The sequence below is a fragment of the Cricetulus griseus genome, chromosome 2, assembly GCF_003668045.3.
Source record: "Cricetulus griseus strain 17A/GY chromosome 2, alternate assembly CriGri-PICRH-1.0, whole genome shotgun sequence".
In the NCBI taxonomy this organism is placed as follows: domain Eukaryota; kingdom Metazoa; phylum Chordata; class Mammalia; order Rodentia; family Cricetidae; genus Cricetulus; species Cricetulus griseus.
This window is the reverse complement of record NC_048595.1, coordinates 45,905,431-45,977,519: the sequence shown is the minus strand read 5'-3', so window position 1 is coordinate 45,977,519 and position 72,089 is coordinate 45,905,431.

The following is a 72,089-nucleotide window of genomic DNA, read 5'->3' as shown; positions in this document are numbered from 1 at the left end:
TCAGATACAGTAGGAAAAAAAATGATGGACTGAGTACCAGCTAGGTCTGCAATTAAATTGACCTTATTAGTTGGGTTTCAGATTTCTTATTTACAAAATGTAGACAGTATTACCTACCCCATGCTCTCCTTTTGTGCATATATATACATATAGTACACACATATACATTTATGCATATATGTACACATATAAAGAAACAGCATAAGAAATATATCTGGCTTAGTATAATCACTTACTGAATGGTAATTTATAGTAGGTAGCCAATAAATATTAATTTATGTTCTTCTTCCTGGGCTAAATATTTTCTTGCCTTCTGGGGTTGACAAATGTACCATATTATTGATGGGGTAAAAGCTATTAATAAAGCTATAAACACAAAAACACCATTTTATTCCTTTTCTAGTTTCTAAATTTAATGCCTAACATTATAGCTGTGAAATTATGGGCATTTGTTCCAGTGGCAAATAGGACTTCTATAGCTGGCCAAAAGAACTTTTCCATAATTTAAAAATAAATAAAATATGAATTGCCATGGCAATCTGAATTACCATTCATTTTTTGGCTATTGGAATGACCTGAGACATTTTAGCATCTTGCACTATTAGAGCCGGGAGTCATCTTAGAAATGGTCATACCTGGGCCATTCATTTCATGGCTGAAGAAACTGAGGCCCAGAGCTCTAGGTCACACTGCTAGTTTGTGGTGTGGCTGAGACCTACATTGGTCTCCTAACTCTAAATCTTTTCATGGTGTCACCTTGTCTCTCCAGAGAATCACATTGTCATATGACACAATAATGTCCCTGCTGCATGTCCAATAATTGCTGATGCAACTGGCATTTTTCTCGTTTATGCACCATCTCCTGTCATGCATCTTACCCACATGGGCACCACAGCACAGTGGGATTTGGGGTTTCTCAGGGAAGAGTAGAAGGTGTTTAAAAGAGGAAGGATCATCCATGTGATTAGAAAACGAGAAGTGTGACTACAGAAGCCTTTAACACCATTCGACTCCCTCCCAAAGAAGTGATTGTTGAGAATTTAAATAGAGACTGAGGTCTAGCAAAGACAATGCAAGCATATTTGCAAAGATACACTGGCTCAGATATTCTGGAACACATTTGCACCTCCTAATGCAACAAGCAGCTGTAGTGGAAGGACAGAGGACCCCATGTTCATTCAACTGCAGGCCATCTTAGCACTTAGAGTTCTGAGTACAATGCAGATGTAGTCAGGAAGGAAGGTTAGGAAGCTGCCTCCAGATACGTGATTCTAGACCTGAATTCTACGTGATACGGGAAGAGGGTGAGCAGTCGTAATGGCAGTTTGAGGTAATGAAACCTTGCTGGAATCAGTCATTCTTCACACATTCACCCGCCACATGCCACTTACAGGGTTGGTATCAGGAACCACATCCTACTTGTTCATTTAGCTGCTCAACAATCATGCCATATGCTTTCAAGCTTAGATCTCATGACCCTTAGTCATTGGTTATGCTTTTATCTCTTCACTCGGTAAAATGTTTCAGAGTCATCCTATGCCAGGTGTGCTGCTCCACAGTGACATCAACACTTCCAACTTTTCTGGCTAAGACAATTGGAAACAGGACTCTGTCCTCTCAAGCCAGGCTGGACCTCCTTCCAAGCCTACTGCTGTCCATAAATTCAGAAGAGAGCACTGTCATGGCTGCTGGCAACTGGATTGAAAACCAGCTTTCTCCTAAGCAGAGACAGTGTTCTAAACTGGAATTTGTGGCTCCTTTTAATTCACAGCACTGCCTTTTATTCTGCAAACTGTCTCTTTCATTTACTTTCTCCCTGAGTAGCTGGCAAATTCCATTAGCATAGATACTCTGTGTACTCATCTCTATGCCCCCTCTTAAGACCAGCCCTCGTATATTTTTCATGATTCTTACTTTGTGTCCCATGTCTTCCTTCTTTCTTTCCTTCATCCTCCTCCATCTTTCCTTCTTCCTCTGTCAGTACTTTCTTGTTCTTTCGATTCCTTCTATCTTTTGCCCTTCTCCTCTCTCATTTTTCTTTCCTAAATATAGCCACTGTCTTTGTCGAATTGCACTGGGATCTGTGAGTTCTACAATCCTTGACTTTATGGAACTTAAAGCTGAGAGATAGACTAGAGCTGTGGGCCATAAGATAACACAGTACTAGCTAGTGAGTGGCGGAAGGGGGCATTGGCAGCTCAAAACTAGACTCAAAGCTGAGATGGGATGGGGTAAAATGGCATGCATTGAAGTGTTCAACAGTGAGAGTTTGCCACACCTCCCCCAAAATGAGGCATGCTGAAAGAGACAGGTCTATGCAGAGAGTATGGTTGCAGCAAGTTCATTGTCTTAGTTGCTTGCCATTTTGCTATGACAAAATGCTCTGACAAAAACATGTTAAGGAACAGATCTTATTTTGGCTTACAGCCCAAGGATTCAGTGCATCAAAAAGTCCTGGTATCAGAGTTTTAGGCAGTTGACCGTTTTGCATCCATAGTCAGGAAGCAGAGTATGATCGATGAATATTGCTATTCCACTAGCTTTTCCCTTTATGTACAGCTGACGATCCAAACATTCTACTTTCAGCGTGGTTCTTCCCACTTCAGTGAACCCAATCAAGATAATTGCTCTTAGCCATGGCCATAGGTTAGTCTAATCTAGGTAATCCCTCACAGAGATTTCCAGAGACTAGCTTCCTCATTGACTCTAGGACCTGTCAAGATGACAGTCAATACTGACCATCACAAATCACATCCAGAGAGATGTGAACTGGAAAGTTATTAGTGTACATTATAGCTAGAGTCTCAACACCCAGTTGATATCTGTTTATTTCTAAACCCCTAGTCTTAGAAATTCCATTGCAACTGCACAAGTTTTTCTTGACCACATGTGTCTTTGAGATCTAGGCAAATGCACATTTTCCGACCTGGGGTTTACAAGCCAAGGTTTCAGTTCTATATGCTAGCCTTACCCTGTGAAATCAGGAGCTACTAGAGCCCTGATTTGTGTGCCACAGCACACAAACCTCCAAATACCATAGCAGAGAGTCATAAGCTCTCACATGCCTCCCCCTAACTTCCAAGTTGATCCCATGTAGCAGGTGGTACACCTATAGTTTAGAGATGGAGTTACAGAGGCCAGTGGAGGCTGAGTGATTTCCCCAGCAAGAGCTAATTTTGAGCTCACATCTGTCCAGCTGTAGGTATCCTTCTGCCTTTATGTTTGTAATGTGAGAGGCAAAAGGAGTAGAGGCAGCCAGGGTGTCAGCTCTGCATGGTATATACTGGAGCATACCCAGACTTGGGGGTGGGGCAGTGTTCTGAGGACTCACTGCCACCTCAGCACTGAGGCTCCCATAATTCTCTGGGATCTGGCCCTGCCTTGGCACAGGTGGCAGTGCTACTTGGCAAGAGCAGAGTAATGGGTTTCCAACATAGGCGTTTAAATAGTCTGTGCCTAATTGCACAGCCCTTGTGCTGATGAGACATTTGTCATGGGCTTTCTGCCAAAGTGAGATCCAGGTGTCATTCTGGGTATCCTTGATCAGACGTGCTCAAAGTGATGGTATGGTTCAGAAGGCCAGCTCCATGCAAGAATGCACAAGCAGGGGACTGGGAAAGGTATACTGTGGAGGGACAGATCTGCCATCCATTGTCCTGCTGCCGGCATGGCTACTGTGAGCTTGGGCAGATGACTCAATCTTCCATAGCTTTGTCTTCATGATCTGTGAATAAGAGGAACTACTAAGGCATTGGCTGAGGCATGTCTTGAAGACCCCAACTCTGTACAAACTGCCCAATACAGAGACTGGTGTGTGGGAGGTCTGGGTTAGGGCAGTTCCTTTTATGTCTCATTAAGCATCCATTATTCCATCTTAAGCTTAGTGAAGACTGGAGTTGTGACTACCTTGTTCATTGTTGTGTTCTCATTTCTGGCATTGGAATCATACATAGTAGTTTTAGATGGATGATTGAGAACTATTGTATAGTTGCATCTGACAGATATGGTGGTTGGTTGGCAAATGACAGTAGACACAGTTAGTGTGAGCAGTTCACAGAGTATCTACCATATAATAAATGAGGATGGGGGGGGGCAAGGCTAAGTAAGGAAGATGAGGACAGTTTTGAATGTGTCCAGGAAGATTTAAATAATAGACTTAAAAATTGTGCATAGGATGTTCTGTGGAAAGGTGGTCAGTTGTGCTTATTTTTAGTATCATCCAAATAGCTACCAGCAGGTGACAACACACTGACTAAAACCACAGGTCACTATCTCTAACTCATAACCCCTTTCTTTCTTTCTTTCTTTCTTTCTTTCTTTCTTTCTTTCTTTCTTCCTTCCTTCCTTCCTTCCTTCCTTTCTTCCTTCCTTTCTTCCTTTCTTTCTTTCCTTCTTTCTTTCTTCCTTCCTTTCTCTCTCTCTCAATCTCTTTCTTTCTTTCTTTCTTTCTCTCATTTTTGGAGGGGAGGGGGTATCAGACAGGATCTCACTATGTAACTCTGGCTACCCTGGAACTCACTCTGTAGATAAGGCTGGCTTTGAACTCACATAGATCTTCCTGCCTCTGCCTTCCAAATGCTGGGATTAAAGGCATGCACCACCATACCTGGCACAACCTTGTAAATTTCTTGTAAATGACACTTTACTAGAATTTAGCCATGCCCAATAATTTATATGATGTCTAAGCTATTTTCATGCTATAAGTTTAGAGTAATGTTTCAAAAGTCATATGATTAGTAAAAACTAACCCTAACCCTTTATGAAAAGAAGAACAAAGCCTATTCTGTCACCCTATCTGAACACCAATGAGATCTCCTATTGCATAGAGAAAGATAAAATCTGCTTCCTTGGCTCAAGAGCAAATACCTGGGGACCCAACGTTCTTTCTATCTCACTCAGCTCCACCATGCCCAGTACCCTGACCCTCTCCTCCACCACACTGTTTGTATCTCTTCATTGTTGCAAGATGACAACAGTAAACAGATCTCTGTTGTATCTGGGAATGACACACTCCAATGCAAAGTAAGGCCCCATCTTTTTCTTGCAGAAATGTCACAGTACCCACTCTAGTCTCAGTCCCATGCCCTTGCAGAGAAAACTGTATTAATGGACTGGCTTTGAACCTACAAAGCTCAAGCCTGCCCATGCATTAGAATGACCTCAAGACTTTTGAAAATAGAGTCTGCATAAGACCTAGCTATCAGACTTTTAAAAGTATTCTTGTGATTCTAGTGTTCAGCCAAGAGGACATGGCCACTGAAACAGATTAATAATTTTGGGGATACTTAGGTGCTACAAGCACACTCATCATGACTGGTCCAGTGTCCATGGAGAGAACAGTAGCTAGCAGTCATGCGTAGTGGGTTCCTGCTTAGGACATGATCAATAGAGGGGTGGGGGAAGTCTTGGAAGCTGGCTGGACTAGACAAAATATTTATATAGTGAAGGCCAAAATCAATATCATCAAAAACAAATTGTGACCAACTAGAAAAGCCACAGTCAGTGCCAAGAAACAGCTATGTGTCAGATCTGGGGTGCAGACAGAAAGAGGAGATAGGAAAATGTTCCAGGTATGAGGGTGTATGAGCAAATGGGGAGTGAGGACAAGGGTAAGGCATTTGGATATAGGGAACAAAGAGGTCAGATGTGATGCTTGGCTTTTCTGAAGAGGATATAGTTGCTTTGTAGGCCCAAGGGCCATGTGGCAACATAGTGGCCATGACACACATGTCCCCATCTTGGGCCTATGGGCTCCATTTGGCATTGTTCAGACTGGCAGAGCTAAAGCCAAATATATAATTAGGGAGCTGCATCCGCTGCTTCCTTTTTGACTCTGGCTTTCTCGCTTGAGATGCCAAAGGAGCCTGTAGCTTTGCTGATTAGAAAGCACCAAACCACAAAGGCTCAGGAGGTCTGACATTGTGCGAGCTTGGCCACCATGAAGTTGTTCAAGTTACTCTCTAGTAACCACTGTTGACACGTCCCTGTGCCTCCATTCTTTGTTTTTTCCCTTTTCTCTTGGGATCCAGGCCCAACACTGTCAGCCTTCCTGTTATGTCCCTCCCTCATTCAGTTGTTACACTGCCATCCCTTCAATCATATATTCAGCCACTCAATAGATGTTCATATAGTGCCCTCTGAATGCTAGGCCCCACATGGTTTACTCTCAAGGCCTGAGGTCATAGACCTTTAAATCCACTGCCAGCAGACCCACTGGTAGGAAAGAGAGAGGAGAGAGGGGGAGAGAGAGAGAGAGAGAGAGAGAGAGAGAGAGAGAGAGAACGGAACTATGGGGCAAGACATACTTGCAGTATGACCTTTCCAATCTGAATCTAGGTGCTGTGGGTAGCGAAGAATGCATTCCCCGGGGGGCCACATCTGAACCTGCCATCTCTGTTTGGTCTAAAATTCCCAAGTCTATGAAATCAGCCTCCTGAGCACCCTGCCATGCCTGCTTAGTCACCTATGGGTTCTCTGGGGGATAAACACCTGCAGCATTTGAGGTTTGACTCAATTGCATAACCCCATTCAAAAAGAGGTCTCCTGTGAGTATTTTGTTATTCCTTCCCTTGCTCTGTCCATGAAACTCACAGTGACCCTCATGAATCTGAAATTGAAAGGGAGCTCCCCTTTTACTTCTTCTGACAGGGTAGAAATAATACAAGCCTTGGGTCAGACAGCTTATTTCACAGTAGGGTTTTCCCAGTTTGCCAGGTCTCGGCCCTCAGCACATTCCTTAGCTTCTCTAAGCTTTATTTTCTATTTTGGAGCAGAAATAACTCAGCACCGTCCACTTGTGAGGATGTCATGGGACCAGAGGAATAATGCATATTTGGAATTCGTTAAGTTTCGAGGCCTGGCACATCATCCCCATGACATGTTGGATAAGATAGCTATGATTCCTAATTGTGTTATTACCAGTGATGAGTGAGTGAGTCAATGCTCACACCCGGACATCCTTTTTAAAAAGGAGCAAGGGCAAGCAGAGCAGAGAAGAATCATACTTTGTGTGTCTGTTTCTGCAGTGTGAGGATACCCACTGTGAATGACTCTCAGCTAGGATGCCACTGGATGAGGGGCTAAGGAGTGCCGTGCATAGTTGACTCTTCTGTCATGAATCCATTCCAGCAGACCACTGATTAGTATTAATGTCACTCAAGTAAAGCAGGTGACGATGGGACAGAAGCAGGGTAGCTCTGGCTTGGAGACAACCACCCAGATGTTGTAGGAAGGAATCTCTGCCAGACAGTGCCTGGCACGACTGTCTGCCAGGCTCTTTGTTGGGCATGATCTCTAGTCAGTTAATGAGTCAATACCTGTGAGTAGGGTAGTTACTGTGAAAGAAAGAAGCCCAAGGGAGCTGTCAGGATATGTGGCTTGGGATAGTAAGAGCCTGTGTCACCTGTCTGGCCTATCATGGTTTGGATTCATTGATAACTCCACACTTTGGATCCCCATTGCTTTTCCAAGGTGAAATGAGTAATGGCAACTCTGCCACATGAGTTCACTTGGGAGATTTCCCACTCATTTATTTGGCCCTCACAGCAGGGTATTGTTACCTCTATGTTTGAGAAAAACAAATAGAATCTCCATTACACAGGGTAATTTAACAAAGGCTACTGTAACAAATAATCTTGAAGCCCCAGTGGCTTCACATAGCACAGTTTATTTTTCACAGCACAGTATGAAGTGGTTTGGAGGTCTCTCCCCTTAGGAGTAACTCAGGAGTTCTGTTGGCCCCCTGACTCTTAGGGAAGTTGACAAATGAAGTCTTTTCATATGCTAAGGAAGAGAACAGTGAAGTGTCAGCTTTAGCCAGGTCAGACTGGCATTGGATAACTGTAGTCAGTCCAGGTGTGGTCTCTGAACTCTCTACAGTCTCCCAAATGCCTCCCCACCCCACCCCCTTATTGCTTGTTAGTAGATCCCTTTGTTTAGGCTTCTTTAGCAGACTGCTATAGACAGACTAAAGTTCACACCATTCATTTCCTATGGCTACAGCATCTAGGAAGCTCCAGGTTAAGGCACTGGTACATCTGATGTCTGGCTCACTTCTGGTTTGTAGAAGACTGCTGTCTCCTCGTATCCTCACACGTGGAAGACAGCACAGAGCGAAGGCAAGTTCTCATATCTCTTCTTACAGGGGCACAGATCCCATTCACAAAAGCCACACCCTAATGGCCTAATCACTTACCAGAGTCACCATCTCACAGCACCAAACTGGGTGGTGGGTATCGGCACGTGGATTTGGAGGACAGGTACAATCATACAGTCCATACGGAATCTCAGATGAATGAACCTAGAAGAGATTTCCGAAGAAGCTAAGGGGTGATGCAGATGTGGTAGGGAAGGCAGCCTAAGTCACTTCATGGAGTCAAGAGCCTCCTGATCCTCTTCAGATTCTGAGGAAGAAGGAAGGCTTTGCCGGGTTAAGGATCTGAGATTAGGAGGTTGGTTTGTCTCAGCTGCTGTAGATAGTTGCCCTGGCTATGTCTAAATGGGTCCAAAGATCTGTATTCTTCTTCTCCATGCTCTGGACCTGTGATATCAGACCTGCACTGCAAGGTCATTGCCTCTCCTCAGACCAGACTGCAAGCTCCTTGGGAACAGACACTCTCTGTGTGCGATCTATGTAGTCCATGATCTTTGTACAACCTTAGATAAATAAACAAGCAGTCGATTACTTACTTGATAAGCATTCATTTTTATAAAGATATTTTTTTAATCTAAAAATGGAGCCATCAGTACCTCCTGACAATTAAATAAGTGATTTAAAAATTTTTCATACTGAGGTTACAAGTAGTTTTTATTGTTCTCTGTGTTAGTATTAGTTGCTTGGAAAGCTGTGTTGAGAAATATTTGAGATTTCCTTTTCTCCGGGAGTGTGGAATGGGGAGGGTGTAATTGATAGATTGGTGATGTCTGCAATAGGCATGGAGGGGGGAGTAGCATACGCGGTGTGTTTCTGTGAACCCTGCAGGGCTAGTCCAAGTTGGAGCATCAGTAAATGTTAGTTGAGTCAAGTGGAATTTAAACATAGTCATTGTGCCTCTCTCAATTTTTAAGCAAATAATTGAAGTGGAATATAAAGAAACTGAAATGGGATATAGGGAAATTAACATGGAAATCATATTGCGGGCACTTGACAAACTAATTAAACTGGGAAATGCTGCTAGATTTTTTTGGTGCATAAACATTCCTCTTCTTTTGCAACAAGGGGGTAACAGAGACAAGTGTGCAAATTACACTTTTATGTGTGTGCTCTTCTAAGCATGCGCGGCACTTAGAAGAAGCGTCTGTTGTTTCTCGAGCAGGGGAGTCTAATTGCTCTGAGAATTCTTGGGATTTTGTCAGATATGTGAACTTTTCCCTGAATGAAGGCGAAGCAGAATGTTTCTTTCTGTAATAAAAGAATGCAGCTGCTTTCCCATCAAGTGTGTGGCCTGGAGCCTCAGTGTTTTCATCTCTAAGGTGGGACTAATCCTGCCAAATTTAGGGTTGCTGTATGGATTGGAGGAGAGAATGGACGTGAGTGTTGGGGATGCATGCCTGACTGCTGAGACTAGAATCCTAGGTCTGCCCCTCTGTAAGCTGAACAAATTCACTTCTCTTTTCTGTGTGTTCCTTTCCCTAAAAAATTAGAGAAAATAGCTTGGTGTGTGGTGATGGCTCACACCTTTAATCAAGCATTTGAGAGGCAGAGGCAGGCATATCTCTGTGATTTGGAGGCCAACCTGGTCTATAGACGAGATCCCAGATAGCCGGAACTGTTACACAAAGAAACTTTGTCTCAGAAAAGAGGGGAGGGGAGAAAATAATAAAAGCAGCCTTGTAGAGTTGTGCTAGAAACCAAGACTTGAAAAATACAAGTCAGTGGGAAGTTGGCACAGTTATTCTGTTAACTATTATCACATAAAAGGTAGCTACTTCACTCGATGTTGCGTTTCTTGGAAATATCATGCACTATGAGGGGTGTTACAGTGGGACCAGTGACAAGTAGAATATGCTCATTTCTGTCAGGGATTTAATGTCACAGTAGAGGTAAATAGAGATGTGTACAGAAATTGTTGCATTAAAAGAAATTAGGAATGTTTTTAAAGTCCTTTCTTATTTGATGTAAAGTAGAATGTAAAGACACTGCAATTGGATATAAGGAAATTAAATTTCATCAATGTGTACTGTATCATCTTATCTTCCTCACAACCCAAAACCCTGCAAATGCCATGTATCCTACCAATATCAGAGGCTTTATATATTAACATAATTTTATAATAAGCAAAAGGAATCCTCGTGACACATGTTCTCAGCAATCTGTCCCTGCTTAGTGAGCTTGCTTTAGCTTTCTTCTAAATATGCATATCTGCAGCAAGGGTGAAGCATGAACACTATCCCGCTTATAGAGGACACTTCTGAAGGGTTCCTTTGCTTGAAGATTGAGCAATGCCAAGTTAAGTGGCTAGTGTGAAGCAATGGTAACAGAGTAGAACAAAAATTTAAATCAGCCTTGTTCTCTTCTCTAAGGAGCTGATCTGAATGTAGCTGATCAAATTCTTCCAATCTCAGTGTCCATGTCTGAAAGAGGAAACATGTACTTCCCTGTGTGAGGTAGAAAGGAGAATTTATGTATTTATTTCTGAGCATCGTTTTTAGAGCACATATGAATAAATGCAGATGGGTGTTCTTTAGTTGTTCACACTAATTGCTCAGCTATGTAATTGGTACATGATGCTTGACACAATCAGCCCATATGGGAGCAAGTCTTTCAGAACGATGTAAATCAGTAACCTGGCATGAATATTAGGAGATACAGTGGTCAGCATTCTGTTCCAATAAGCAGAAGAATTGGGAGTGGATTTGAACTCAGGTCTTAGGACCTCACATACTGGGACTTGGATATATTCAGTAAGGGCACGTATTTCAACAATGTTACTATCTCAGATTGGCATAAAACTGAACACTTCACTATATTCGGCAGGTAGAAGATACAGTTAATTTTCTTTGACTTTTGAAAATGATCAACACACCACGTGGTAAGAGAAGTTCTACAGTTCAATCCCACATCTTTCTGCCTTCTTCACGGCCTCCCTTCTTCACAACCTAAGCTCCTGAACTCCAACCTGTGCTTCCCAGACTCTATAACCTTGTCTCTCCTGTTCTGGGTTCCATGAATGACCTTGCAGAGGTTTATCACCATGTGCCCTGCCCCTCCAGACCTGAGCCAACTGGTTTCTCCAGAGAATAGTCTTCACCTCCTCCCACTTGGTCCTTTTTTCATTCTATACCAAGCTTTCCTTATTCGGCCCAATTTTACTTCCTCCTGTCCTCCCAGTATTTACATGGTTGACACAATCTAAGCATTAGCCATTTAGGAGAGGCTGAACCTGAGTGCAGTTCTAAAATCAGAGCTCTACTTCCTCCTTGCTGTGTGGTCTTGTGCAAGTTACTGAAATAATCTGAGCATCGCATCACAGTTCTTACCTACAAATGGAGATTTCCTGCCCCTCAGTGTAGAAGGGTTTGTGGGAGCTGACTGCATGGTGTCTGACAGATAGTGCTCCATACTGGAGGGGGCGCTTTTTCTCTGTTTCCTTCTCCAGAAAATTGAAGCTCTGTGTTGCCCATGCCTCGATCCCATGCACAATACCTGACACAAGAGGGGGGTGACTAGGTAATGTCATTTGTTCACTTATGAATTAATAAGTAGGTAGACAGGTGCGTAAAAGATTGCAGTATAGCCTGCAAACTTCCCCTCCCTCCACTTCATGTCTGTGGTAAGCAGTGACCATATTATTCTGGATCCTTCATTGGCAGAGGCTGTGTGTGTGTGTGTGTGTGTGTGTGTGTGTGTGTGTGTAGTATGTCAGCATGCACATGCATGTGTGTGTGAAAGCTGATGGTCACCTTCAGGCATTGTTTCTTGGGTGCTGTCCACCTTGTCTTTTGAGAGAGTCTCTCCCTAAGAGCTGGGTGGGTTTGCTGAGAAGGCTAGGCTGGTTGACTCGAGTGAGCCCTAGGAATCTACCCGTCTCTGCCTCCTTAGTGCTGGGATTAAAAGCAAATACTACTGAGCACAGCTCTTTACATGGATGCTGGGGATTGAACTCAGGTCCTCCTGCTTATGGCAGGAACTTTCCTGACTGAGCTATGCTTCCTCAAGAGGACATTATCAACCAACTCTCCTTCAAGCACATTCTTGAGTTGCCTCTGTTCATTTGCATGGCTCCCTGTTTTCAGTACTGTGGTGTGCTCTGCTAGCAATCGGTGATCTGCTGTAAGGGTGCCACCACACAGGACCCAGTGACCTTCACCTCTGAGTTGTACTCACATCGCCCACCCTTGCACAGCAACACCAAAGATATAGCCAACGTGCTGTACTCCAGCGAGCTCTGTTGTTCATATACCAAATTTGCTCTGCATCTATGGTTGTTAAAGGGGGGGGAAAGATGAATAAAGTACATGTTTAAGCTTGAAAGAATAATTAACAGGACTGTATGTTTTAACTGTAAAGCCCTCTTCCCATTTAACATAAAGCAGAGCCTTCTTTCTAATCCTTCTGAGGATGAAGGATTGGCTGGAATGAAATTTTTTTTTTCTTGTGCATCTTGAAGGCTTTTTTTTTTTTAAAAAAAATGTTATCATTTTTAAAAATTATTATTTTCCAAATTTCATGTAAGCTTTTAATCAGCCTCATTGTGGGATCTGCCTTGTTTTGGGATTTGCCTATCATTTGATTAGCTGTGCTCTGATGAAAGGGCGCTTGGATCTTGGGCTGCACTGGGCGAGGGCTGTCACTCAGTCACTGCCAGGGTTGCAGTGGAGGCTGCTAACAGCCCACCTCGTGGAGACACAGACTGAGTGATTGGTGTACATAATAAACTAACATCTGTAAAGTGCATCTCTGCATGGGTGTCAGGGAAGCTGAAGACAAAGCCGAATGGCATCATTAGGGCCAGATTTAAGACTCCAATTTGTGCTGCATTTGCATAACAATGCTCAGGAGCAACTATTCACTGTTCCCTTTCAGGATTCACTGTTTCACCTTCCCCAGACATTCCCCAGGGAGAGAAGGCGGGAGATGCCTACAGAAGGGGATCAGCTAGTCAGAAATGTCCTTCTTGAAACCATAGGCTTCCCTGCATTGGTAAGGAGTCTCCTGTCACTGGAACCCCAGGAGCTGTTTTGGGCTACCCTCTTGTCTTCCTCATGCCTTCCAGTTAACACATGGTCATGAGCATGGCAAGATCAAGGAAAGTTGTGGAGCTGGGCAGGGTGCTGTATTACTTGGAATCAATCCCAGCTACTCTTCAGGCTAGGCAGGAGGATTGATGAAAGGCTACCTGGGTGACATCGTGAGCTCAAGATTAGCCTGGAAAACTTAGTGAGATTCTGTTTCCATCATAGATGAAAAATAAATGAAGAGTCAGGGCTGGGAGTGGGGCGTATTGGTAGAATATTTACCCAGCTTTAGGTCCTGTATCTACTCTCCTGTGAAAAAAAAAAAAAGAAAAGAAAAGAAAAGAAAAGAAAAAAATGAAGGAAACAAAGAAAGGGAGGGAGGAAGGGAGGAAGGGAGGAGGAGGGGAATGGAGGGAGGGAAGGAGAATAGGAAGGAATGAAGAAGAGTTTTGGTTTCAAGAGCCACAGCTCACAGATGGCCTGGGTTCCCTTTGTTACCTTAGGTTCTGGGCTCCCTGGATCACCTCTCGAGTCCCAGTCTCATCACTTCTGCAATGAGAGGCCCATAGTAAGAGCTGTCACGAAGAGGCTGTGTGACAGAAGGAGCCACATGTCTTCTAAGGCTGAGGATCCTGTTCCCATCTCTTTCCTTTTCAATACATTGAAGAAGCTCAACAGTGTCAACACAGTGCATGTTGATTGACACTTCTAGGGTCCCAACACTGGTGCTGAGGATTTATTGCTGGATGCCTTGAGTGCTTGGAATTCTGTCCTCAGCCCTAGCCAGGTGCCCCAGTCTTAGACTCTGTCCTAGGTATCACCAGGTATGTCTGCCCCACCATCATGCTGCTTCTGGCTTCAGCCCTCCCAAGACTGATTCATCCTTAACTGGTTAAAAGGGCAAAGGTACAAGGGCACAATAATTTTGAAAAAAAATGGCTTTTAGTAATAATTACAGAGTTGGGAAATTTTGCTTTAAAATAATCACTTATTTCTAAAATCGATATTAGCAAATGTGTTGTACAAAAACAAAGAAATTAAATTAAAAACAAAACAGGGACACACATTTGAGGATGCTCATGTTCAGGTAAGTCAATTACACAAACTCAGTTTCCTCATCGGGAAAACAGGGTCAGTTCCTTGTATCCAATGCTACGAGTGCCTGAGAAGGTTGTGATATACATCTTGTGATTGTTGGAAGCATGATTGTGCTAATAAAAATATTGGTGTCTGAGAAGATGCCTCAGTGGATAAAATGCCTGCCCTACACTCATGAGAACTGGGGTTTGTTTGACTCCCTGGCACCCACATAAAAAGCTGAGCATGGCAGCATGCAGCTGTCACCAAAATCCTGAAGGACAGAGACAGGAAGATCCTAAGTTCTCACTGAACAGTTAGCTTAGCTGAGATCCAGGTTCAGTGAGAGAATCCATCTCAAAAAGGGGGGCGTTAATAGAGGTAGATATCCCCACATCAGCCTCTGGCCTCCACATGTAACCTCAGTCTCTGGCCTCCATGTGCAACATAAGCCTCTGGTCTTCACATGTAACATCTCTGGCCTCCATACGCAGCATCAGCCTGTGGATTCCACATGCATATATGATGGTCATTCCTGGCCTGCTAAGCAGAGGGAACAGCTTCTAAACCCTAAGTCTGCTGTTAACAAGCTGTGTGACCTTGACTGGAGAAATGGGCTCAATAGTTACAGTTGAAAAATGTTGTGTGTTTATGTAGACCTAAGGTACATTTAACAATGCACATTCCTGCTGACCTGGGACAGGGGTTTAAGAAATGAATTTTTACGTGTGGGAAAAGTTTTCAAGAGAGTGAAACTGAAGGTCCCTTGCCCTGGCATGAGTGGAGATAGAAAGCAGAGTTGTAGAGTTGTAGAAGGACTGACAGGGGATACATTTCCCTCACATAGGACCCCAGCTCTCATCTTTCAGCTGGTGGAGGCTGAGGAAAGCAGAGAGCCTAAAACTGAGATGGATTCTGTCTAGGCTTTGAACAGAGCAGAGCAAAACTAGAAAGCAGTTGTAAGATGCTGTGCCTGTTTCTTCTTTATGTTTATAAACTTAAGGCCAACAGGTGCTTAGAGCAGCCATATGACAGTGATGGCTGGTAACATTCCCCATGTGGCCATGCTATGCAGACAGCATCCACAGATGCCAGTCAAAAAGCAATGACCCGGTGGACTTTCAATCTCCACTGAAGACATTGACAGGGCGCCAGAGTGCAGGAGAGGCAGCCTGCATGCTGAGGCTGGCACACAAAGGCTGGGGTGTCCACATGTGTGCAGGTAGAGTCTAGATAGGAAAAGGGTGCCTGATACGTGGGGTAATGATAATCTACACATTGGAATTGGATTTTAGAGGAGAGGGGTTTGAAAGCAGCCCTCAAGTCTTTGCTTAATGTAAAATTGACTAGTAAAATGAAGTTTCTTATACAATGTAAGTCTTAAATAACACAGTTGAATTTCCATAAAACCAAGGGCCATCTATTAAAAAAATGTCAGGAGACAGAAGCCATCAGAATCAGGCTGCTGCTTTGAAATTTCTTTTGTCAGTGAAGCAGAAAGGAGCACAATGTCCCTACTTGCCTGGTGAAAAAGGACCCATTCTGAGTCCTTACTTGGCTATGACCACTGGGCCAGCCACTGTTTAGTCAATTACCTGATCATGAAAGGACAGGGCACTTAAGGCTCTAAAAACTGAGTAATTATGCTATGAAGGTACAGTTAGTAAAAAGAACCCAACTTTGGTTTTTCTGTCTTAATAATATAGTCCTAAGTCAAATGTTATATGTTACATGTTACAGACAGGTCCACACATATTAATGAATCTGATAATAGCAAACCCATATGGCTGGTAGGACTGTCCCCATAGTACAGAGAAGGAAAGGGAGACTGAAAAAAAATTCACAAGCCAGTTGTGGTGGTACTCACCTTTAATCCTAGTTGGATCTCTGTGAGTTTGAGGCCATGTTAGTCTACATAGTGAGTTATAGGACAGCCAGGACTACATAGTAAAATCCTCAAATATAAAAACAACAAAACATAGTCCAGGTCTGGAGATACAACTCAGCAGTTAAGAGCATGTACTGTTCTTGCAGAGCACTGGAGTTCAGCTTCCAGGATTCAGGCTGTCCAGCTTATAGCTGTCTGTATCTCCAGCTCCAAGACATCTGAATGCCATTTGACCTCTGTGGATACCCACACTCAAGTATGCATACTCTGTACACAGACACAGCCATATGCACACAGCTAAAAATAAAATGCACCCAGATTTAGAAGCCTAATAGTAAGAGGCTGAGCTAGGACTCCAAGCATGTCTATTTGGGTTTGAATTTCTTCTTGTTCTTTTCTTGTAGTTTTGCTTATCTGTAGAATACTTGCTCTCTGGCCTTAGTGCACACATACTGGTTTAAGGAGCATGGAGTGGATCCCCTCTACTTATAGCTACTTATGATTCACACCCCAGCTGTGATCTCTTTGCTCCGGGTGACTAAGGAGAAGCTATTGTCCTTGCTTTATTGCTCATGATTAGAGGTACAATGGCATTGCAGATAGGGAGCCCTGTGCTAAACCCTGTATGTTCTTTCTGTATCTCCAGAGATCAGGGGAGGAAAGGGTGTGCAGTTAATGCTGATGGATATGTAGAAAGTGGCATGGCATGTGACGAGTCTATAAAAATTAGAAAATTCACCAATGACTACAGGTAGAAGATAAGTATCCACAGGTTCGGAAGGAGAAAGCTCCATCTCTGAAAGAATGTGGGACCCTGGAGTCAAGGCTAAGGAGGGGGTCAGCACCCTTAACAAAGAGCAAGGCAGCCCAGAAACTCAGAATGGATCAGTGTGCTAGCTTCCTGTGACAGCTCTAACAGTCATGAGCCAAAGCTCAATATAGTGGGAAATTACTAATACGGAGTCAGGTAGAAATATAAGGGTATTTAATAGGGAAAAGCCTTACTTACAGAGCAACCTAGCCAGCCGGCGTGGCAGCAGTCTGTACGCAAGCCCAAAAGAGAAACCGAAAGAGCAAAGGCAGTCACCCTACGTCCCCTGACCATGCCCTCGCAAGCTTGCGAGGGCGTGGTCAGGCACACCTGTAGCCAGCCCCTAAGTAGGCGTGGCTACAGCTTCCCCTACAGCTCAAAGCAACAAAAGTTGTTGTTTTCCTCATAGTTCTGATGATCAATACAAAATGAGTGGCGCTGGTCAGAAACCAAGCTTTGGGCCGAGTCATACTTTTGCTTGGGTGTATGGGAGAGAATCTCATCCTTCCCACTGTGGCTCCCACTCCCTGCTGCCAGCATTCTTGGGCTTCTGGCTATACTAGCTTAATCTCCACTTCTTCCTCCCATTGCCTTCTGTCTATGTCAAATGCATTTGTAGCTCTTCAATAGTGACATCCTGACCGTCTCTCTCTCAGAGTCTTTAAGAGGATTGTGTCTGCAAAGATCCATTTTCCTCCTATGGCAGCCATCATAGGTTCCAGATATCGGGGACAGGAGTCCTTGTTCTACTGGTTGCAGCCAGATCTGGATAGCAGAGGCACCATCTCTTTGCCTTTTAATTCTTTCCATTTGAGTATTATCCAGCCCCTGAAAGTGTCACTCCGCTGAGGATGGAGGAGAAAAACAGCTTCCTAAATATGGCTATGGACTTCATTTCCTGAGTCAAAATGGGGTGGGGTTGGGGGCATTGAGAGAGCAAATGAAGGGTAACGTGAAGTCTGCAAACCAAGTGCTAGGACCCAAAGGGGAAGAGAAGAGGGCAATGAAAGTGGCTGAAAGTGTGTACGAAAGGGGAGGGGAATAAAAGGAGAGAGAAATGAAAGCTTTAGAAAAACATAAAATAGTAAAAAAGAAAAAAGTGAAATTGGGCAGAGAGGGTGGGAACGGGGAACAAAGGAAAAACAGAAGAGGAGGGAAAATGAGATCAGAAAGGATGGAGTGAAAGACTGCCAGGAGACAGAGACAAGAAGAAAACAAGGCAGGGTGGAGGGGAATAGAGAGGAGAGAGCGGAGAAAGGAAAGAATGAGGTATGGGCCCTGCAAGGCAGAGGAGAGAAAAGCAGCCAGTTTGAGCCCCCGCTGGGGGAGGAAATCACACAGGCTTTTGGTAAGGTGACAAACGTCTATATGTTAATATGCTGAAATAAATACAGTGGCTGCAACTTACAAATCACATTCATCGGCTGTTACAGTCTGGTAATTGTCCATACACGCATTTTTTTTTTTTCTGGTTCCAGACCCTGGCTTATCAGAGGACAACATGCTTTTGAAATGCCACATTATTTTGTAAGTACATTTCACGTCCGAAAGTCCCACTAAGTGTGAAATACCGAAGACTTATTGCTTGCGATTCCGTTCTTTGTTGCTCCCGGGCTCCAGCACAAGGATGTTAAAATGGCCATTTCCATCATCAGTCTCCTGACTTCCCGCTCATCTTCTCCAAATCAGTCATCCATCTCCCTCCCCCTCTTCTCTCTGTTGCCTCCCATTTCTTCACCCTTTTGTTCATTTAAGTGGGTTTCTTCCGCTGTCCCTTCTTTCCTTCCTTCCTTCCTTCCTTCCTTCCTTCCTTCCTTCCTTCCTTCCTCCCTCCCTCCCTTCCTCCCTCCCTCCCTCTCTCTCTCCTTCTTTAATAGGTTTTCTTCCCTCCTTTCCTATCATTTGTTTGTTTGTTTCTCTCTTCCTCTCCTCCATCCATAAGTGTCTTTTCATAGGGCATCATAAAACTGTAAACCTCAGCACACTGACTTGGGGCCTCATATTTATTTGTTATAGAGACTGCCATGAGCATTGTAGAATTTTAACAGTGCCCTGAATCCAGGAACCAATCCCTCCTCCTCCCTGTGCTGTTCACCAAACATGTGCTCAAGGCATCACCAAGTGTCTGCAGAGGGGTGGAGGAGCTGGAGCTGTACAGTCACTGGTGGTTGAGAAATTTGCTGTTATATAGTTAGATCTTAGCTACAGCCCTCCCACCCCCACCCCACTGCACCTCTTCTTAGTTATGTGATCACAGACAAATCCCACAAATATTCAAATGTAGCTGATTCACCTGTGTAGCTAATTTAAACACTGAGCTCTAGATGCCAGTCCTGGAGCTTTGGAGGCAATAGATCTTGAGTGGTCTGACAATATACTTGTTGCCCTGTAAGCTCTCAGGCATGCTATAGCTGCCAGTCAAGGGTATCCTGTAGCTGCCACTACAATCCTCCCTCTTTATTGGCTGTTCTTCAGTGTCTTCATCAAAATATAGGGCTCCTGAGACATCCCTCTCCCTCTGCTGTAAATTAGGAGAAATAATGTACCTAAGAAACATAGCATAGGACCACGGCACATAATAGGTGATGAATAAATGCTAGCTCAAAAGAAAGTTCTAAAGGAAGGCTGGTCTGTGACAGCAACTTGGGGATTACAAATTGTCGGGATATATTCACAGCAGCACACAAATGCTCCCATTTTTTAAAAGAAGAGGTTCAATGGCTTTTTAGCAACAAAGTATCTCTGCTTATTAATAAATCTCTCTCTGTGGGATTAGTCCCCTGCAGTAACAGAAGATAAATGACAGAAGCTGGCCCCATACCTGAGATTCTGGAAGTCTAAAATTGATAACACATACACACACTTGTTCAGAAGACCAAGTGCAAACTCTGTTACTAATGTCCAAGAAGAGAGAGTGTCTGTGGGTATCCCTACCTAATACCTTCTCCCAACCTCTTCCTGCTGAAAGGGATCAGTATTCCCCACATCACAGCTGGATCTACGCCAGGCAAGGTGCTAAATAATTCCTGTTTGTGCATTTCCCCATAAAGTGCCCTAGAAAGTCTGATTCATATTTGTCACATTAAGAAACTGGAGCTCAGAGAGAGGTTAAATAATTTGCCCTGTGACATCTAGTTGGTCATGGTAGTACTGGAATTGTACCTTTGTTCTTTGTGATCCCCTGCTCCAATACAGATAAACACCTGGCTGTCTAGAATTTCAGGAGCCCATCTAATGTTCCTTAGACTTTAGGTTTCTTTTTCAGGACTTAGTCTGGCATGATGAACTGCATACAATTAGCGTTTGCTAAAAGAATGTGAATATAGGATAGATTATTTGTACCCAATAAATATAGGGTAAAATAGTGATTCTCTCCATCAAGCATCCAAGAAGTGTTAGTGAAGTAGCCAGGCACTGCACAGCAGCCTGCCAAGAATTCTGGGTTCTGGTCTAAGTTTACCACAAGATAATTCTGTGAAATAGATGAAGAAGCCAGTTCCCTCCTTCAGTTATAAACTGAATTGTCACTGTCCCACACACCCAGTTTCTATGTTCAAACATCACTACCAGTGTGACTGTATTTAGAGGTAGGGTCTTCAGGAGGTTACTGAGGTTAAATGAGGTCACGGACCCAGCCCTCATCCCATCCTTCAGATCGCAGATCAATTTCTCTAGCACCTGTATCTGAGGCTTCTGGCCTCCAACACCACTTTCTGTCACTTAGACCACTTAGTCTCTGATCTTTTGTTATAGGAACTCAGAGTGCCACACATGCCCACCACACTTTCAGCACCTGTGAAACATAAAATATTTAGATTGAAATTTTTCTGAAAAATTTTTGGAGATGCCAGAGATCTGCCAAAGGTCAATGAGACTAGTTGAATAGGGAGGGGACACCCTATACATTCTATTCTTTCCTTGTAAATCTACGAACAGGTGAACAGTTACAAAAAAACCTGCAGTTCAAACAAAATCCTCTAGTAATTCCAAGCAAACCCTCTTGGGTTTGTTTAGGCCAACAGCTTTCTCTACCTTCCTGGATGGGCACTGATTGGCTGCTGAGCCTTCTTTTTGGCTGTGTTCTTACTGGATAAGAGGCCTGGACTGTGGCTAGGGCAGATTCACAAGGCCAAGGCAGGCATGTAACCAACAAGGATGACAGTTCAAACTCAGATCTGTGGTTTAACATTCACAGTGCCACTTGGTCTCTGTTATGAAGCATGTTATCCAGTGCTTGTCTTGCAGAGAGTCAGAACAGGTTTGGGTAGAATGGTAGTGTTGGGAATGATATTTCTGGCTAATTATTGGTTGCTTAGTGTATTCCAGGCAATTCTGCAAGCAGGTTGGATGAATTAACTCCTTTGAAATTTCTAAATACCCAGTTAGAGAAGGTGCTACTCATGTTCTTTTTTAAAATATATATATAATTTTTGACAGACAGGGTGCTCTCTGCCTCTGCCTCTGCCTCTGCCTCTCTGCCTCTGCCTCTACCTCTGCCTCTACCTCTGCCTCTGCCTCTGCCTCTGCCTCTGCCTCTGCCTCTGCCTCTGCCTCTGCCTCTGCCTCTGGAGTGCTGGGATTAAAGGCATGCTCTACCACTGCCCGGCTGGTACTCATGTTCTTCTGGCTATAAACTTGAACTTTGTACACAGACTGAGAAGTGTCAGCAGGCTTAGTTGAACCCAGCCTATCCTGTCTCCAGGGCCTGTGCTGTCTTACCCCTCCATATGCTTAGAGTCAATACCTCTTACATCCTCATATGTGACTTACCCTTATAGTCACTGCCTCTGGTGGTATCTGCATCTCTAGAAGTTCAGGGGAAAGTCTTCTCAAAACCCAAGAACTGATCCGTTCATGGGGGCTTTTCAGTCTCCTCTGCCTTTCATTCTTTACCTTTGGCCTCTGCCTTACAAAGGAGCTGAAGAGGATCCTGAATTTCTGATCCTCCTGCCTTTACCTACCCTGAGTGAAGGGATTACAGGCATGTGCCAACACAACCAGTTCGTGTGCTGCTGACAATCAAACTCAGGGCTTGGAGGAAGCCAGGCAGGTACTCTACCAACTGAACTATATCTCTAGCCAGAGATAGGGTTTTCCCACGGCATCGATCTGTTTCTCTTATGGCAGAGCTCATATTTAATGCAGTCAGTTGTTCCTTTGTCAGGTTCTGGGGGAAGTGCCCCCCCCCACATCAGCATCATCACACTTGGTACCCAGAATGCACTTGCAGTTGCTGGGTTGGCTGTCACCTCTTGGAAGCCCTCGTGTAATCTGGGAGGGTTATAAATCTGGAGGCAGTTAGTGCTTCACACACAGCTGTTTATAATTGTAGCAAAAACAAAAACAAAAACAAAATCTCCTTCCATACTGCAGCCCCAAGGCTGCCTCTCCCCACATTCTCCCTGCAGCTTGGCAGTAGCTTCTAAGGTGAGCTGCACTGCTCTATGCCTGGCTCGTCCTCTTCATAATTATCCCCATCACCCCCAGCTCCCTGCAACCAAAACTCAGCTGGGAAGCAAGCTCCGAGGAAGGGAAAAAAATGCAGGGAAGGGAAGGGTCGTAAAATACGTACAAGTCTGGGAGACTTCCAGGAATTGTCCTGATGAGCATTGTAAGATAGTGGAGCCGGGAGAAAAGGGCCTGCCTGCAGCAATGTCTGCAAAGCTGGGAGCAGAAGACAGTGTCCTCCTCATGTTTACACCTTTCTCCTCTTCTGTATTAATTCTGTCACCACGGACACACTGTGCTGTCAGGCAGCTTGACATCTATGCAAACAGCTTAGGCAAAGCAGAGAGGATCAACACAGATACTCAGAGCAAGGGATGCAATTCCGAGAAGCCCACTTCAGTTCCCACATTTGGGCACTTTGGGAAAAGGGGTGGCCAAGTCTCTTCACTATAGTTAAGGGACACGCGTCTTAATGGACTTGAGCCTGACTTGTCATTTGTCAAATATCTCCTATCCTCCCTGCCTTTGAAAAATATATAATCCATTTAATCCTTACCAGGATGCTGGATAGGAGACATGATTATCCTCATTTTTCAATTGAGAGAATTAGGAAGCAAAGAAACCTTTTGACCTTGCAAGGGCAAAATCCTAAAATCTACCCTGGCTTTAGGCTTATGTTGGTCTGTGAAGTTTCTGTCCCATTCTTTTTTTGAGAAGCTTGAGGTTCTTGACTGCAGTTTGAGGCCCTGCTAGCCTCATTTTCCCAATTTTTAAGCTTCCAAAGTTTTCAAGGTGATGCTACCTCTTCTCATTTTGTCCCTGAATGTCTCCATCTTGATACCTTCAAGTTATAAGATTTGTTTAAATAATCCATTAACATTGAGAAAATTACTTTCTCATTATGAAATATTTGTCACTTTAATACTAATTACTCTAACTATATTTATTGAGGATTAATGACTGAGCAATATTTTATTAATAACCAACTGGCATTTATTATTGCATAAATAATAAATAGTATCTCATTAAATATAAATGCATTTTTTTATTTGGGCACCTTCATAGAAAGTATTGCCAAAATTTTTTGCATTTATTAAAAATCTCATTAAAATGGTTGGCTAGTCTTGCCTTGGTACTGCACTGCCACCTTCCCCAAAAGGGTCCCTGACAATCCTGTCCAATAGGGAGACTTGGGGATTATTCATCAGCTTGTCAGGAGAAGGCTTTCAACAATGCGAGGCAGCTGTGGATCCTGGTTGCCATGAGAACCTTAACTTTGTACTCTGCTCTCACACTTTGTTATATTTACATTTGTAACCCTCACTAGTGTCAGAGAGTGGCTGCCTTTAAGAGTTAGAGCTTCACATAAGTAGCTATTCTGAGATCATGGACCCAGGGGAGCAGGGAAGGATGTTCTTACCTTTCATTTGCAATGAGGAAACAAGACCCAGGACAAGGGGTCACCAGTGAGGCAGGAGCAGGACTGTCCTGCTGACCTGTGAATATCAGTGCTTAGTCCCAGTGGTACTGTGCACATTCTTGCCTTATGTGACTGGTTCACCCATCTGTCTAACTAATCATTGTAGCCTTCCAGAAGCTCAACTCTCCCAAAGCTTTATCACCTAAGTTACATCCTTATTTTTTCTAGCTCTAAGCCCCTCCCCACAAGCACTCCATCACTCTTAGAGTTGTTGTCACACCCAAGATTCTCCAAGTGTATGTTCACCTGTCTTCATAAAACTGTTCTGTCTGATAGTCATGTGAGTTATGTCCCTTTCCTCTATGCCCTCGCCCTCTGTGTTTTGGGTACTCTCCACCTAGACTCTCTTCTGCCAGCCAAATGATGCCCATTTTGGGAAGACTTAATAGCTTGCCCTATCCCAAATCAGTCTGTTTTGGAGATTCCAGGGAAGGCCAGGAATCTGGGAAGGAATGAAGCCTTGTTCTCCACCCTCTGGATGATTCCCATGGATCTGGACTCTGTGGAATCCTCCCCTGAGCCCTAAGTCTCACTGTCTCTCACAGCACAACATCTTCAGTTCTAATCTCATCTCTCTTCCCTTACAGGCTCCACCCCTAATCAGAAGGAAAACCCTGGGGGTAGGATGGGGACAGAACAAATGCCACCCTCTTCCTCTGTCTGTCCTTTACTTCTACTTCACTTTGAGGTTTCTGGCCTCAGATTCTTTCTTCATTCACATAAAGGTGCCTGGGTGTGTCCTGTAGGTTAACAGAGGACCTCCATGGGTGTTACTCCATTGGTTCTGGTGTCCCAGAATTCTAGAGCTCACCCTTCCTCTGCAGGGATACTCTGCTCTGAGTCTACTGCATTCCCTTGACCTGGGCTTTTTAATTCCACTCTTACTAGGAGGAGGGAAGGGAAGCTTTGCATCCTCAGATGTACTGCTGTAGCTCCCAACCAGGAGTGCCTCCTCCTTTTTAAACTTGCATGTGTTTCTCCAGACCCTGACCATTTTCAGAGACTTCTTTATCTAAAAAAGTATGTTTATGTATGGAGGTATAGGTACCTGAGGGCAGGCACCAGCAGAAGCCAGGAAGGTGTATCAGGTGACCTGGAGCTGGAACTACAGCTGGTAGTTAGCTGCCGGACATGACATGGGTACTGAGAACCAACCCTGAGTCCTCTGCAAGAGTAGAAAACACTCTTGCTGCAGTATCTCTCTAGACCACCTTGTTTTATTTATTTTACTTTTATTATCTGACTTCAGTGTCTCCAGCTTTTGGTCGGCACCTTGTAGTTCTTCTGAGAGATACTTGACAACTCCACTTGGAAGAATGAGCCTATGTTTCCTTCCACTGGAGATGAAATTTTGAGAATCATTGTAACCAGGCTTTCTTTGACCTATGCAATGGGCTAAGCCTGAGAATAATGGTCTGGTCCAATTGCCAGCTTCAGCCAGTACAATGAGCTCTAAATCATGACATTTGCATCTATTTCACTAAGTCTCTAGCACCCCCTCTGGCCCCCACACCATCCTGTAACAATAGAAGTCCTCATTCTGCTAAAACTGTGCCATTTCTTTAGAGTTTTGAGGGTTAGAAATTAGGACAAGACTATCAGCCAAATGCAGCGGGCACCAGTGTACTGACTGGGTATCTTATCAGATATTCAAGAATGCAGCAAGAAATGTCACGGGGAGCTTCCGACAAAAATATTTAATTAATAGCAACAGCTACAGAAATGAATAACAGCATCCAGGCAATTACGGTGTTCAATAAACCAGCTCTCCCAGGATGGGCGGCAGCAGATTACCGACTGATGGACTGCATTTAAATATGTTATCTGTTCACTGGAAAGACCCAGTGGGTCCCTCCCTTCCATGACATGGCCAGGAGTTGTGTTATTGTTGTAGCCTTTTAAAAATAAAATAATAAATTATCTGTCAGAGTGCTCAGAGATTTCTATTCCTCTCCAAAATACCCAAGAATAATTTGAGCCCCCATGCCAATGGTATATTGGGCTTTTAAATTTCTAGTGCTGGCTATATGACCTTGGATAACTTCCTTCACTTCCTGTTGTTATTATAAAGTGTACTGAGATTTTCCTAGCAGTGTGGTGGTGTAATGAAGGTTATAGGCTATATAAATCTCCTGGTGAACCATTGCTCTGGGGTACCTGGTGATACTTTTCTCCTTACTAATGGTGCCAGGGTTAGGGAGGGGGAGCTTGATTTTTTTCTCACCACTGAGGAGCTCATCATAGGAGCAGGCAGGGAGCCAGCTCAACATAGTAGGAATCAAGCCAGTCTATCAGAGAAAGCATACTCTGAAAACATGGCAAGACACTTCCAAAAGGATCTCAGCAAAGTTGAAAACTTCCATGGGAAATGCAGAGTTGTAATGGTATAAGGTTAACAAAATGCCCAGACCTTGTTCTACAGAGGACAAGAATTGAACACCAATCCTATCCCATCTAGATTTGCGCTCCCTGGAATACCTATTCCTAGGATGCCCCTTTAAAGGAATTTGTAACTGGTACAAATCCCGGGACAGAGCTGTAGTCAGGAGATTGTGGGTCCTGCTTTTTTTATCTGATTCAAAGGCAAAATGCCAAAAGTTAGGACACAATCAGGTTACTCAAGGTCAATATGCAGGCTGAAATGTTCAGAGCTGTTTAGCCTGCTCTGGGCGCTTTCATTTGGGCCCTATAGCACCTACTTAGATCTAAGTTTCTTTCTGGTTACTTTACATCTGATGGAAAAATGGTAACGTTCCAAGCAACAATATCAGCTATTAGAAAGGCAACGGTGTGGAAGCAGTGATCTTCCAGACACAACAGATATGAAAAAGACAGCACAACTCAGTATGGACTGGTAAGACGCACAAAGGGAAAGGAGAGCCTGCTGGAGAGCACGTATAGAGTCTTGATGTAGATCAGCCAACTCCCATCTACAAGACTCACGGGTGGGATCTGGTAAGTTCCTGTTGGCCTGAATTAAATGTGACTTTGCAGTGGTGGGCCCCAGTTGTCTATAAGAGGAAGCAGGGCTCTCATACAGACACAATTTTCAAAGTTACTTAAGTGATGACAAGTCAAATTCTAAACAAAGTTCTGTAGAAGAATTACTAAAAACATGTATTCTAACTGCAGGAAGTGGCCGCTATCAGATGTGAGGTTGACAGAGATCGAAGCAACAGAAAAACAACATTAAGCAGAAATAGGGCCTGTGAGCATAGCAGACAGGACTACTTAAAACACATCAATCCTGCTTGTATGCACACAGGGTTATCAGAGTTCTCAGAGACTAGAAAAGTCTATGTTCATAATGAAAATCCATTCATTATAAGCTGTGCAGGTTGGTCTAGAAGCATACAGCAACAAACCTGGTAGGTCTGGCTCTGCTGTGGCATCATTCCTTGTTATGAATTTGGAACGGTATGAGCCTGTGAAGCCATTCAAAACATCAGTTCCTTTGTGGAATTAGACTTTCTAGTTGTCACCAAAGAGGTAGTGAGAGATTCATGAAGTGGCATCTGAGAGAGTGCTTTGTATTCGAGGAAACCTGCTACAGCTCTCCAATCTAGGACATCCCCTGGCTCTTCAGATTGTGGACTCCCAAGCAACTTTCTGTCCATGTTCATTAGGTGTGTAGCCCTGCTGAATCCTTTCTTCTGAAAGCCAACCACACCTTTTTCAAGAGAGACTGTTGGGTGAATCGCTGGCAGTGAGGTGGCAGTGGTATACACAAGAGCATGTGTCAAGCATTGGGTTACTAGAAACATAACTGATGGTCAACAGAAGAGTGATTGAAAGTTTTCTGAGGTGAGAGAAGGTTTTATTAATAGGTTCAGTCTCTATAGTCTTCTTTTTGGTCAACACATCTGCATATGAATACATTGACTTCATGTATTGTTATTTTCTTTGTATATGCCAAGTGCTGTGTTAGGCAACAAGAAGGGGTGACTGTCTTCTCTACTTTGATATAGCACCGTAAAGACCACATGCTAGGCCACCCTAGTTACTCTGTAAAACTGGCTTTCTGTTCCTCCTTCTACCTGCTACAGCAAGGCACTTAGAAAGAGTGTCCTGACCGCCGGCGTCCAGAGAACACAAATATGCCCTAAGTGTGTGCCTGTGTGCCGTTTACCCTTGGTGTGCTCAGTGTGAAGAACAGGTCTTCATACTGATCCATCTGGCAGCCCTTGTGGATTTTATTACTGGAGTCCAGATCCCCTGGGACTGTTTGGGTTCTCCACTGGGTGTGGTGATAAGGGACTCCAACTATGGCCATCCCCTTGGTTTTCATGTCATGTGATGCCTTCCCTTCTGCTGTGTCAACATTATCAGTCTGGACCTCTGTGAAAATGCAACAGGTTTTGTGAGCAGATCCTGTATATCATACCCAGAAAGACCTGTGTCTGGTCCTTCCTCACTCTTCAAAGCCAGGTGCCATTCAATGTGTTGACTTACCCCTTTGAACTCAGTTCTCATTTATTAAGGACTTTTATGGCACTTTCTTCATGGGACTCTTATAAGAATGAAAACAATTCAACTATGTTAAGAGATTCAGACTTGAATTGAGAATAGACCTAATAGATTAAGAATGCTGTTTGAGCCGGGCATTGGTTGTGCACGCCTTTAATCCCAGCACTCGGGAGGCAGAGGCAGGCAGATCTCTGTGAGTTCGAGGCCAGCCTGGTCTCCAGAGAGAGTGCCAGGATAGGCTCCAAAGCTACACAGAGAAACCCTGTCTCAAAAAACCAAAAAAACAAAAAAAAAAAGAATGCTATTTGGGCCAAAGTTAAATAAAGCTAAGTTTTGGTAGTGAGAAACATGTGATTGGAAATGTGACATGTGAGCTAAAAATTATATTTCTGTCATTGACCAGCTGTGTAATCTTCACCAAGTAACTGATCTGTAAGTCTACCATGTTGTGTTATTATAAAGATAAATGAGATGAGATGAATATCTAGATATCATGATAAGTGCAGTTATTTTATCACCACTATTATTTTGAGTAAGTAGAATCCCAGTTTACTATGATTCTTAGCCATCAACCAGGGGAATAGGTGAGACACTTCCTCCACTGGAACATTTCACCAAGACCTAGCCCTGGTCTTGATTTCCTGCCTTCTGGACCTCTTCCTCACGACTTCTCAGTGCCTTACAGCCTATCATCTTGGCTGAATTATGATTGTCAGGGTTGCCAAGTGACACATGTAGGTCCTGCTACATTATGGAGAAATGGGGCATCATTTGTCTCAGCCCCACCGATACTTTGGATTTTGAAGGGGAAGGAAGCTGGGGAGGAGGGATAAAGGATAATGCAGAGTTTCCCAAATTAATGAGGTAATGGGTGAGCATATTTCCATCTAAATGAGCTGGGGTCATGTTCCCTGGAAGGAACAGCAAAGAGGAATAACCAATTGAAGAAGCTCAAAGTGGAAACCGAGCCAACCAGCTGAATAAATCAATGTCCAGTTGTGTCTTATTTGTGGCAATTACCTCTCTGAGCCTCCAATCCCCAGTGCCCTACAATTGGGCTGCAGATGCTCATTTAACAGCTCCGAGTTTGACATCTTAATGTTTTCCTTCCCACAATAAAAATGAGTATCTGCTTCAAAATACATACTTGTCATTAGTGCTTCCCACAAAACCTTTTTGTTCCAAGAAATAAAGAGAATTTCAGAGATGACCGCATCCTTGTGGTGTCAGAGGACAACTGTCCTGTGATTCATGACAGCTGGCTGGAAGGCAAGGCCTCACTCTATACTACCTACAGGAACAAGACCGTGGGTCTGCAGTTGTTCTAGTCAAAAGAAAAGTCAGTTCACACTTTTATATCTATTCTACTCATATTTTGTTGTTAGTTAGGATGAGCTTCCTACTGATCATAAGGATATGTCATGATTGTGTATTAGTACCATATCTTTGCTACTTCCAGAACATTCTCAGGGTAGCAAGATGTTGGAGAAGGAAGGGATATAAAAAAAACCCACCTGTTTGGCTCTGTTCTAGTTACTGAACTACCTACCCACAGACTCCTTATGTCTGCTCTATGAGGTATCAGCACTCATGCCTGGAGAAATGGGAACTGAGGTGACAAGTGACTCATGTAGCTACTGAGTACCTGGCATACTCATCTCCAAAGTCCATTTTGTCTCACAGAGGTGAGGATCAGAGACTTCAGAAGAACTCTGAGAATATATTCTCCAGCTCAAGAAACTGGACTTATGAGAAGGGTGGATACAGAAAGGTTAAGGCTATCATGGACTGGCTCAGGTTCCAGTCATGTTTCCTCCAATGCTCTCAGCAGAAACCAATATTGTGGTTGTCTAGTCTGACTGCCTGCCACTGGCATTTCTTTAACTTTGTGAGGAAGCTCTGGATACTTGGACTTTAAACTCATGGAAGTGTATGAAGCACTGTGTGCCTCGCGTCCCCACCTCAGTATCTCTAGCTTCCTCCACCCCTGGTGGCTCTACTTATAAACCTCTACCCAGTGGATTTGCGGACTCCAACAGTGCTCTGTGCTTCAGTGACAATCACAGGAGGTGAAAGACCAGGGGATTCCACATCACTGGAGGGCAGGGAAGATGCTGTGAGGAGAGCGAGGCTATGTACCAGGGCTTGTTGCCCAGCTAAATATGAGGGGGATGCTTCTGAGGATGTAGGGACTCAAGTTTCTTACATACATACTTTGTAATCTTCAAGTTCCAGTCTGAGATGCTCTTAGGGATAGTTATGAAGTGTCCCTCTAAAGGCTCATGCCTTGACTGATTGGTCCCCAGTTGGTGGTGCTATTATGAGATGATAGGGTCACGAGAACACTTATATCAATGTGTTATTTCATTCATAGCAGAGGTGGCAATTGGGAAGTGGTGCCTAGTTAGGGAAAGTAGGTCACTGGGGACATAGTGTTGAAAGGTATATCTTCTCCTCACATCCTTCCTCTCTGCAGCTTCCTGACCACCATGAGGCAGACAGCTTTGTTCCCACCATGCTATTCTTCCAGGGTATTTGCCTCATCACAGTTTAGAAAAAATGGAGACAAATAACCTTGACTGAAACCTCTGAAACCTTGAGCAAAAATGAACACTGACTCTTTTAAGTGGTTTCCCTCACTTTGTCTTCACGGCCTAAACACAAACAAACAAGAATGAATAGTTTCATTTCCCTGGTTTTATATAGGAGGAAATGTTGCTTCCAGAGGTGAGATATTTGCTCAAAGGATCACAGCTGATGAGTAAGATCCATGCTTTCAAATGGCCTGACTTTTCTGTTTGGGCATCCTGCCTCATGTTCTGTAACCTCAAGGCTCTCCTCTGCCAGCTCTCACTGGATCAAGGCAGCTTTGCTTTTTTTTCTACCGGGATGCTTGCAGTGGACCCCCTGTAACTTGTCATGAATGCTTTCAGATGGGTCCAATTCTTGCAGGGGTGAGGCTTTCCTGTTGAACTAAGATTTGGAAGCACTCACCTTGTCCCCACTCAGCATGACATTTGGATTATTGGTTCTCTCATCCTTGAGCTCCTTAATTGTATGCTCAGGACAGTGAATTCCCCCCCCCACCAGATACTGTGGGCATGTGATCACATCCCAAGTATACTCATCTTTGCTGCAATTCTTTTCTTCCCCATTAGTAACCTTCCTGTTTGTTTTTCCTGAATAGAAACTACTCCTGCTTTGGAGGGGACACTTCACAGCATTCTCCAGTCCTTCCCCCAACTCCCCCACAAGCAAATTAAAACCTCTCTGAGCACCAGCAGAGGCAGGCAGGCATCTTATATAAATGGTAATTAGTGCAGCCTTCTGAAGACTGGATAGGAAAGAGCATTGCTTTTTCTGAGTTGAACACCTTTGGCTTTGCTTTGAGCCTCATTTATGATACTCACCACATGTTACTAGGAATGATCCATGGCCAGAGAGGTTCCCCATCACAGTAGAAAGAGCCTGGGTCTTGCTTTAGACAAACCCCAGCTTCATCCCTAGGGTCCTTAGCTTTTCTATTTGACTGATCCTCTGCCCTTGAATAATAGACATGACCCCTTTGAACTTCAGCTCCTTCATCTCTATGATATAGAAACCAACACCACCTTCCAAATATTGTTGTAGGCTCGTTAGGATCATGCTAGGGAAATGTACTAGGTGAAAAGAGAAAAGAACAGTATGTATCATTGTGAGTTAGAACTCTGTGAAAGCAGAGTCCCTATCTATCTTTGTGGCTGGGCAGTGTTTGCAGCAAAAAACTGTTTGTGCAGGGACCTGCAGCTCCCTTTATATGAAAGTAGCCCATATAAGATTGAATGAATCTGGATGCTTTTGGAGAAAGAATCATGATCAAGAGATGAATGATCCAGAAAGACATTCCCTAGTTACATTACAAAAATAAAACAAATTTAAAACATTCAGAATGATCTCGAACAGTTAGTTATGATCAGAAAACTTGTAGAATATTAGTTCTATGATTTATGAGCTAAACAGCTTGAATAACCCTTTAAACTTTGACCTCAAGTGCACTAAAACATATAAAATATACTCAATTGTAATTTATTACAGCCCAAAAGATCATTATAGTTGTGAGGTACTGAAAAGTTTAAAGTTTCTTGTGGCGAGCCACAGAAGGGAGATGGCTTTGGGGTCCACCTGAGAACAAGGTCATCTTCATTACTTTTCAATTGCTATGACACAGAACCATGACCAAGTCAACTCATAAAAGAAAACATTTAATTTGGGGACTCATTGTTCCAGAGGGTTATGGACCATGATCATGGTGGGGAACATGGCAGCAGGAGGCATGGTGCTAGGAGAGAAACTTAGAGCTTATATCTCATCCACAAGCACAAGGCAGAGGGAGGGAGGGAGGGAGAGAGGGAGGGAGGGGGAGGGAGGGAGGGAGAGAGAGAGAGAGAGAGAGAGAGAGAGAGAGAGAGAGAGAGAGAGAGAACTGAGAATGATGTGGCCCTTCAGAACCTCAGAGTCCACTCCCAATAATACACCTCCTCCAATAAGACTGCATCTCCTATAACAAGCACATCTATCACACCCCTCAATCCTTCCCAAACAGTTTCATCAACTAGGGATGAACCATTCAAATTTATGAGCCTATGGGGGCCATTCTCATTCAAACCATTGCAATGACCTTGGAGGATATCACTCTAACAAGGTCAGGAATAGCAAGTTCCTGTTCTATTGTAAACTGAGGACCTCCAACATGGTGGTGTGTTGCTGAACTCCCTTCCCTGGAGGCATAATCAGCATCTACCCCTCTTTCTGAGATCCCAAGAACAAACTGAGAAACAGTTACACCACAGTTCGCTCTGGGATGAAACAATGACTTTATTTGGTTTCCTTGTGGAACATAGGTGAGAAGATACTTATTGGAGACTGGGTATTCCCTCCCACATAAGACTACACTGGGATGTCTTCATCCACTGGAGATAATAACTTTCCTGTAGTAGCATAGATAGAGACCACATTCCTTAGTCTTCCCTGGCCTATATCCTTTAGGCCTTCCTAAAGGACTCATAAAATTAGGGCAGAGATGCATATATCAGGTAGTATGGAATGGCTGGATACTCAGGTAACACTCCCCATCCTTCCATGGGGAGATATAAAGAGTCAACAAGCTCAGTTGAAATGATGTTTTGTAAGCAGGGTACAGCTGAAGGTACCAACATGGCTGTTGTTGGACTCAGAGGATTGTAGTAACCTGTACAGCATGGTGTCTCACCTTTATGAGCTCCATTTCCCAGTAGGAGAGACGATTAAACAGCTGAGGATACCTGGCCATTTGACAGAGGGATGGGGGAAGGTAGGAGATCTCTGGATGGCTGGGGTACATATGATCAATGGTGTGTTGGTTTAAGCAATCCAGTTGAACTTTGTCAAGCTTCATTTTATCAAACTAGGAAAAGAAAGGATAGCAGGACTTTCCCAACCTCACATAATGGTTAGGGTAAGCATGCAGAGAAATGAGAAAAATCAATAGACCTCCTGGTGCAAGAGTTGATCATTTGTATTGTTATTATCCTTTCTCAGCATGATGAGTCCCTCGGTTCTAAGCATGTTAGGGGCTTCACACTAGTGCAGCATACAAAGAACACCAACTGTATGTCTTTTACTCTCTTCCTCATTTGGTCAGTGGACAGCTCTTTCGGTGTCCCTAATGTCAAGATGGCTAATACAGTCATTGATTTTCTTTTCTGAGAATCTACAGTGTTTTAGGAAGCATGCCAGAGGCTGTATTTGTTTCTCATTGAGTCCTCTTATCATCAATTTATTCACCTATGCATTTGAAATTGTTAAGTCCTGTTTAATACACTAAGAACCTTGGCAGCATAGTGGGTTCTAGGAGACAGAGACTAATACCATATATTTCTCATCCTCAAGAAATAGTATATTGCAAAGTAAGCACATTCATAATATTTCTATATTATATTGCAGAAACAAAGAATTAGAGAGGTATTACTATGATCTTAAAGCAAGTTTTCATTCCAATTTCCACTGTGTCTCCTTTAACCCTGCTCCGAAAGAAGTAGTTTCCCAAGCCCCTTGATTGAATTATGGGTTTTCCATGTTAGACAATTGAATTTGGGGAGGAGGGGAGAAAATCAGGAGGATGGAGAAGATTTAACTGACTTGCAGAGCCTTTTAAGCAACTGACCTTCATGCTTCCCCAGAACCTGTTGAGCTAATAGCATGTTGAGGTGCCGCAGTCATTAACATGGAATGGGGAAATGTGTTTCTCAAATGCAAAAATGTGTTTCTCAAGGTAAAAGTACCTTGCCTCTGACTCTAGATCTCATTAAATGAGCTAATTCACCTACTGCTTAATTTGCTGGAAGCCCTATGAGTAATTAGGATGCTGACATCTTCCAAAAATTATATTCTTAATTGTGGCGTTCCTTTGCATCATAATGAAGCTGGTCACCCTTCCTCCTAGAGTGCTTTCCTCTTCTCCCATCAGAGCAGCATGGTGAGCAGTGAGTTTTGCATTTAGCACACTTAGCATCATGGCAACAATTAGGAAGAAATATTAATTAGAAATAGGAGGCCACACTGGAGATCCAATAGAACATTTTGAAGCACTGGATTTGGTCCTTTGCATTTCTTTCATTTTTTAAAGCAATCCAGGGCCTTTAAACCTCACAGCAGTTACATTACCAGTGTGAGCTCCTGTTTCTTCATACTGTTTGCAACAATTTATAAGTGCTTACTGGAGCAGGGATGCTTGGCTTTGCCTTGTAACCCACAGTACAGTATTTCATTCTTGAGCTGTTGCATCCATTTGTCATAGTGTGTGTGTGTGTGTGTGTGTGTGTGTGTGTGTGTGTGTGTGTGCATTTGGTGTATGTGTGTATTACACAGAAAGAAGCAATTATTATACAAATAACAAAATAGCAAAATAGCTGGTTTTTTGGGGGGGCAAGTGGAGGGGATTGTCTCCAGGTTCCTCTAAACAGATCTGGGCTTCATAGATAGATTCACTGCTTTGAACTGGACTGAGGATTGCTTTGAGGATTACAAAATTAAAGAGGCTTCTGCAAGGATAATTCATGACAACATTGTATAGGAGATATGTGCTTAAGTGTCTGCCTGGCCAATTGTCAGTTGCTGACATGGGGCACTTGCAGACACCTCCAGAGGAATGGTGGGTGTGCAAGAGGGTGTGAGGGTGTTCCTCAGTCAGCAACTCTTGTTTTGATGTGGCAATATCAGCTATATCCTCCTGGCTGGGTGCCCTGACTTCCCTGGATGGGGGAAAGTTGTTAACAGGGTGTACACTTTGATACGCAGTTCAGTAGCCAGGAATTGGTTCTCCCTTCTCTGCCCAGTGAGCTCATTGGCTACTCATCACTCAATACCCAGCATCCTTTGGCTAGATTCCACCCTACCCCCAAATCTTTCAATGTAGCACTAAGTAAGGACCTTGCCCCTGTGTTTGGGAAGAGAGTATTTCTGGTTCTTACTCTACTAAAGCTTTCTGTGGGGTGGAAACCAGGCACTAAACATTGGATTTCTATTTTACTTAACATGTTAAAAGCCAAATCTCTTTTGCATTCTAAATTCTTGTGGCCTTGTTATTGGTATAAGGAACCACAAAGACTAAACAATCAAGAGACCAAGCATTTTGAAGGCCAGTCTTTCCCCTACCCTCTCTATTTCACCTTCCTCAGGAAGGAAGACCAAGGACCTAATTAGATAACAGGAACAGTCAAATGGCTCCAGGGTGTAGGATTTGGATTCAAACATATCTGGCTGTAAGCCAGCTCTACCACCACACGGCTCTGTGACCTCACACCTCTCTCCCCACTCTGAGGATCTTATTTCCTCTGGAAAAATAGAAGCAAAGCACACCATGGCCAGACTTTAAAGACTCAATGAGAGAATGTTGGGGAGTTTGTGCAACAACCAGGAGATCAGAAGAGAGTTGTACTCCATCCTCACCCCGCATGTTCTTTGAGGGGGTGAAGCATCAGAGTGGAAGTCATAAAGCAGAAACTCCAATCAATAACTAGTAGCTGAAGGCAGTGGAAATGAAGAGAAAATGAGAAGCCATCTGCCTTCATTGTGACAGAGAGTTTTGCTCATTTGAAGTCAGCATGGGAAAAAGTGGTCTACACATTTGCTTTCATTTGAAGGGGAGTTCTGAGAGACTCTGAGCCACAAGGGATGTACTGCCAATAGCTACTGCTTCCATGGTCAGCCATTGAACTTACAGGTGATATACATAAAGCAACTTGAACCCTGACACTAGTGCTACACCTGGGAACTGAATACCTAATATGGAATAGAGATGGGTCAGGATTGCTTGATTCTGAAGCTACCTGCTCTGCCTCTGCTGTGTACTCATTAGATAAGAAACACAGCTATAGAAGTAACTCACACAATTGACTGCTTTGTCTTCCTCTACTTAAAATAGATTCTAGTAGAAATGCAATTTCTTCTTGACTAACACAAGTTTGGCACATGGTAGCTGTCTTCTTATTGGTAATAGATAAATAAGTGGAAAAGTTAAATTTAACACAAATAGATGGCTTGCATAAAAGCATATCTCATTCATGGATAGAACCAAATATGTGTTCTTTCTTAGAACTTGACATTTCTTCCTGGTAGGAGGAACAAAAAATGATCACCATTGTACATAGTTCATGGGCAGGAAGTGAAGGTTGACTTCCTGTCACTGAAGGAGACTGTTCTGTATGCTACAGTTAATTTTAAAACTGGGTTTTGACTTGAATATAAGAGATAGCCCCCTCAGAGGTAAAATGAAGAACTGTCAAGAGCCAGTGGCAGAAGCTGAACCCACCTTTGTATGGGGAGCGAACAAATCCCTGGTGGTTGACACAAAGTTGCTCATAATTCACTGTAAAGAGCTATTTGGCTCTCTTATTATTTTCTTACCAGATGGCTTGGACATTTAAAAATGCAAGTAAGAGAAAGGAAACAGCTTTCTCTGGTGGTATTTTATTCCAGTCACCACCTTAGTTACCTTTGGTAACATAGCCTCTGTTGTCCTCACCTAAAACCCATGGCATTAATTGTCTCCATTTATAAGCAGAGATAAGGATGCCTGTTAAAGCAGCAAGGCTTCTTGTTCAGTGCTGATCTCAAATCAGGGGAAAACAGAGGTGAAGGAAAATTCTGAAAGTTTCATGATTTTGCTGCGGCACGCAGATGTCAGCAGTACTGCTGAAGGAGGGATAAACACATTCCAGCAAAAAGGGAAGGCACTGAAGGGTTAAGCTCCCGGCTCTGTGTGTTTAGTCTTGTCCCAGTGGTTGAACTGTTGCCGCTTCTTCTCCCAACATGTTTTTGTTTTTTTATTCCATTGTATTACCACTGTGTACACAATTTTAAATCCTGCTCCTTTGCTGATCGTTAATTCAGTTCCCACGTTATTAATTCAGACTCTGTAAAGATAATACTTAATAACTGCATAATGTTCTAGCCAGTGGCTGTCTCTTCTAATTATTCTCTCTTGCTCCTCCTCCTTCTCCCCTTTCTTTCCTCCTGCTCATTTTCCTTCCCTCCCTCTCCCTTTCCCCCTGGTCCCTCCACCCTCCTCATTGTCCTTGACAGATCACTAAGTCCCATTCCACTCTGTCACCTGCTACAACAAGGTAGAGTAAGGACAACTTCCTCTTCCTCTTTTTTCCTCCACCTCCTCTTCCTTTGCCCACTACTCTCTCTACATGGCTAACATTCATTAAGAGCATGTTAATGTGTTAACTTCAGGTTAGATCATTTTCCTGTAGAATTTCAGCTCATCCAAATGGTAACCCTTAGAAAGAGGTTTGATTATCTCTGTATAGAGGTAAGTATGTAGATGACCCAAGAAATGCATGGAAAGTGCACCTAAGATAACATTACTATTAAGAAATGGAAGTGAGCCGGGTGTGGTGCACACACCTGTCTATAATCCGAGCACTTGGGAGGCAGAGGAAGGCAGACCTTTGTGAGTTTGAGGTCAGCTTGGTCTACAAAGCATGGACTGCTCAGGCTACACAGAGAAATCCTGTCTAGAAAAACCAAAACCAAAACCAAGCCAACCAACCAATCAACCTAACCAACCAATCAAACAAAATACCCCAAAACAAAACAAACAAAACAAAACAAAACAAGAAACTCAAACAAGGAAAGAAAGAAAGAAAGAAAGAAAGAAGGAAGGAAGGAAGGAAGGAAGAAAGAAAGAAAGAAAGAAAGGAAGTGGAAGTCATGTTTGTTCTCTTTGTCTTTGGAACTGAAGGTTTTTACCTCTCCCATTTCCTGATTATTAGGCTGTTTCTAGTCCTTTCCTGTCAAATCATGCATGTATATGTAACTCTATTTATATATTACACATAAATACAAATATTTATGCATCTATATATAGTTTTCTGTAGCCATTTCTAAATCACATTTACATAAAAGGATGACTAAACAAAAGCAGTTTGGCAATTTTACAAACTCAACTGCTAACTACCAAGTTGCTTTCTGAAAGTCCCACACACCTGTGTCTGCTTGTGCTGTTTGAAGTGTTTCCTGCATCATTCATTGGCCAGAAGCAAAAAAGAAGGGAAAAGAGGTAGGTTCTGAGATTTTGGAAGCTCTTAGTTCTGATGGTGTGGGGGTGGCTTTGGGAGTGTAGAGAACTATCTTAGGATGAACACAAGAAAGGGCAAGGGGAAACATTTACACTCAGAAGATACAGTTTGAGACCCCTCTCTACCTCTTACTAATTGTTAATTCAGGGACATCAGCCTTCTTGTTTGCTAAGGCACTTATTTGTTCACTTGTTTGAAGTATGGGGAATTAAGATGGACTTAGAGAAAATGGTGTGTGTGTACGTATGTGTGTGTGAGAGAGAGAGGGGGCAGAGAGAGAGAGAGAGAGAGAGAGAGAGAGAGAGAGAGAGAGAGAGAGACACAGAGACAGAGAGAGACAGAGAGAGACAGAGAGAGACAGAGAGAGACAGAGAGGCGCATGGTCTTATTTGTTAGGGTAGGAGTCCAGTTAATGAGATAATAGAGGAGCATTCCTTTAGAAAAGACTTGAGATAAAGATTAGAAGTCACGGCTTCTTCCATGTATGGTGGGATCAGTGAAGGCAGACAGAACCTTCAGGTGGTAGATACCTGACATGAGGCTGGTGTGTTAAGATCAGGCATGACTTTGGGAATCACAGCTATCATTCTAGGGAGTTTGACCTTAATTTATAGATGAAGGGATTTAATCAACTGTTTCTTCCACTCCTGCTCTGAGAAAAGGTACTCATATGATTTGCTTATTGAGCAAGCTCTTAGTGGGCATAGAGGACTAGTCAGCACAGTCAACATTATCTTGCTGTGCCCTATGTATCTATCTGTTTGTCTTACTTGTATGCCTACGTATATGTAATTTGACCAAGAGAAGAACAAATCTTGACTCCAAGTTCTAGCTCAAGTTCATAAGAAGGAGAACACAAACCCAGTAGGGTAGTTAAAAGGTTTCTGCTGTATTCAAGGTCAAAGGGAGGAATGAAGAGAAATAAAATGCATTAAGGTTAGCACAGACAATTTTATCTCCATTACACACACACACACACACACACACACACACACACACACACACACACACACACACACACACGGCAAGTAAGGCACTGTTGGGTTGGGCTAATAAACATAGAAAATAATGCAACATTTTGAAGCCAAGTGTGCCAAGGTCCCAGGACCCATTCCACTATAGTATTCAGAAAGTCATTTTGGAACAAGACCTTTCTGATGAGCCTCAAGTGAAAATGCCAACTTTCTCCAGCTAGACAATCACAAATTCAGGCAATTACAGGAAGGAAACTGTCTGAGCCAAGCAGTGTGGTGAGATTTTGTAATACTTTAAAGAATGTGCAGACCTGATATATACACATACATATGTGTGTGCTTTCATATATATCTCCATCTATATATAGATATATCTAAAAGCAATATATATATATATATATATATATATATATATATATATATATGATTTCTCTGTTGATAATTGATTGCTTACTATGTGCCAAACTCTATTCTTAGTACTCCATGAGTACTGAATCTTTCTATCTCGCATATAGCTTTTATTAGGTACTGTTATTTTCTTCACTGTACATGAGCCAGCAGACAACAACACACACACAGCACGTGAGTTGCAGAGCCAGCATTTCAGTGTAGGCTGTCCTAGCTCCAAACTGTCAATCACTTTGCCAAGTGGCCTCTTATCTATGACACTGATGCTGTGGTTCATGCTTCCCTGGCCCCAAAGTGAAGGAAGGGCTAAAAGCAATGCTCTCTTTTCTTTAAAGAGGACAGAGGATTTGAACATCTTTGATGAAGACCATGATCAACCAAGGTATCTGGGCATATATATATATTTGATGAACCAAGCAATGGTGATAGAGAAAGCTACCTTTTTTTTTCTGGGACTCTGCTGCTGATCAAATATTGTATGGGATGCTTTATAGATATTCTTTCCTGTACAGGAAGCAGCAGATAGGAGTAGGTGAGTTGCCCCAAAAGAGTGATGGTTGGGCGAGAAATGGGTTACTAGTGTGGGGTGGTAAACCATACTAAACAGTGTGGACCTTAGCTACCGAGCAGCAGGACAGGGTTTGAAGCAAGTGACTGCTAAAATTGTATCAAGGGTTACAAACTCCATCTCCAGTAATTGAGAGAACAATGACTAAGTTATTTCAGGAGAGTTTTGCATGAGACAGAAGATGGTGACAATCTGGGTTACCAGGCAGGGCCTGAACTGTTATAGTGGACATGGGAATGCAGAGGGTGGAGTCTGCACATGAATAAAGAAGCACCCAGTCACAGGTAATGTCAAATTGCATATGTGAAGGGAGCCAGAGAGACACTAGGGATGGCATCCGTTTCTGTCTTCACAGATTACTTATTTCCTTGCTTGGCTGGGAAGCTTTATCTACAGAGAAAGTGTATGGATGTTGGGGCCAGAAGCAATTTACTTGTTTACTTTTCTGTGCAGAGAAAGCTGAAAGTGTCACTTAGTGATATGCCCCTGTGAGGAATCCAGATCCCTCCTCCCCTACCACTTAAGAGAAAAATTATTTTGCTCATAATTTTGATGAGCTTGGTGAATGTTCAGATATCACCCCAAGCTTGCAAACCACCCAAGCGCTGGGGAAATCAGTAATATTTTACTGGTGGACTTGGTTGAGCAAACACAATAAAAACAGTCTCAGTGTCATTGCACACTGGAAAAGCAGATGGCGGTCGAACAGAGCTGGATCCGGCAGTTTGAAATTTCAAATTAAATCAATTTGGAGCTTTGCTTGTGCCTCAGGCAAGATTGTCCCTCAAATGAAGGAGACAGGAGAGGTGAGCCCTTTATTCCTTGGCTGGCTTTGCAGGAGTTGGTGAATGGTACGCAGCTTTTTCTTATACAAGTTAGACTGACAGAGATAGGGAAATGGGCTTGCTCCAATCCAGATTTCTAGAATGCAGTCCTGGGGAATGAAATACCAGAGCAGCTTCAGGCTTTCTAGGACCTAGTGCACATGGTCTGAAGATGCTGGCTCAAGATTGTCAGGATCCCAGGTAGGAGGTTGTATGCTCTTAGATTTGGCCTCTCTAGGAAGTAGCTTGCACCAAGTCACACAAGTCAGGGATTCTGTGGACAGTGATCCTTACAGGTTGCCATCAGAAGGTAGGGATGAATTAGCAATTGCCTTGGAAATCCTCAGGCTTGTCTAAAGCACCTTGTGGTCATATCAGAAGATGGCCAGCATGGTCTTCATTCCTTTAGTCCCTTTTCTTCTCTTCAAGCTGGCTCTGAGAGTTCTTCTCCACTAATGATCTTTACCCCTGGCTATGCATCATGATCATATAGGCCATTTTGTAATAATGCATTTTTAAGCTGTCCATTAGAGATTCCAGTGTCAAAGATTTATGATCAAGTTTTTGGCTACATTTAGCACAGGTACTGACATGAGACATGATAAGTAGCCAGAATTCTGCTAAATGGACCAATATACCAAATAATGTATAGATACCTATACAAAGACTCTAGCTGCTATGTTTCTGAAAATTCTGTTCCCTTGCATTAAGTACCTCCTCTCTCCTTTTTTTCATTCTCTTCTTCCAATGTAAATAGCTTTTGACCTTTAGGATACAAATCATATCTTCCCTGTTTCAGTTTAAATATGCCCAGTCAATATGGAATCCAGCAGTTTCATGCCTTCCCATCTCTATGCTCTCTACATTGCTCTACATTGCTCTCTTCTTATGTTTAGCATCTTATATTACAATGATATGATTTGGTGACTGTCTTAGACAGTTTGGGAATCTATCTTTGATTAGCATATGTAGGATGTCAGAAGACCTGGTGCTTAGTAAGGGACCACTTCCAATTTTTATAATGGCCATTTTATCACTGTGTTTTCATATTGTAGGAAGGGCTTCTCAGGCCTTCTTATATGGCCATTAGGACTCCAACCTCATGACTTGATTTATTACACGAGTATTCAACGCCTTAAGAACATCAAATTGATGGTTGAGATTTGAACCTGTAAGTATGGAAGGACACAAGCATGCAGTGTATAGTAGTGAATAAGCTATGAACTTTATTAGAGCTGGGTACCCAGTCTATATACCAGTTGTACTACCTACCAAAAGAAAGCACTCAGGAGGTGATAGTTCTGTTTTAGTAATTGTTAGTTAGGTATACAATGATATAAACAGCAATATATTAATGTATATAAACATTTTACTTAATATGTAAAAAGGATGGCATAGAAGATAAGCATGAAAGGGCTGTGGGTGTATGTGGAGGGGAATTGTATTCTGCAGCAATATTTAAGTTCAATGATCCTTTGCTCTGTATACTTACTGAATCACCTAAGCATCCTATATTAGTATAAAAATTGTGGAGCCCCACTGCCTTGAAATATCTGCTTTGTGCCAAGAAGTTGGCATTTTGAAACATCTCCACATACGAGTCAGATTCTCAGCCCAAGTTGAGAGTCATTCATTAAGTTGGTTAGGACCCATCGAGTGTCTACCATATGCCAGCACTGTGTGGACTCCAGGGACACCCCAGTGAACCAGACACAGAAGCACTTTTATTTCAATGAGAAGGAAGTAGATGAAAAACAAATCAATACATGCTTGAGAGACTTTAAAAATTATACTAAGTGTTGCAAAAAGAAATAATGAAGTGGAGTGATGAAATGGAGCATGATTGGCTTGATCTTGGCTTGGTCAGGGAAGCTCTCTCTGAGGAGATGTCCTCTACGCTGAAATCTAAATCGTCAGTAGACAGCTGTATGAATGAAAACCTGGAGTCAAGCAGGGAGAACTGCAAACACCACAACCCTGAGCACAAAGGAGAAGGCTAGAGAGCTTGGGCCCTGGCTGAGACATAGGAAATCAGTGTTACTGGCCTTAATCCAAGACACTGCCTGGGACATTTCCTCTCTGCAGATGCTAGGGGAACACCCAGGCCTTACCTAACAGCTTCTGGTGGTTGCTTGCCTTGCTTAGCTTGTGGCCAAGCTGCTCTAATCAACAGCATCACCTGTCAATCTCTTACTGCATTGTCTTCAAACTATCTTCCTGGATTTGTGTGCACCATCTCTTCCCATTGCTCCCTCCTCTTAGGGCACCTGGATTGAATGGAAAGCCCACATGGATAATCAAAGAGACCTTTAACCCATCTTAAATTCCTTAGTTCAGTCTGCCTCTCTTTTCCAAGCAAGGCATCATTACAAGTTACAGGGACTTAGACCTGTGCACAGTGGGGCTTGTGCCATTCCAAGAAGTATGTAGAGTATAGCTGTGTGTGTGTGTATGCTCTGTGTGTGTGTGTGTGTGTGTGTGTGTGTGAGAGAGAGAGAGAGAGAGAGAGAGAGAGAGAGAGAGAGAGAGAGAGAGAGAGAGAGAGAGAGAGAGAGAGAGAGAGTTAGTTCACCTGGGAGCACATGTGTCTTTGGCTGTCATTCGGAACCTGTGAAAACAAAGCCCTCTTTGCCTGACTCCCACAAAATACACCTGCTCTATTTCTCTTTCCGACTTGTTTGCCATTCACTTATTTGATGTTCAGCATGTGTTTATGACAACATAGGTTTTTCTTGCTTTCCTGCCACATTCAGATCGTATCTGGAAACCATTACAAGAGGAAACCTTTGCTGATATAACTTGTACTTACTTATAGCCTTTAGGCAGTCTATTTTAACTTTGAAAGTACTTCAGCTTTTTTTTTTCTGCAACATCTAAGCTTATGGCATCTCCTTTAATGTTAAAAATGATGCTTTCTCCCCTGGTTGCTATGAAAGTAAGTTGAATGTGATTAGTGTGCATTGATTGAGAATGACACACTGGAAACAAGTTAGTGTGAATCTGTTTGTGAATGAAGGTGTGTGATATTACTCTCAGTGGCATCCATTTACACTTGAAGACACTGCTAAAGGCACATTCTTGGCAAAGGTTTCAAGTGATAGATGATGTTGATGGCATGCATAGATTCATGATCTTTTGAAGTTGGGGATTCATAGCCCACAGTTTGAGAAGTATTGTGGTAGAAACAGTGTCCACAATATGGTATTTCTCACAGAGTTTGACTATAAGGTATGCTTTGGCCAACTGGTTATCTTTTATTAAATAGCTAAAATATAATATCTCTATAGTCTCCTGTTGATTCTAGCCCTGCCACTCACAATTTTACTAAAACGGCCTGCTTTCTAACTTACCTGGCCCTTGAAGACATTTGATTTGTGTAACCCAATATAAAAATAATTATATTCTTCTGTCAAAATGCACTGTCTCCAACATGTAAAGTGTTTTGATATTTCTGATCTATTTTTGCCTCGTAATTCCTCCACATGCCTGAGACAGAGATGGGACAATGTTTTTCCTGTTTGAAAGAGAAGTTAACTGAGACTCTAGTCATTAGCCACTTGACTGATGTCATCAAGTTTGTAAGTGGAATACCTAGGCCTATTGACTCCCAAAAGGAGTGAGAACACTACTTATTCTGTATAATTAGTCTGCACTCTAGATTTGGAAGTGTTATTGTCAGCAGAGAGCCATCAAAGTCAGGGCTGGTGAAATGGGAACAAACAGCTAACCTCCAACAAAGGTAGAGTCAGAACTCTGTCCACTTCAGACTGTAGACTCTGGCAAGAAGGGACTGGAAATACTATAAAGGAGATGGGAGAAAATAGACAGTGCTTATCCACATTGGGGGAAACTAAAGGCAGATAGAAAAAGACGTTAAAAAAAAGCACAATTGAAGAAACCACAGGTCTCTTCTTTTACCTGTGCCTTTTACCTCATCTCTGAATGCCTGCTTTTCTGTTTCTCATCTGTGATAAGGATGGTACAGATGACCTTTAAATATTTTAAAAGAGGTATTAATTTTCAATCTGTGTGGTCAATAAAGTTTTTCTTATATATCATACAGAAAATTTTTCTTTCACAGAGGGACCTGGAACTCTTTGATGTGCTTCATAGACAGGTAATTTGAAAACTGCCTTGTATATTGCCATGAATGTAGTTGTAACAGGTATCTAATCTGTCCACTTTCTTGTTGGAGAAAGAGTTGAAAATGTTCACTGTAGGGTTTGGTGGCTGCAGGGATGAGCTTGAACTTGGGTGGCTATGGGCTTTGACTTTGTGTATTCTTTGACTATTTGACTTTGATGATTTCTTGCGCATAAGGATTCTGAATAATCTACTCATTTTAGCTAACACCATCTCCAGAAGTTGCAGGTCTTCAACAATGGCCATTATCTTCAAGGGCTTTAGAGTTCCTTTTTCCCATGCTCTAATTCCCAGATTGGATTGAAACTTTAGAATGTCTCAGCAAGGAGCCCTGGCAAAGTCCATGAAGCACTTGGTTTTTTTCCAGTCTATCTTTCTTCGGGGCTTTATGGGTAATTCTGATGGCTGGTTAACCTTGCTTGGAGAGGAATAGGGGCAGCTGTGATGGTCTCTGACCATACCTTTATTGGGGGGGCTATTTCTGAAGCAAAACACTCTCATTTCTAGTTGGGATCTAGTTTTCTTGGCACTTTTATTATTTTTTACTCTAACTCCAATCATAGCTCATCCAGGCTACCCCCAATAAACTATAAGCCATATGATTTATTTTTGACAGTTCTGGATAGCTAAGGTCAAGTGCATCATCTACAACCCAGCTGAGGTGGGACAGTAAAGTAGGTTGCTAAGAGACCAAGAAAATGGTCAGAGAGGGTTTGTGAGACAAGGTGTATTAGGAGTTATAAACAAGGAGGCATCTAACATGGAGGGCAGAAACTTACCAAGAGTGACAGTTCAGTGGTGACTGGCAGATCAGGTGACAATTTGCTCTCATTCCACTGCTCTGGAAAGTCAGGAATCTCCAGGTGGAGCTGATAGCGGCTCTCATAGTATTGTCCCATTGGCAGTCCCAGCAGTGCCCACCTCCATAGATGTAAGGCTGCTGCTCCTTGGTCACTGAAGAGTGGAGCATCTACAGCATGGCTAAAGCCTGGTGGAGGTGACCTGTTGTATGAGCAGTTCTTTCATCCATCCCTCACTTCCCGGCTAGTAATAAATTGTCTCAGAGTTTCCCTGAAGGGACCAGTACACACACTGAACATACAACAATTGTTTTCTGCACAGTGCTCCTTTGCCACACCATGCTTCTATGGGGAGGGGAGAAAGTGGCTTTGAATATTAGACTACATTCACCATGGTGTCATTAGCTTGCTTTGTGGATGTATGACCATCATTCCAAATGATAGCCAGCTTAGCAAGTGGACAGTAAGCATGTCTAGATATTTAGTTTGTCCAGACTCCTGGTACATAGAGGGGTTTGATGGCTCTCTAAATATCCATTATCTGAATGTTCCAGGCTCAGCCCACTTTCATCAACCCCTTAACTTCACAGAAATCTTGTAGATGGAAATGGATAATTCAGGAGTATGATATTTGAATTGGATAGTCTTATTGTTCTCAGGAACCATGTACTTAACAAGACACCAACAGAAGTGAATGTCTGCTTCTGCTATCTCATTGTAGCCCCACATGGTAGAAGGGCCAAAGGAGTTCCCTAGAGTCTACTTATCCTACTTCATCCTTCTCCACCTGTTATGATAAATCTTCCCACCAAAAGCTGCCCGAGTTCTACAGCCACGTGGGTGGTCTCTGCCAGCTGCCCATGTTTTGCCTGCTGTGTGGATGGACAAAATAATACACAGACTTATATTAGGTACAAATGCTGATTGGCCAATGACTAGGATTCGCATCTGTTAGCTCAGTCTTAATTATTATAAATCTATATATTTTATAAGACTTATCAGACACCTTCCATTGGTGTCCCTCCTTGCCGGTGGATGACATTGTGCCACTGAAGGAAGAGCAGAGGGGAAAGGGAACACTTCCTGTTTCTCCTTGCTTAAATATGAGTCTCCTTGCTATGTCACTTCCTGCCTGGATCACCACTTCTCTATACATTTCCCAGAATCCCCTTTGACTCCTAGTCCTGTCTAACTTGCTGTCTCATTGGCCAAACAGTACTTTATTCAACAATCAATAAGATGAACATACACAGTACATTCCCCAACATCCACCCATGGAAGTCTTTTAACCTTATAGCCTAAATTGCTAAGGATCCACCTCTGAATACATTACAGTGTTAGTTAGGATTTCAACATGTCAGTGGTGAGCACACAAATATTCTACCTGTAGCAAGCCTGAAAGTACAAATCTGATGCAGAGTGCAAAGATCGCCAGCCTGGCTCAGTCAGAGCCTAACTGGGAAGAATGGTGGAACCTGGCATTCAGAATGCTACATCATGACTCTTGAGTTACTTGCAGAATCCAGAGACAGAATATCTTTGCATATTTTATAATTGTGTATGTAAGAAGCCATTCTTCACTTCTCTTAGTCTGAGGACTCCTTTTTAACACCAGGAAGTTTTGTGATATATGATATTATTTATACTTTGGTATCATTTTGGTATCATTTGAGAAAATGTATGATGACTAAAACTTATAATGTATAATCTAGTATCATTTTTGAATCAGCTTAGGTTTTAAGTATGTATAAATATTACACAAAGAAGCGTGCATATGTTGACATTTATGAAGCTGTCTATGTACATTTGAAAAATACTAATTAGTTATTGGAAGTTGTATTTTTTAATATACAGAAAATATCTGATAGCTACACAAATTATTAAATTCTAAAATTTTCATGCTCTGTCTAATGACAGGCTGATAACTATTGAATTCTTTAATTAGTTTTGCTGACTTTTTGAAAAGTGAACAGCCATATATATATATATATATATATATATATATATAATATATATATGTGTGTGTGTGTGTGTGTGTGTGTGTGTGTGTGTGTGTGTATAATATGTATAGTGGTTTGATAGCCAGAATATTCAATCTTTGCTTCAGTTATTTTGAGTTAAATGGGAATGATGCTGAGGGGCTTAAGACTATGTACAAGTCATCCCTGTGTCTCCGATTCAACAACAATAGAGAGGTGTAAATATGGCACAAATGAATGGAGTGGAGAGGAGCTTTTAATGATGGGGTTTTAGTGACACAACAGGGCAACTGAGAAAGAACCATACCCATAGCTGGGCTCAGTCCATTATTTCAATGCTATAACTTGAAGAAATCCAACTTTCTATATACCTAGTATTCTGACTGGCCATAAAATACCAATGTTGCAGCACTGTTGTGAAGTACTGCATGTAGGCTTTGGAAAAAAGTAACTGTATTTTAATTCAGCCCTGTTTTTACAGGTAAGAAAACCAAGGGCCAGAAAGGTGGAGATACAAAGGACCCAGAAATTTTGTGACAGAGACATCTCCTGACTTATGCATGCATGCTCCACTGCGTTTCCAAAACCCCTAGTTCCCGACTCCTAGCCTCAAAGCAGCCATGCTAATTTTCTAGGCTGGAATTGGCCATGGGCCGGCAGACAGTGGTTTGTTTTGTAAAAAGATGAAAGGATGGCTGGCGGCATCTTTTATTCAGTTCTCAGAATGGTGTTTAGCAAGTACTTCTTATCCTGAGACCTCAAATGGTGGGTTTCAGCTCCCTTCACCTCCCTAGATTCTGTTGCTACTTGGAAAGCCCTGTGGTTCACAGCTAATTAAAGAGAGATGGAAGAAAATTATACCTCTGTTGATGCTATTGTTTTAATCTATCTCAAAAGCTCCTTAATGGCAAGTCAACAAGCAGTGGCCTGAGAGGAGTCCTTGGTGACAAAGAGGGCACAGGAGACCCTGGAACAGTTTCTGTGATTTAGCCATCATTTCATTAAATGACTCCTGTGCCTTCCATTATGAAAGTTGCGCACACATTCATGTGCATGCATGGGCCTCTCCACATGTACACATGCCTTTGCATGCCCCCGCTATGGACCTACATGCTCTTTCAGATGATAGCCTCACATCTGCCAAGTTGTAGGAAAGCAGGGAGCTCCAGGGGCGAATAAAATATATTGATGTTATGTATTTATTTATTACATGTCTGGTGTGTTGTTTTCCTGTTGTCTTTTATTTTAATTACCAGAGGCATGTGCCTCCATTTTATATAGGAAACCCCTGAAATGTGGAGAAGTTAGGATTGCACAGCTAGTGTTAGACCTAAGATTCAAAAACACATCCATCTCAGCAGGATTATGACAATCATTTCTCATTTTCATCGAAATGCCTGACATTTACTGAGCATTTACTATGAGCTCAGCATCTCACAGATACTAACTTATTTAAATGCACTTCATTCTTCACCAAAATTGTATCATAGGCACAATTATCATAAAAATGCAGAATTGGCTCCAGGTGCCATATCGGGTAGCCTAGTTTACTTCTACCACCTTGGATCTTGAGCACACTCTTAGGTTTCCCAACAACCCAGGTATCTTCCAGCTTTACACTTTGCTTCAGTGAGGCTTTCAGGGTTTGGAGGCCTTTAGGAGCCTCATCACATCCTTTTGAGCCATAAAAATCACAATATGAATCCAGTTCAGATATACTGAGGTTACAGTTTTCCCAGATGTCCTGATCGCATCTGTTACAGCCTTAGTAGTAGACGCTATGACAGGTGACAGTCCAAATAAGTGAGATGATGGGTCCTACTTTAGCATAAAGTACCAGTGCAATCGAGTGACTACTTTTAAAAGCTTCAGACCTGCACCTAGGGGTATGGCTACTCAAGAAGTGGCCAACAGAGTGTGATCAGCACCACGGACAGCTCCAGAGTCCCTGTTGCTCTCACCTGCAGTTTGCAATTGCTGACTTGCAATTTGCACATCTGGACTGTGCGCTTGGCCCTCCCTCCTCAGCAACTGAAAGTTTAGAAGTTCCCTACACTCTTGGGTGTGAGCATATCTGCATGCCCACCATGCCTTAACATATTTATAAATTTTATTTTATTGTGTGTTGTATGTGATGCCTGTGTGTGTGTGTGTGTGTGTGTGTGTGTGTGTGTGTGTGGTATATATGTGTGTTGTATTTGATGAATGTGTGTATGATGTATGTGGTATATGTGCATTTTGTGTGTGATGTGTGTGTATGCGTATATGTGTGTATATGCCATGTGGAGGACAGAAGGAATTGTTAGGTGTTTTCCTCTATTGCTATCCATCTCATTCCCTTGGTAAGGGGTCACTTGCTGACCCACAACTCACTTTTTTCTTCTGTAGGCAACATTGTCTTCTTTACATGTTAAGACACACCACCTCTGTGGTCAAGTCTTCAGAAACTCAGAAAACATCAATTCTCCTGCATCCTTGTGGTCAAGACAAACCACAGATTCAAGAAAGACATTGCAATGGCTAGCCATATTTAATTTATCACAACCTCCTGAAAATAAATGATCAAAATAAGATGTAGTGAGCAGTATAGCTCCTTCCTTGCTCATTACTTAATCTGGCACTACTGTGCTTTGTCTGTTACTCCTATTATATTAATAGATTTATGCACTGAATAAGCAATTATTAAAGATCATTTGTGAGCTAGGCAAGGTGCCAATTCTTTTTTATTTACATTAACTCATCAAGTTATTATAAGAATTTATCAGATGTTATCTTCTCCTCCCATTCAAAGATGAAGACACTCAATCTCAGAAAGATGAAGAAATTTGCCTCAATGCACATAATCAGCCCACAGCCATCTTCTTTGTAGTGGTTCATTTTTCACTTGCATTTGGTCTGCTTCATTTCACCTGTCCCTTAACCTCCCTCTCTTTGTCTTTCTCTCCCCTAAAGATTGTGAACTCTCTCAGAATAAGACTGGAATTCCCCCCTTTTACATTTTCAATCCACAGGGCACAGCTGGAAAGGGTTTTCAGGTTCTCAACAAGTGTTGGTGAATAGGAAGATTCCTGGGTGTTGGATTTTGTTAAAGGCTTTTTCAGCATCTAGTGAGATGATCATGTGGTTTTTCTTTTCCAGTTTGTTTATATGGTGGATTAAGTTAGTGGATTTTCATATATTGAACCATCCTGCATCCCTGGGATGAAGCCTACTTGATCCTGGTGGATGATTTTTCTTATGTGTTCTTGGAGTCAATTTGCTAGTATTTTATTGAGTATTTTTGCACCAATGTTCACGAGGGAGATTCGTTTAGAGTTCTCCTTCTTAGTTGTGTCTTTGTGTGCCTTGGGTACCAAGGTAATTGTAGCCTTGTAAAAAGAGTTTAGCAATGGCCCTTCTCTTTCTATTGTGTGGAACACTGATGACTATTGGTATTAGCTCTTCTTTGAATTTCTGGTAGAATTCTGCACTGAAACCATCTGGCCCTGGGCTTTTTTTTTTTTTTTTTGTTGGGAGACTTTTGATGGCTGCTTCTATTTCACTGGGAGTTATAGGTCTATTTAAATTGCTTATCTGTTCTTGATCCCTAGTGCACAAATGGACTTTGGGAGCCCATTCCCTATGGAGGGATACTATTTCAGCCCAGATACAGCAAGGAGGACCTAGGCCCTTCCCAAAATGATGTGACAGACTGTGATGATCCCTCATGGAGTGTCTTGCTATCCTTGGAGAATGGGCAGGGGGTGGATTGGGGGATTTGTGGGGGGCATGGGAGGATGGGAGGGAGAGAGAATGGGGGATTGATATGTAAAATAAGATTGTTTCTAAATAAAAGTATTTTAAAAGATTCAGGGGCTTCCATAGTGTGGGTATCACATTCTTTCCTCTCTCAACATCTCCCATTTATGTCATCTGAGTCCTTGTGGTAGAGAGTAATACAACTGAAAATAGCAATCAACCTTCATCAAAAGTTTACTGTATCCCAGAAACTGTTGTCTCATATATATATTTCAGAACAGGTGAACATATATGTTCTGAAATATTTGCTATCATCTCTTTATCATTTACTGTTGTTTTATGATGCTAGGGGTTGAACTCATGGTCTTCACATACTATGCAAACATTACCTTTGACCTGTATCTGCAGCCCAGAACTATCATCCTGATTTTGCAAATGAGGAACTAAGGAGAATAGAGTTAAGTTGCCCAAGGTGTTTGACTTGTGAGGAAGAAAGCAGAGTCTTCAGTATAGGGAGAAGTCCAGGATAGAACAATTACAGTTTCAAATAAAATCTGTTACAACAGCAAAATTAGAAACATGGGCGGTGTGTGGCACCATAGACACAGTAAATAATTGCCAGTTTACTTCATGTAGCATGATGAGCAGAGGTTCAAATCTGGATCATTTTCTTAGTAACTGTAAGCAAGTCATTTTAGCTTTCACATGCGCAGTTATTAAAGCTGTGAAACCGAATCAATAGCGCTGGTCTCAAAGGGTTTCTGCAAAAATTAAATGTGTAGCAGATGCCTATCATGCAATCTCACTGTATTTTAACATTATAAACCCTCGCCTCAGTTAATTCCTGGAAGAATATGCAGTGATTAGAAGCATGTTGTTGGATAAATGAATAAAGAAATAGACAATTTAATAAGCAAACAAATGAAACAATCAGACTCAGAGTGGAGTGAAATTTTAGGGGCATGGGGACACCAGAAGACCCCTCAGAGAAAGGGAGCATCAGTTCTCTGGGGCACCAGAGCCCAGAACTCATGTCTGCTGTTCCCTGTCGCCCCCACAGAGGCCACACCACTGCTCTCCCTTTCCCAGGAGACCCAGACAGCTTGTTGTCTCCTCTTTGTGTGTGGGGTGTATGTGATTTTACTGTCAGCATGGTATTTCTAATGAAAAGCAAATGGTGTCCAATGTGACTTGGAAAAATGCACAAACAACAACAAAATTACATGTTCTTTTTTCCTGTAGTGTTCACAGGGAGAGTATGCGACTTGTTTGCTGTCAATATGGCTTATAATGACATGGTGCATAGAAGTGCTGCCAAAAGTGTGCGGCATTCATTACACACATGTATTAAATGTAATGGATAGGAGTTTGGAGGCTGAGCCACTGAGCTGAGTGCTGCCCTGGGAATAATGCAGCGTTTCTGTGCCTCTTCCCACAGGACCATGACGGGGGAAGGGGAGAGTGGGCAGCAGTGTGGGTGGCAGCACCAGCTCTAGAATATTCAAGATTGATGCCAGATGAAGTTGAAAGAATATGTTAGAGGTTGAAGGGTCCTGAAAGATGTGTCTTCTTGAATGAGAGTAAAAAAAAAAATCATTTAATAACTAATGGGTTGAGTGCCTAAGTGCTAGGTTTGGAATAGAGTCTCAGAATACGATTTCTACCTTCAGGAAGCTAGCAAATATGTAGGAGAGAAATGATAACGAGGGTGCTTAGTGATGTTCACACTATAACCTACAATCCTCACAGAGAATCGCATCCAGGTGTCACCCCTTAAGAGAGGTCTTTTCTACATGACCAGTTCACCTGGAGTGTGTGCTCATGACACCTGGATCTTTTCCTACATGACACACGTCTAGTTAACTGTGTGTGATAATCATATCTATATCTATATGGTTCCTAAACTCTCAGACCTCACTGCCATTTTATGTCCGGCACCCAGTACGCTATCTGATGATGTAATGCTATTTGTGTTTCAATGAATGGACACTGTCATAGGTGAACTAAATTTGGGAGGACAGGTAAGGGATTGAGGGAGAAAGAGAGGCAAGGAGGAGTCATCTAGCATGCATAATCTCTATATAGAGTAATATAGAGAAATACAGAATGAAATTGGGAAATGAATAAGGATAGACTCATAGGACTTTCCCTCTTTATCAGTTCCATACATTTGTACAGTGAACATGTCACAACATGTTCACCCCACTCTCCTCCCACATTCTCTTCTCCTTTCCCATTGAACTCCTGTTTCCTTTCACCTAGTCCCAAATGGTTACATTTTAGAAAAAAATTAAACCTCCCTTCCATCAATAACCAAGCCATTATTTTCTCAGGAAGGGATGGGGTCTCATGGATCCCCCCCCCCCGCCTCTGTCCATGTTGGAGAACTGGAGGATTGTGTGGGTATCCATTAGCAATATTATATCTGGAGGGCAATGTTTCATGAAATTTCCCCCATCCTCTGGCTCTAAATTCTCCCAGCCCTCTCATGTAATGTTATCTGGGTCTCAGGGAGTCCTGAAGTGGGACTCAGAGGATTCTTAAATCCATTAGTTGCATATTTCAGGTGAGGTAAAACCTCCATGAGAGGACAAATGTCATGATTGCATCAGTGAACATCCACAGGATCAGCACTGGATTCTAAGTGGAAATGGGTGCCTGAGCTGTCCCTTTCATAAAGAGTTGTGTATTGAGGGCATGGCTGTTAGTATTAGATCTAACCATATCTAGAGAAGAGGCTAGCTGAAGAGAGTTTTTTGTTTTTTGTTTTTGTTTTTGTTTTTTTTTGTTTTTTTTTTAAAGTGGAGAGAGTTGATCACAGGAAAGGGCCCATCAGGTATCTGCTTGTCATCACTCATTGGAGCACATGGCTGGATAATATTGTGTTTGACGAAAAGGTCTGTGAAACATACACTATGCCCCTGAAGAATCAAAATAATCATTGTCATAATTGTTAACATCTATTAGGAATCATCAGAGTCTAGGCAGGTGGTACACAATTGATGCTCACAACAGAACTGTAGGCAGGAGCCCTGAAGATCCAACTCAAGAAAAATAAGTGGCTCACAGTTATCTAGCTAAGGCATAGCCCAAATTGATCTGAAATCATTGCACTCCTTTAATCACCAATTCCCAAGACACTTTCTGAGTGGACACAGCAAACTGAGACTGTTACTATATAGATTCAAACCCAAATCTTATGGGCTTCCTTGACCTGTGAGTCCAACTTTAATAATCACAAGTGTATCTTGCCTGTCAGAATGCTGTTTGTAATGGATCTCTCACACAATCACTCTTATATCATCTCTCACAAATCTGGAGACCTCTGCAGGTTTGCAGAAGTAAATTCTAAGTAAATAGTCATTGTATTATATGAATTTAGGGAAAATGGCAAGAAAAAGTCTATATAAACTCATGAATGTTTAAATATGTGAATATAGAACCTGCAGATGTGGAGGGCTGTCTCTATAAACATCAAAAAATACATATATGGATATTGTATATACACATGCATATATTACACACACACACACACACACACACACACACACACACACTTCTTTGTTTTGAATTTTGCCAGTTCACCTATGTTGAACTCCTAATCTATGAGAACAATGCTGTTTGCACATCTGAGTTTCTGGATTCCCTAAACACTCCCAAAGATCAAGCCTGAGTCTATTCATTTGTTCTGAGGTCACAGGTAGCTCTTGAGGAAGGTTTGGAGTAAGTGAAGGAATGAATTGCCCATATATCACAAGGTAGAGGTTGTCTAGTCCTAGGCTTGTTAACCAGTCTCGAAAGATTCCGCTATCTGAAATCCATCATATCCATCTCTTCATCTCTGTAAGTCACTGGATACTGTGCCATGCTAATTTTCTTTAAAGTAGTAACTTGTACATATTTATGAGATATAATGTGATGTATCTATATGCCTACACATTGTATAATGATCAAATCAGAGCAGTTAGCATAGCTATTGTCTCTAATGTTTACCACAAGACAGGGACTAGAAAAGTGATTGCCAGAAAGGAGAGAAAGTAGAAGGGAGGAAGGAAAGAGACAGGTCAAAGCTGGTCAACACACTGTCAAAATTGCAAGACAGAAATAACGCACTTGACTGTTCTTTTGTGAAGTAGGGTGCCCATCCTTAGCTATAATGCAGCAGGTATTTCCAAAAGCTGAAAGTAGATTTTGAATGTTCTGTTTCTTTTATACTCCTGTATTTCTTCATATTTTACACTGAGGAATCTTTCTCTTTGTGACTTTGTTTCTCTCTTTTCCTGAACTATGAACTCATTTAAGAAAGTGGAAAGTTTGGTGTCCTGATTTGTGCACTGTACTGTGCACACTATTGGGGCCAACATACACATGAGTTCATTTGTTCTGTGTGAAAGTTCTTACCTGTCTTTTACATGACAGAAAATTTAAGCTCAGAGAGTGAAATATGTTGAGCAAAAGCACACAGCAAAAACAAGACAGAGCTTTAACTTAAAGCTGAGTTTTGATGACCCCAAAGCCTTGATGGAGCCACTACCTTCCTGGCCTTACCCCAGACATCCTCTGCCAGACAACCTCCTCCCCTTACACATGCCTACCCTGTGGCAGGACCTGGTGGCTGCAAGCCCGGGCAATGTGGAGTGCGGCAGCAAACACGCGCTCTGGCAGCTTTGAATGCTGCACAAGGTATGCCAGTAAGAGGAGGAACAGTTGGTGAACAGTTGGCGAATGGATATTTTTATGCAAGGGTTGCCTAGAGAGAGGGAGGAAAAGAGTGTGTGTGGGGGGAACTGTTTATAAAGAAGCCACAATTAATAAGGCCTTTGTTAGCTTTTTGGATTTAGATTTTCAAGTCCATTGCTTTGGGTTTGAAAAGAAACAGAAAGGTCCCCATGGAGCCAAGCTCCCCAGCTTCCAGAGCGTGAAGGCATTTAGGAAACCAATTCAAGCCTGGGTGTGTTGAGGGTTTTAATTATTCAGCAAGGAGTGCAAAGATGGTCTAAATTCCTTTGGACAGCTTCTCCTCAAGGCTGTTTATTTTGTAGTATGCACAGCATGTGGAGTTAAAACCCTCAGAATGACAAAGGAAAGAAGGGGGGAGAAAAACCACAAACCTAAGAGATGCTAGCTGCCTATGACTCCACAGCCCCCTCTAAAGCTTTGCTGTCCTCAACTATAAAATAGTATTCACCAAAGTGAGTTATTTCATGGATGTGAAAACATCTTAAAATGTTTAGGAATTGGATTGTTGGGTTTTCTAGAGAATTATAGTTCCTTAACCACTTTTTGTATATAAACTCATTCTGTAAGTGTTTAAGGTCCATATTATAATGATAGTTGCCATATATTAGTATTTAGAATGTGCTAGAACTGTATTTTGCTATAATCAACCATTTAGGTCCTATAGAATGGTTATTATTCTCCTCCTCCACTTCCCAGTCTGTTTGGGGGTTCAGAGAAGTGAAGGGGTCTAGCCAAAGTCAGTAAGAGATGGCTCAGTATTGAGAAAGAACTGCTTGGCTTCAGCACCACTTCCTGCCTGCCAGAGTCAGAATTTCCACAGCCATCTCTACTGCTAACACAAGAATAGGTATTTTGTTATGGAGGAATTCGTACCCTACCCCACAAATAAATAATGGAGTCTTAACCTTGAGTACTGCAGAATGTGACCTTATTTGGAGACAGTCTTCATAGACCTCATACACTGTATTAATTTAATCAAATTAAAATGAAGTCCTTACTATGAACTGTGGTCCAATATGCTTAGCATCCTTACATTAAGGGAACACTTGGGTACAGTGACAGACATGCATAGATAGAAGATGGAAGATGATGACAATCCATAGGCCAAAGCTTGAGGCAAGTCCTTCTCCAGAGGGTCTAACCCTGCCCGCTGTTGCTTCTCCTTCTCCTTCTCCATCTCCTCCTCCTTCTTTTCCTTCTCCTTCTCTTTCTCCTTCTTCTCCTCCTCCTCAGGCACCTCCTCCTCCTCTCCCTCCTCACCTTGCTCCTCTTCCTCCTCCTCTTCTCCTTTTCCTTCTTCAAAAATTTAACTTCTTTATTGTTTCTTTGGGAATTTCGCATTATGCACTCTAATTCCACTCACCTCCCAGTTCTCCTATATTCATCCTCCCCTCATTCTTGCAGTGCTCCCCTAAAGAAAAATTTTGAAAATCAAAAAAAAAAAAACAAATCAAACAAACAAAAAGAAGAACAAAACAACACCCCCAAAAAAAGAAAAGAAAGAGGAAAACTAAATTAAACTAAAACAAAACAAAAAAAACCCTTCACTTCTTTCTCGCCTCTCCAACACCTCTTCATTCATCCTGGTGCCATTGGGGGCCTCAGTGTGTCATATAGTTTGTCCTCCTGTCAAATCAGCTTTACTAGCAAATGTTCATTGCAATGAGTCACTGGTCTGGTTCAAGACCTCAAGTTTCTGGTACACCATCATCACTGGGTCCTCACCGGAACTCCTATGGGATATCCTGTAACTTCCCTGAGTCATGGAGATCCTGTGGGTATTCTTCCATGGGACAGTTCCTTTATGAGTTCCAGAAGGTCCTAGATGAGGTAGAAGTTAGGCTGAGACAGCCCAAGGTCTGGCTGTGGGCCTTGGTGGTAGCTGAGCTTTTTGCTGGCTTCTTGATTTCATATTTTCAGCCATAGAACCACGACAGAATGCACTTGTACTGTTTCAGCCACCCAGGTAGTAGCACTCTGTGGTAACATCCTTAGGAAATAAATACATATTCCAACTTTTTTAATCCATAGATATCAGAAAAGGAAGAAATCAATGTGACTTGCTCATGTTGACAAACAGCAAGCTGAGATAAACCACCCTGGATTCCTGCACTCTGGCGGCTAGAAAGGTCTTAGGGACAGGCCCCTGCTTCAGCCTTGCTCAGTGCTATCTATGTCCCAAGCATTTGCTTCAGTCAGTGCTTAGCCTACCATAAAGTAGCACTCACTCAATTGGTGAATACATTAGCATTCTTTCTACTAACTTGCCCACAGTCTTGCAACTATGGTTAAACTCATTAAAAGAAAAAGGATAAAAATGGGAAACATGCCATGTTGGAGTAAAAGTCCCAACAGCTCACAGGAATTGTCACAACAAAGAGTATTACCCTCTGTATTCATAGACCTTCCTAGTAAGACAAGTAATTATGAACAAATCTCCAATGAAACTCAGAGGATTTGTTTTATGGATTTGGGGGTACAGAATGTCAAGAACTTAATTCTTTTGTGCTTGGAAACTGTCAACTTCTCTCTCTTCCTTCTTCCCTGGCTTCCATGTTACAATGTTATCTACCACAGAGGCCCATCTTCAGTTCTTTTTTTCTTCTTACTGGTTATTCCTCACTTTTTTGGAAACTAAGCTCTGGATTGCTCCAGGATTGGTGTGTGTGTGTGTGTGTGTGTGTGTGTGTGTGTGTGTGTGTGTGTGTGTGTACTCACTTCTTTGGGAGGGCTCATCCCATCTCTGTCTTTAAATACTATCTATGTGTTGACAATACTCAAATTGATATCTACTGCCTAGATTTCTATGCTGAATTAGACATTTCTATATCTAACAACCTACTTAACATATCTACCCAGAGATCTAGTATATATGTCAAAGTCAATATGTTCAAAACTAAACGCTTAGTTTCTCCTCTCACCCCCAACAAAATATAGCTCCATCTGCATTCTCCACGTTAATGAAGAGACTTTCATTCTTGCTGTAGCCATGGAGTCTGGTTTGATTCCTCCCCTTCTCTCATACCAAACATTCAAGCTGTCAGCAAACCCACAATTTTAGCCCTTTTTGCCTGGGTGATAGCACTGGGCTTCTCCACTGGCTTCCCTGCATCGTTCATGGACAAAAATGTACTGATACAAATGCTGGTGACAGAACAGTGAGAAAAACTGAAAGAAATGCCTGTGTGAAGGAGACAGGGAATGGGGTGGTGATCTCAGCATGACATTTTGCAAAACAAAAGAAAGTCACCTTGATTTTTTCCTTTTTATGTTTATGGATAAAAGAGGGTTCTGAAATACATATTTCTTTCCGAAGGATGTTGTCACAGAGTGCTACTACCATGTGGGTGGCTGAAACAATACAAGTGCACTCTCTCGTGGTTCTGGAGGCAGGCAGTATTCTTTGCCTGGCTCCCTCCCTGTGAGGTCACTTTGGGCTGACTTTGTCCCTGATGTTACTAGGACTCATTCTCATTCAGGTTTACTTCCAGTATTGAGGGTGCTAACCTTCCTATGATCATCCCTTAGGACTCTGTTCCCTTGTAGTCAGCATTACCTGCAGCTATTCTCAATTGAATTTGCCATCAATTTGTGGAATCCAACAGTCATATCTATCAGTTGCTCCATAAGTGTTGTCTTGAAATAACATATTTAACTTGTGGTAATCAGGCTGGTTGTATTCCCTTCCTCTATCACAAATGATCCCTTTCCGCATCAGTACTGCTCAGCTGAATAAGAGAAAGACTGTCTTACCCACGGAAGATGAGCTACACCAACAAGGCCTCCTTGATTTCTACCAGATCTTGTGCATATATAAGTCTTGATGTGTTGATCATGGTGGTTTCAAACTCCTGGCCTGACTGGGAATATAGCTCAGTGGTGAAATACATGTGTAGCTATGTTTAACACTGGGTCCGAGTCCTAGTACTGCATGAAACACTTTGACTCATGTGTGAACCTGTCTCTGTTTCCTTACTAGATAGGACTAAAGGTAAATTTACTCTATGACTAGATCTCAGGGATTTCAGATGGGATTCATTTGGCTGATAGTTAGAAAAAAAATAATTCCTATTCTCTTTCCTTCTTCTTACTGCATATCTTCTTCTAGCCCCTGGCCCCTTCTGTCTCACTTTGGTTAACCCAATGCCTTAAATTTCAGTGAAGCTCATGGTGTAGCACAGCGTGTAATTTGCTGTCGGATAATTTTCTCATCAGACAGAGTTGCTCGGGAGCTAATTTAGGCTGTATCCTCTATTTCAGTCTTTTGTCTCAGTTGTAAAAAGCACATCGTATTGTTTTAACTTCTGTATTTTTCCCCATGAGACTTTTCCTCCTTACTGAAAGTGAGACTTTATAAAATACCACTCTACCCTCATAGCCATTGGCTATAAGATTTGGTTACAAAACTGACTCTACAATTAGAACATAGGCACTATTTTCTGCATGAAGGGACCTTTCTCTGATCTTGGTTTTGTCTTCACCGACACCCATTTTAAAGAGCATTTGACCAAGTAAGTGTAACTCAGTTCTCCTCAGCTACCCAACCTTCTTAGTCTGGAGTCAAGGTCACACTAAGACAGGTGCTTGGAGTTATGAACAGGAACCGTTAAGTGGCTGAGGTAAACAAGGAGGTTAAATCAGGAGGAGGAAAGCAAGTATGAACATTTAGGTACCTGGTTCACCATCAAGATGAGAATTGTCAAGCATCTGAGGACAACCTGGAGGTAGAAACAGAATAGACTGTATGTCTCAGAGTCAAAAGCATGAAGAATGTTTTCAAATAGAGAAGGCAATGGGAAAATGGGATGTAGATATAATCCAAGATCAATCCAGGAAGATGTTGTATGAACACAGGTACCACCTCTCTCTAAAGAAAGCCTTGGCATAGTCCCACTATGCCAAGGACCAAAGTGGGAAGTGTCTTTATCTTTGGGGCTGTTGCCTGTCTGAGCTCCAGAGTAACATTAACTAAAGGGAAAATACTCCCTGGCACATTCATCATCTAAATTCTTGTAATGATAAAATGAGATACAGATGTAGAAACAGTTGGTAAGACATTAGCAAGCATCTCGAAGGCACTTCACTGTAAAACTAAGGCCATGTGCCCAGGAAGTCAAAGTGAGATTAACCCTGAATTCCATCTCTATTAGGGTTGCATTAACCTGGAAAAGAAACTATACACAAAGAAATATAAGAGAAAAGGTCAACAAAAATCAAACTACAGAAATGTCATATAGTGGGAAATTACCAATACAGAGCCAAGTAGAAATATAAGGGTATTTAATAGGGAAAAGCCTTACTTACAGAGTGACCTAGCCAGCCGGCATGGCATCAGTCTGTACGCAAGCCGAAAGGGGGTGAAAACTGAAAGCGAAACTCAGCCAACTCAAACTCTTACTCAACATCACCCTGACCACGCCCTCGCAGGCGTGGTCAGGCAGACCTGTAGTCAGCCCCTAAGCAGGCGTGGCTACAGGTTCCCCTACAATGTCATTCTACAGATGAGTCCCCAGGATGAGAAGCAGACCCTTAAAGATGCTAAGCCCCAAGTGGTCTCTTCTGTAATTCCATTTACCTGGGTGCCTGTCATAGCTCAGCCTTTTCCTTGGAGCTGAAACATGGCCACTGTGACTTCAAGCCTACCATTCCTAGTACCCATCACCTGGAAGGAATGGAACTTCTTTACCAAGTTCTACTTCAAAAATCCATGAAAGAAATTGTATTGGCATGGATCATGTGTCTATTCTATAACCAGGGAATGGTAACCTTTAATTGACACCTCCTCACATTGGATAAGGGAAGAGACTGTTTTTTATTCATAGAATAAAAATTATTGAAAGGAACAAAAATAGATAACCACTATAGGGATCTAATTAACACTGCATCATTCATATACATGTATTTTATATATATATATGTGTGTATATATATACATATATATATGCATACATAAATGCATATATATGCCCTTGTTTTTCTTAAGGAGTATTTATTACTATTGCCTGTGGATGATGAGTAGGTTGATGGGTACATATATGCAGGTCAGAGGACAGTTTTGCAGAGTTTGTTGTATCCTTCCACATTTATGTGTGTTCTAATATTGGACTGAGGCCTCTAGGTTTGTTGGCAAGTGTCTTCACCCACTGTGCCATCTAGTCATCCACTCCCCTCTTTTCTTTTTTGAGAGTGTCTCACTATATAGACTGTGCTGGTCTCAAACTCATGATTGTCCTTCTTCGAATGGTAGATACTAGAATTATAGACATGTACCATACCATTCCCAGCCCTAAACTGTTTTTGAGACTAAGGCATCTGGACCTTTTAGTATGGACTCACTCACCACCACCCCCTTTGGAAGGATACCAAGAACAGGAATGGTAGTGAATTAATTAGGGTCCTGAGAGGGAACAGATGGTCTACTCTGAAGGATGCTTTAGAGAAAGAACTATTTAAAGACATGTGGGAAGGGTTAAGAACAGATATAAAGGGTTGTCAGATACCCACAGATTACCACCACTGGGCAGTTATTTCTGTCTTTGGCCTGAAAGAACAAAGGATAGGTATCTAAACCCACTGCATCATGTAGCCATAGCAGAAGATCAGCATAGGAGTGAGGGTCTTAACTACAGGAACCCTTGAACTGCCAATGAGGGGTAAGGAGCTGGGAGAACAATAGCCTTTATCTTCTCCTATATACATATTTCATGCTGTACCTCACCTTGGCCCATCCAAGCCAGAGATCAGAATTCTCAAACTTACCTTGATGAATTTCTGAACAGTTGTATCCCTATGATACAAAGCAATGATAAATGTGTGGGAAAGGAGTCATGGGAGGGTTAGCATGGAAGATGTCAGCCAAGCACACAGGGTGCATCTATTCCCATTGAGCTCATCTAGACTCAGTTCTGAAAAATGGAACAGCTTAGAAAAGTCATAGAACTTGAAGACTGGAAGACCCTTAGGATCACTTAGGCCAGAATTCACAGACTTCTTTCTATCTAGCCACTGGGTATGCTTTGGATGGCTAATATGGCTTTAATGAAGAAAACCAACACAAGTGAATAAGAAACTGAAAACTTTAAAAGGGAGCATAAGTATAATCTAATATTTTCCCTGCTGTCTAATATCTACCTTTGAATGAACTTATTTATGCCTCTTCAAGTTATGATTCAAATACATATCTGAAAAATCTAGTCTCTTCATTTTTTAGATGAAGAAGTTGAGTCTAGAAAAGAAGCCATGGTGAGAATTCTATCTGAATAAATACAAATAGACATTTATAAATCAGAAATCCAATTGAAAGGGTCACTTTCTTGCATAAGGTGGGGGCCACCATTGCACACTGGAGTAGGTCATTTGAAAGAAGGGCAATGAGAGGATTCCTTTTGTTCTATGTGGCCCCAGGAGATGGAACTAGAAGAACACAGAAGACTGATCAAATTAAAGTAAGTATAAGTTTGTATTTGCTGAGTCACTTCCAAAGGGTTGATTTGCCTCTGTCTATTCGGGGTTCTTTCCTATCTGTACAGATGGTCAATCAACAGAAACACAACCATCTCTTAGTGAAGAAGGTATTGAGGTCAATCTTCCCAGCCCTCCTTTTGTTCTGAACTAAACAAATGCTGGGTTGAATTAGGAGGATGGCGTGTGTCTTCCTTGGCTTTCTAATGGATAATCCTTAATTTGATTTGATTTTGATAGTACAGGGTCAGAGATACTTACTATAACCCCATCTTAGAATCTTGATCATTCCTGTCATGAAGAAGCTAGAATTCTTGCCTATTTCCTCTTTGCCTTTTTGACTACAGGTCCTCTTTATCTGCACCACTAAGATCCTGTCTTTCTTGCCATGTGTCAGACTCAATGCCACCTCCACATGGGTCCTAAGGACATGGTTAGTGAGGAGACTGGATATGCTGTAGTGAGATAAACAGCAGAGATCTCACAGTGGGAAGCTGAGGCCATGGAGGTCTTCTGGACTCAGAGAATCTCTGTGTTCACCAGCTAGCTTCTATGATCTATTGCACCATCATCCCAATCCCTTTCTTATCACACATGACTCTGATCCCATACCAGTCCTCAGAAAGAAGAAAAAAGACACACGGAGCAAACAACTTGGTTTTGAGATGCTATCTATCATCATTGACCAGTTCAGAACGTATCCCTAAATCCCTGCTTGAAGGAAAGAGAGTTAGGCAATGTAGTGTCCATCTGGTTGGTCAAATACTCTTTCAAAGTGGGTAGAGGGTGAAAGAAGAGGTGAATGAGCCAAAAGAAGTAGCAGTAAATGGATAGAGTGGGCCAGTGAGCATGCTTGGTGTGAATTTTGCAATTAGAGAGGCAGGCCTCCTTTGCCCTCTATAAGGCCACAGCTCATCATTGTTCATATACTGGCTTGAAGCCGCTACAAGAACATCCCTTAATATGTTTTTGGCATCTAAGAGGACTGGGTTCATGATGTCATAGGTATACCCAAGGACTACCTACAAGAAGAATTGTTCCAGAGGCCCCTACTATTACCTTGTCTCTACCACTTCCCTGATCAGCCAAGGGAAGGCATGGTGCTATATAAACTGAGGTTTACTGGGCACCTACTAAGTACTGGGTGTGTTGCTTGGGTTGTGAGCATTACCTCACTTGCACATTGCTGTTGCCCCACAAAAGCTCCTGTTGTCCATTTTCCATATGGAGAAGTAAAAAGTTAGTGATGTCACTTTTCAAAGCTCTGCAGCTAGGAAGTGCCACAGTCAGAATGTAATCATAAAGCTGTCTGGCTCCAAGGTTTATTGCTCCTTTCATCACAGTTCAAGTTCTCTGTAAAGAGCTTTGTAATAGGAAGTTTCACAGAACTGAAACAACTGGGTAATTCGAAGTTGATACATTGGTCAGGCTGGTAATTTGAATAAGACAGAAGAGGCACAAAATTATAGTCATCTCGTCCATTGTACTAATTTAATTTTCCAGGTGAGTGTATGCTTCTTTGTGAATTAGGATCCTCCTTCTCCTGGGTCTATTTTAAGAAAGTACTAGAGAAAACCTATCCTTCCCTATGCCACCCCACATCCCCCCTGCCACCAACCCTCATTTTCTTCCCATCATGATTCTTTCCATGATTTTCTCTTGAGGAAAAGAAGCAGATTGAAAACTGTGGTTATATATGTACCCATTAAAATAGATGTTCTGCCTATAAAAATGAACTTGTGCCAGTCTCTAATAAATTACATTGTAATGTGCCAGCGTCCCAGTCTGCAGGGGAACAGTTGTGACTCTCCTCATCACAGCAGTGTGAGTTTGAGGTGCTCCATCCTTATCTCCTCCCCTGGCCTACCCCAGGGCTTAATCTGCATTCACACCAGAGAGCAAGGTTTCTAACAGCAACATGCCTTGCCCTCAGGAAGGCGAGTCTGCAGAACAAATCAGAGAGTTTAAATATTGCCATGTCCAATTTATCTAATAGCTTACTATGCATTGAAGGTGCTACTGGTTCGAAGGAGATTTGACTCTAAAATGAGCAGGGAAAGTAACATCTGTGCTCAGTGTTGAAACAAGAGATGATTGGTTAAGGTGGGTAGCATTGTGGGCAGAGAGAATGTAATATACAGAAAACACAGAGAGACAAACTGCATCCTGTATGCTAGGAACTATATGCAGTTGAAACACTTTGCAGTATTGCACTATGACCTGATACCACTATTTTAAAGATCCTGTTTGATGTGTAATGGAGTTGGGGCTCCTATGAGCTTAGTAAAGCTAGAGAGAGTCCTCAAACAGGGAGAGATGGGGGGAGAGATCCCAAGTAGCAGGGACATGTTGTAGACATGACAAACACCATGTTTCTTTGAGCTCAAAGTACCAGATGCAGAACAGAGCAGGATGCTTCTGGAGAGGTTTCTGTGGAGGGTCTTGCATAGGGATTTTACAGAGCAGAGGAATAGGTAACTACTAGTTTGGAATGTGACCTGTGACACTACCAAGGTAAAATCGGTCATCTGAACTACTTTACTTGTGGGCTTTCATGTGCCAACCAGTCTGAGACATTCCTTAAAACAATATATGGTAGTGAGCTCCCCACCCTAGAAGGCATCCTGAGTCATTTTCCTGCCACCTGCCTTGAGCCCACTCTCTTTTGGGGCAAGGGAAGGCCTGGGCTAAAGCGTCTTTGCATTTTCTGTCACACCTGACACACAGGATATGGGTCAGATAAATATTTATGAAATTGAACAAAGGTAGCATTTTTCAATCATGAAACATTTTTTTTCCTGACATGGAACATTTGGAAATATCAGGAAATATTTTGGTTGTCATTCCCGCAGTACTGGGCATTTAAAAAAGTGTACCCAAGGAAGTTTCCAAGTGCCCCATGATACCCAGATAGTTTCAATCAAACGAATATCTTTCCAGAATGTCAATGATGCTGAGGCTATGGGACAGTGACATATACTGGCTGAGTGTCGGGCCACTGGTGGGCTGTCAGGAGTGCTCTGTTCATGGTTCTAAGGGCATTTCCTGGGACCTGGGCAAGTCTCTGGGCCTGCTCTTGCTGTACAGGCTAGTCTGATAATCACTTGCATTCTACACATGCAGTGCTGAGGTGAGTTTTCCACTCAGCCCTCTGCTACCAGTGAGGTCCTGGGAAAACTCTTCTTTATATTTTTGTTTTCTTGCTTTCTTTTGGAGATGATGATATCTACTTCAGAGTAGTACGAGGTTTTGAGGAAACTCATGCAAACCAAGGCATGTAGCAAATGATACACAGAGGATGTTTAATAACCATCATTGACAGGAGACCATGGCCATGACTAGAGAATCAAGTCTTGAGGAGGGCCTCTAAGATACATTCCACCTTCTTCATTTTTTTTTTCTGTGTACAAATGCACACTTGCTCAGCTAAACAAGAGAAGTGTCCAAGCATGTGTCATACACGGTCCTTGGAGGAAGCATGTGGTATGTTTAGTTTGGGAAATTTGGGAAAGGTTTATCTAAAGGGATTCTAAAGGTATGAACATAGTTAGGAAAACCAAGAAGAGGATTCCTGGAATGTGTACCTAGGCCTGGCAAGGCAGGGAGAGGAGTTATTATCAGACTTCAGAGACAGGTAACTCTGTGTAGCAGGTCCCTTCAAGAGTAGCAGTGCAATAGCTAATGAATGTCCATCAGGCCTCACTCTCTTCTTTTTTCTGTTTGTACCACATTTCTTACTGATTCTCATTCTCTGATTCCCTGGATCCAACAGAAGCCAGAGGACAAAGCTCTAAGTCAACACTTCTGATAGACCAGGAGGGTAAAGTCAGAGGACACAGAAATGATCAATTCTAATACAGGATTGTAGCAAGTGACTTGAGGGGTTGGGAACCATGACCTTCCATCAGAGTCCACATATTAATGCTTCATCTCTTTGCAGAGGACAGTGAGATCCACATATATCTGTTCTTCCATCTTCAGGACATCTTCCCAACCACACCCTGACTCTAGATGAAACAGTCCTCCATTCTCATAAAGGCACATGACTAAGAAGAGAAGTAAGGACTGTCCATGCTGCCAGGTAGAAATGGCCAGCCTTGTTGGGAATCAGTATGATTGGATGGAACCAGGGTGACTGGAGCCTCAGTTCTAACTTTGTGATTTGTTGGCTTATGACCAGGGACTCAGTTTCTCTACCTGTAAATAAATAGTGTATACAATACACCTATACAATAGCACTCTCTAGTTTGCAGACCTTTTGTGGGTTCTATGCAAATGGAAGAAATATAGGGCTCACTATCACTGCTGTCAATTTATTATTGATCTGATGAGCCTCTCCTGAGTGTCAGACATGTGCTGGACCTTGAAGTAAAATCAATGCAACCAAGGCAAGATCCATAACTCTAAGGAAATCCCAATAAAGAATAGGGTTACTTTCAAGGGTTATAGGATGGCTTTAAAGGTCATGTTAACCCAGTGAAATTGAAGTCAGGTCTGTGTATGCATTTTTCAAGAAAGATTCCTTAGATTCTCTAGGATCAGGGAGCTTTTAGAGGAGACACCTTGAGATAGGGAAAATATAAATGGACTCAGCAAACAGTTTTTCAAAACCATAACAGAGGACAAAGTATTCAGTTTGGAGAAAACACAATGGGAAAGAAGCCTCATAATTACACTTCTGTAACCCTGCAAGGATATGTCTGGGTTAGTGACAGAAGTTTCAGAAGGAGATACTGGTTCCATGAAAACACTTAACTTTCCAATCCTCAGATGTCTGACAGGTTTATCTGGAGATGTCAATACTTAAGGAGCCAATCAAAAACCTGCCAGTAGTGTGCTGTGAGATCACATTATGTTTTTAGACTTTATTATATTGCCAGAAGAGTATGTGAAGATGCCCATAATGAAGGCATGGAGTTTATGGGTATCTGTGCTTGCTCTCCCTGTGTGTGAGATGGCATGGTTGCACAACTGCGATGCTGTTCTAAGCTGTGGGGTGGATGCATGAATGACTGGCTGGACCACAAGATGGAGGAGATTGCACATTTTGAATAAGTTGCTGACCTCAAAGATGTGCACCTCTTCAAAAGCTATTTCAATGAACACATGCAGGTATCTTAGACACTTATACATCATTCTGAGATCCTTAACTTTCCCCAAGACTGGAAAACAAGGCAGGTTCTCTTTTGGAGTTCTCTTAGGGCCCAGCTAGGACAAATGATAAATACTAGCTTTAAAATTTCTTTACCTAAGAAATCCCAAAGCTAAGGTGACACTGATTTTTCATTCATTCGATATTTATTGAACATATCTGTAGACTAAACTGAACATACATCATAGATACAGGGGTGGATAAAAGGGAGGGGGAGGTTAGCATTTACTGGATTGGAGGCATCTAATGTGCTTTAATCAGTATACCCATTTCACAAGAGGATATCATATTCATTATATACTTACAGAATCAGGTTAAACAACTGGTCTAAAGATTTGAAATGACGACTACTTGCATTTCTGATTTGGAATGAGGTAGAATTACTTCAGAGTGTGCTTTTTTGGAGTCTCTATCCTCTGGCATAGCATTGTGTGAGACACACCCATACATATCCTCAGATTTGTGCCCAGTGCTCCACCATGTGGGGTAGACTGTGAATGCTGAAGAGTCAGTCAGTCAGTGCTCAAGTGTGGAACTGATATGTGAGCTAAACCCTGGAAAGTATTTAGAACACATGGGCTGGAAGTCAGGAGGATGGAATAGGGAATTCTAAGCCCAGGCTATCAAGGAAAACATGTGAACCACAGTGCCAGCCTTAGTGCAGGGAAGGTTAAGGCCAGTCTACTGAGTATGGGAATGGCTGTAGGATCTAAGCCTGGTAGAACAGATGGGAAGGGATTATGAAGAATGCTACATGTGTTGACTTTAATAGAGACTCTAATGTCATTAGGCAGTCTGGGAAGGGAAGTGTTTATCTGACATAGTCAATTTGTGTTTTACAGAGAACAACTTCCTAAAGTCTGTAGCAGGAGAGTGAGCAGTGGAGTTTCCCCATCTCTTTCCATCAGTCTTAGTCTTTCCCCCACAGAACACCCATTGGCCCTTTCTTCAGTTTAGTATGTCTCTCCATAAATCAGGAGAAAATGCCAGGCTCCAACATGGGTCTCTTGTTACCATAAATTTCTTTGTGAGGATAGTGAATTTCGGGAATTAAATCACAAAATTGTCTTGGCTTTTCTCATGTTCAAAACAATTGTTATTTGTAGAATCTCATTCTATAATTTATGGTCCTTCTGGCTGAGTGGAAAGGTTCTCACAGTCACTGCTGCTAAATTATGGGTTTTCTCGTTGGTGAGCTTTCCTTATGTTCCATGCCTGTTCTTTCTCATATCTGAGTGATAAGCTGAGCCATGTAGGAGGATGTGGACCAGAGTATCAGGACTTTTTGTTTAGAGCATAGAGCCAACGGGTGCCTCAGATCCCTTTGTTGCATACACACTAGTTTACAACAGGGGAGGTCAGTATTACATGCTCAAATAGTAAATTTTGGTATTCATGCTACCACAAAACTGAGTGTGTTATGGATTTGCTTTTGCATTATCCCTATTGTTTCTTGAATTTTAACCATGGTGTTTTTTCTTATGCTAAAGATTAAGTCTTATAATTTAAGATCTCCAGCTCTTATCTAGTGATTCATAGATAGAGTAGAAGCCACACACATTTCTAGACAGGCATCTGCTTTCCAGTTTGGTCCTGGTTTAGCCTTTTATTAGATGTGTGTCCTCCAGCAAGTCACTGTATACTTTCTCTCTATGTCTTCTTATCTGTATAACGGAGAAGGAAGTAATTCCTGGCTTAGCATAGTTGTGAAATTAACTGTCATGAAACATATAAAAACATTTTGTTCAGTGCCTGACACTTTTGTAGATGTAGATGGCCTAGTAAATGCTGAATGAATGAATCAATCGATCAATCAACCAGAATTACAAACTGCTTGCAGTTTAATATCTAAGGAAATATATTAGGACACAGCTAAGCCCTAGACACAAAGTCCCAGCAAGATGAAAATGTCTCTATTGCCAACCATAGTGGGCAGGCAGTAGCCTCAACCCCACCCCCACCCCCAGCTCTTGTTCCTTCTGCCTATTGCTCAGCTATTTTCCAGAGAATTGTCTTCCGAATGGCTGAAGTTGTCTTGTCATGGTCAAGTTCACTTTGTAGCATATAATAAGGAAGAGGAGGTAAAGGGTTTTTGCTTTTGTGGAAGAATGATATTTGGGCATGTTTTCCACTTGGGTGGAACTTGATCTCGTGACCACATGAGCAGCACTTTATTATCATTAGGTACTATTCCCCATCACTTCTAGATATTGTCTCCTTCATTGCTAGGTACTGTCCCCTTCACTTCTAGGTAACTGTCCCTGTCACTACTAGGTACTGCTTTCCTACCTGTCCTACCTCTTCTCTATACTAGAAGCTGCCCTCTCTGAGTGTTATTTTGAGCTCAGCAT